The sequence below is a fragment of the Terrapene carolina genome, unplaced genomic scaffold (assembly GCF_002925995.2).
Source record: "Terrapene carolina triunguis isolate 2854851 unplaced genomic scaffold, T_m_triunguis-2.0 Scaffold211, whole genome shotgun sequence".
Classification (NCBI taxonomy): domain Eukaryota; kingdom Metazoa; phylum Chordata; order Testudines; family Emydidae; genus Terrapene; species Terrapene triunguis.
Window position 1 is genome coordinate 2,461,626 of NW_020664562.1, and position 72,089 is coordinate 2,533,714.

Below are 72,089 nucleotides of genomic sequence, written 5' to 3' on the forward strand. Positions count from 1 at the left end.
TAATAATACAGTGCAGTCAGAGAAAAGCCCCATTGACTGAGTAGGGACTGAAGGATTGACTAGAAATGCAATACAATGCTGACTTGTGTATTAGTGTCCAAGTCAAGGGGAAAAAAAAAAAAAAAAGAGTGAAAAACACCATAAATTAACATAACTTTTAAAAATCCAATTATTACAGCTGAAATAACTAAGGCATTTGTTATTTTAGATAGATAGATAGATAGGACCATTTTTTTCTGAAATCTAACCCAACAATGTCATTTTGAAGTTTTGACACCCTTTTCATATACGATACATTATGCTCATTAGAGAAGGCAAACAGTTCATTCAGTAAACTTAATCCAGTCTTCTGTTGTGAGTTATCCACGGACAGATTTTCACTAATTTATCCATTGGTTGGAAGTGTATTTCAGAGGTTGTTCTTTCAAATGTGCTACCTGACCAATCTGGAGCCCTTTTTGAGCTATTAAATCACTTTCTCTCTTCTCATATTAGCTTCATCTCTCGTTTTAAGATAAGTTTCATGTTCAGATCCAAATTCACTTTCCACAAATTTGGGGCTGATCAGAACCAGGGTTTTGCTTCAGCCCATTTCAGAGAATGGCTTGGATCTGAACATTCCCTAATTTCAGGGTGTTTGGATCAGCCTCAGTCTCTGCTTAATATTTCCTGTAAACAATAGCCCATGATGGACTCCAAATGCTGCTTGATACAGCGTCCTTCTATTCAATCGCCATTGTAATTGGTCTGCAAGAAATCCTTGCTTGCATCTTTAATGACTTAAGACTTGCCCTTCTTTTAATTTTTCCTCTACTCCACCTATTGTTGTGGGCTTTTAATCCCACCTTTGTACCAGTATAGAAGTCAAGGACATGATTTTCCTCTCACATGTTGTAACTATTGACATTGGTGTAGTTTCTCCTGACGTGCATCACCAGAAATGGAGGGAGGGGGAGAAGAGAATAAACTCAGGCCCACAGAATGCAGTTCTGTGAATGCATTATACCTGGCTCTCAAGTGAGGCATTTTATATGTAGGATGCTACACAAAAATAGTCTGCATTACATAGTAGTCTGGACACTATGTTCCTCTGTTTCAGAAATGTATCCCGGAAATCCAAGAAATATTCCAAAATAACCACCTTTGATCAACACATGTGTACTTGACCCTCAGCAGCTGCCTGGGCTGGTCTCTGGCATACACTAATGTACACAATATTGTGATCTAACCTGAGTACTCAGACTGGAGCGACATGCACATGCTATAACCGGACAGTTACGCTGCACTGACCAAATTTCTGCTTTTTCGGAGAAATGGGATACCCACCTGCTTAGTTTTGAGCAATGAAATAAGCAGCTAAAATATTGATGTACTAGTGCAGTGAGTTTAAAGTAGAACTTTTGGGTGCTCTTCTCCTGCTTGCATGAGGGCAAAACATCTCCAGGGTTGATGTGGATGTTTGCTGGCTAAAGTGTGTAGCATGTACACTGCAGATGGCAGTACACAAAGGTCATCTTCCCAGAGCCTCTTCCCTGGCATATTTGCTAGTACTGTGATTACTGTTAAGTTCTAATGAATATCAAGTATTGCCAGCACTATAGCTTTTGACAAAGTAGTCTTTCATCCTAACAGAGCTGGCATAAAAAGGTGCCATTTATGTCCACACTTGTCCAGAGCCTTTGGATTTACATACAACTTGAAAGACTGCACCTCCAGCAGCACAGAAATCCTGTGCACCATGCTGCAGCAATGGCTCACTACAGCTTACCTACATCATTTGTCTGCAGCACATGCATTAAGTAGATCTGCCTAACTTGGGCTATGTCTATGCTGCAAGGTAAGCCCAGGGTTCGAACTCAGACTCAAGCCTAACCCCCCTTCTGTCTACACCAAAATCGTGCTAACCCAGGGTCCAGGACTGCACAAAGGTGGAGAGTCCGAGCCTGAGTCAAGCTGGGAACCCAACGTTCAAGCCCCATTGCTTTGCAGCATAGACAGCTCCACTGGACTCGTGCTCGGAGTCTGCCAAGAGTATCCCACAATCCCAAGGGCTGACTTTCTTTGTCCTCCGGATCAGTGGCGTAGCCAGGTTCTGAGAGCAGGGGGAGCAAACATTAAAAAGGCGCCCCCCCTTGGGTCCTCCTCTGGCCACGCCCCCTTGGGTCCTCCTCTGGCCACTCCGCGCCCCCCCACTTGGCTGGCTCCTCCAGCCGCGCAGCGCCCCCCCCCCATGGCTCCTCTGGCCGTGCCACCCCCGTGGCCCCCCTCCCCATGGCTCCCTCTGGCCGTGCCGTGCCGCCCCCGCGGTCCCCCCCATGGCACCTCCGGCCGTGCCGGCCCCCCCTTGACTGCAGGAGCCCAGCGCCGGTGTAATGAGACACAAACAGCTCCTGCTCCCAATTACCTATTTTGGGTGACTTTGGGTGTACTGAGCATGCTCACCCGAACTGAGCATGCCCAGTAACCTTCGCTGTTGCCACTGCCCTCTCTTTGCCGGGCCGGCAGGCCAAGCTTCAGAGCAGAACATGGGCCCCGCCCCCTGGTGCCATGGTAACCCCTAACTAAGGCGCCACTTTTGTAAAATGTGCTGAGGGGAAGTGGCTGCTTCCTCTGCACCCCCCCTAGCTACACTACTGCTCAGGATAGTCAAGTTTGGTGAACAGTCAAATTTTCCCCCACTGCACCATGAACAAAGGGCTAGAGCAGCCACATTTTGGGAGGGTGCTAAGAAGTCTGGGACATGGGTGATTGGACTCAGTCCCACATAATGCAGTGTAGATGCTGGATTCTCAGGTTGGGGGTTCAACAGTTCCTAACCTGGGGTTACAAATGAGTATAGACACTCAAGTCCTAGGTTAACAAACCCAGAGTCTACTAACTCGAGTTCTATTAATCCTGGGTTTACACTACAGTGTAGACATTCTGTTAGTGAGTCAGGATGAGAATTCCATCCAAGGTGCTACAGCTACGGAGAATGCTATTAAAGAACATAGTCTGAGCATGTTACAGTATTTTGAATCTAGGTGCGATTGTTGGGGAAACACGTTCTTAAAACACACACTTTACCTTAGTCACAGTACCTAGAACTTTTCAGGTCATTTGTTTCTCCCCATCTCCACACCAGCCCTTGGAATTCTCTTTACAGCATTGTTCAGGGAAGGAGATCAAAGCATCCTGCATGCCACTGACTCCCTGTTCTCTATCCTAGGCCAAAATTACACAAGACCATAGAAGCTGCCAGACCTGCTCAGAGCAGTGTTCCTAGGGTGACCAGATGTCCTCATTTTATAGAGGTAGTTCTGATATTTGGGGCTTTGTCTTATATAGGTGCCAATTACCCCCTACTGCCTGTCCTGATTTTTCACACTTGCTGTTTACCCTAAGTGTTCCATCTAGCACCCAGTCTCTGACAGCGGTCAGCACCAGCTGCTTCAGAGAAAGATTCAATAAATAATTAGCTGTCCATAGGGGAAGTTTCTTTATTACTCTTATGAATTAGTAAGGCACAAGATGCCCCCTAAACTCCTGGCCTCAATGGTATCTCATGGCAGTGAGTTCCACAGCTGCCTTTTATCAGGCTGAAGTGTGCTGCCATTCAAATTTCACATGTGTCACTTATCCCTGGTTGCAAGTTGAGTTTCTAAGGTGCCTGTCGCTAGCTGACCCCAGATTAATAGTACTCCAGGTCTAAATCAGATTGGTTTAAAATTAAGACAGATTTTATTGGCAAATTATAATAGGGAGAGAAAAGATAAGTGAAACACAATCTCACCTAGGCACACCCACAATGAACACCATCACTAAGTTAGTGTATGCTTATATTACAATGTGGTGTTTATGCAGTCTTGCCTAATTACAGAGAAAACTTACTAGCCCCACCCCAAAAATCTACTCACTCGCCATCATCCATGATTGAGGAGAAAGCTAAAAGTGATTGTTTTATTAGCATTTCAAAACAAAAACACTTGCTCTGGGCTAGCAAGTATGATTTTGAAAGGCTGAAAGAAATACCCAAGAATTTTACTTGGTAGAAAGTCTTGTGTGTGTGTCCCCCGGCTTTGCTGTGTGTCTTATGTCTCACATATAGTAATTTGCCTTAACACAAAGCGATCTAATACTGTCAGTTATTTTGTTTCTTACCCCTTTTCTAATCCTTTCATTTGTATGAATAGTTGTCTATGCTTTACCACTTTCCTTTCAGGTAATTGAGTTGGTTCATTTCTTGGGGTTAAATCCAGAATAATTTCAGATCTCACTACTTTACCAACAAAGTGTAAGAAAACAGACCTAACACTTCAAAAAACCTGAATCCTTCTTGTTGTTATTCCATGACTGATTTTCAACTCATTTGCCACATCTAATTCCTCACAGATCAGTGTTCTACCTCTTTTTGCAGACTCCACTTATCTGCATGTATATTCCTTTATTCTGTCCTGAAGGAGTATGATCTTTGTTTATTTAGTTCATTTTTGTCTTGATCCAGCTCTCTGTAGACTAGAGTTTGCATCTGTTCTCTCCCCACCCCCTTCAGATTTTATTCTCCCTCACACACACTGCCCCACTGTAAATGTAATTCTTCTGTGAGAAAGGACTATCTAGTACATCAACATCCCTATCATTTTCCAGATTAATCAAAGCCTTAGGGTAGCTCTGCTCACAGTGCAATTAATGGGCATTTTACCATTTACTTGAAGGGAACAAAGTTAAGCCAACACTGAACAATTCTTAGAACCCCACCCTTTGCATTTTTCCTTTTCCTTCCTAGTTTTGCTGCTTTGTTTCTCAAGCTCCCTGAAGTCATGTTTTGTACATTTTAAGTGCATACAACGATTTATTGTACATATGGGGGAATTAAAGGCCCCATTTTCATAGAATGGAATTCTCTTCAGATTATAATTACAGCACCCAGATGCAAGGCTACTCCAGACATACACAAGCAACTGCTCCTTGGTGAAATCCACAAACATTTATGTTGTTAAAGTGGTCACGAGTTAGTGTTGCTGATAGATCTTCTGGGTAACATGCTTTCATTTTGATTATGATGAACTTGCCAGACTGCATTAATCCAAGATCAAGACCATAGCATGAAAGTTTATCACATAGTAAAGTTCATTTTTATGTTGCTAAATCAATAGCATGCAACCTGTGTAGGCTTATTCTTATGGTTATGCTCTTGTAGGTCCAGTATCAAGTGACCTGTTTGTTTTTAAGCAAGATGGCTTCCAGTGACAGACTCAGGAATGCTAATTGTATTAAAAAACACATTCACATTCAAATTATTCCTGTGGAAAAAGAGGGCTTGCTTAGGACCTTTCTGTTTTTCAGAGGCTGTTGAGCTGAGACAGATAGGTACAGTCTGAGTTTTCCTTGTATGACTTGCCGATTTATCCTTTAATAGTTGTGATACAATTCAAGGGCGCTGCATTTTTGCACAACATTTCCAGACATTGTACACTTTAAGGCCCTATTACTACAATTGGATCCACTGGAGTGGATCCTTGCACCTACACAAAGTTTCATTGTTATGCTCATTCATGGAGATGCAATTGTAGGACTGGGGGCTAAATGCCAATTTTTGCTTGCCCAAATGAATTCAATAAGATTGCCTTACTCACACAAGCATACAGGATTTGGCTCCAGTTCACAGCATAATTAATAGCCTGATTCGGCAAATATTTATTTTGCTGCTTAATGCTCACTATACTAAAGGTCCCAAGCAAGCCCTCCAAATGACTTTATGTGTCTACTCACATGATAACACATACATAAGCATCTGTAGGATCAGGCCCCATGTATGCACCTCTTGGCACCTGATAGAGCAGTAATAAGAAGCTGTTTTGACACCCAAAATCCACGTGACACAGGAGTGTCCATTTTTGGAAGCAAAGGAAGCTCTCCAGCCAGTTTTAAATTAAACAAATGAGGATATAAATGGACTTAGTGATATATCCATGTCCCTGTCATAACTCAGCCAGTGCCACAATATGTCCCCTGTATTTTATAGCATCTCCAAATTTTAACTTAAGTATAAGCCCTGTCAACGACAGACAGGCAGACACTAAAAAAATCTCAAAAAAATGACAGCCAACCTTCAGCTACAACAGTTTTCATCATTCCACAGGAAGAAGGTTTCTCTGCTCAAAATGATTAACAATCAGTCTCCCAGTGATTTTCCCAGGGGTGCTACTTTCTAGTGTTATCTGAAAAGTGTTGGTTGAATCTAGGTCCCAAAATATTTAAGACACGTTCCTCCAGTGTAAGTTTGTTTGTGCTAGCAGAGGATCTGACCCATAGTTCTTTCCTGGCATTTCAGTATTCTAATCTAAATACCTGATGAAGCAGGAGCTTTTTCCTATTGTGATGATAGGCACATATCCAGAACACAATAAATATTTTCTTCTCTTCACGTACAATAAAAGCTGTTTTAAGCCACCATCCAAGGTCTAAAATTGGTTACTTAGTAAAAGTGGGCTTTGACTACAGCCCAAACAAAAATATACTAGATACCTGAGGGCTATGTTTATGGTGTCTTGTTTTGCAGTTTTCACTAGACAAGTTCTTTCTCTCTCCCCGTTCTCCCCCCTCCCCCCCCCCCCCCCACACACACTTTGGACTTGTCTCTGTGGTGTGTTAATGTGCACTAGAGGGGTGTAAATTATAGTGTGCACTAGCATGTTGCATAGTAGCTAGCCCATATAGGACCCTACTGCATACACTAAAAGCTCCCTAGTGTGCAGTAAGGTAGCCCCATATAAACATGCACTGGTGTAGATGAACTGCATAGACAAGCCCTTATTCCAGGGGTAGGCAACCTATGGCATGTGTGCCAAAGGCGGCACGCGAGCTGATTTTCAGTGGCACTCACATTGCCTGGGTCCTGGCCACCAGTCCGGGGGGCTCTGCATTTTAATTTAATTTTAAATGAAGCTTCTTAAACATTTTAAAAACCGTATTTACTTTACATACAATAGTTAGTTATATAGGATAGACTTATAGAAAGAGACCTTTAAAAACATTAAAATGTATTACTGGCACGCAAAACCTTAAATTAGAGTGAATAAATGAAGACTCGGCACAGAACTTCTGAAAGGTTGCCGACCCCTGCCTTAGTCTCTCACATTTATCAATCTTCTTTCAAACTTCCAGTTGGTTTCAAACCCACTGAAATCAATAGAACAAACACTGATTTACACCATTTGAGGATCTGGCCCAAACTGGGGTGTGGTTGGTCTGGGGGAAAGTGAGACTTTCCTTCCACTTACATTCCCTTGGAATACAGGTGGGACACTTTGTGGCAGTGGGTGGGGGGAGGGAGGGAAGAAAGGAGAGCCAAAAACAAGCAAGCTTGAACACAAACACTGTGGTGCATTTCCATCTTCAACCCCAGAGGGTGTATATTATATACTCCTATTTGTCACTCAAATCAGAGCTGTTATTCAGAGGCCTGTTGCCTCTCAGAAGTGCTTTCATAGATTCAAGGACTGGAAGAGACCCCGAGAGGTCATTTGGACTATTGCTTTATTTCCCCCTCACCAACATGAGAGTGTTTTAAGCAGCTGGTTCTCCACACAGTCCCTATGTTGCTCTAAATTAGCAAAGTATGTTGTGAAATGTTCTAGTTGGCCATCCATGATGGCTACTGTACCCTGGAGATTAGTCTGAGGACAACATCTGATTTTTCTCTTCTGTGCTCTAGATGTTTCCTCCAGTTTTTACTGAGTCTCCTCTCTGGCAGTAGCTTCCTACATCCCTGATGTAGATGGCTGGGCAGCTTGTTGACCTTTGCTGTTTGGGGTGCATGTTTCCTTGTTTCTCTCAGTGGGGAGGGGTCACAATGAGATGGTACAAGGCCCTTTACAGCAGCATTTGGCTTTTAGCTAGGTTAGGGCCACATCCAAGACCCCTCACTCAGGCAGACCTCTTCACTGAGCTCATGGGAGTTTTTCTTCCTGGGTTTTTCCTGTTGGAGATCTAAAAATTGTAGGATTTGGTTACAATCTGGCATCTCGAGGGTCCACTTAGCATATATTACCCATTGAGCATCAAAACCTCACTTCTCTTCATTGGGAACACAGCAGGAGGGAACTGTCATATTTCTAGGTGGGACAGTCTGTAAGTTACCTGGCCTAATGTCAAAGACTTGAAGGATTTGTTCCATATCCCATCAAGCTTCTAAATTCTACCATATCTAGTTGTAGAAATATCTGAACCTGCCTGGTCCATTTCCAACAGCATCAAATACACTCTAGGATTTCCTCCCCCTATACTTTTAGCCAGAGTGCAATGCACAGTTCTAAGGAGCAAAGTCTGCTATGGAGTGAATTGAGGTTATCCATTTTTTTGAGCATTATCAAGAGTTGTTTAAAAGCTAGTACCAAGAAGTGAAAAATCAAATTGTTACTTCACTAGTGTACTTATGAGCACTACACTAGGTCTAAAGATACAGGTGTTCAGAGTCAAGCCATTAGTCTGCATGCCTTTGTTCTGCTACAAGAATGGAAGTCTCTTATCACCATTGATATGTTAAACATGTTCCTCAAATGCTAGTGTTGCAATCAGTAAATATGTATTTATATAAAAAGGCATATGATAAAAAAAAATATCTTAGTGTACTCAATCAACTTACGGCAATAAAATAGCATTTTTTCCTCCTTCAAGAGCCCCAGGTATCCAAAAATACAGACTAGAATACTTGTAGAAAAAGTGACCAGACTGTTTCTTAGCCCTTCCAGTGGTCATGAAAAGCAGCTTTAGGTACAATATTAACCATGTTAATTGACCTGATCTGTGCCAGTAAAATCTGTTTAAAATCTTTAATTTTTCAGCCTTAAAGTATAACAAGAAAATGAGAGAAAAGACACCCCCCCCCAAATAAATAAATACATATAAAAAGTTAGGCCTTATCCACATGCAAACTTGCACCCAAGTACATGGGTTTAAAACAAACACAAAAACAAAACAAAAAACAAAAAACCTTGTGTAGCAGGGCAATGACTCACCACTGTGGCACCTCCTGCTGGTCATCCAGGGAATGAGCTCTGTCCACTCAGGAGCACCCTCTGCAGGCTGGTGTCTTGCCTTGCCACTGACCCCAGTGTCCCTCCTGGACCCCAGTGCCCCTTTTCTCCATGTTCTGCTCCCTGCAGTACCCCACAGTCTTGCTGGGTCTCCCCAGGGAACCCCCAACCCCCTATCCCCACCTCAGTCTTCGGCCAGTCACCATCTAGCCCCTACTCATTGGGGCAGACTGCAGTGTCAGAGCCACTCATCAGCGAGGAGAGTTTGGACCTGCTGCCTCTGCCTACCCTTGGGCTGCCCTCTGCAACCCCAGTACCTTTTCCAGCCTTTAGCAAGGCCTGCAGCCTGGGGGTTTTCCAGGCCAGAGCTCCCCAGCCCTGCTCCAGTCTAGGTACCCTGCTCAGCTCCCAACAGCCAGGCCCATCCCTCTCAATGGCTAGATAGGGAGACTGACTTTGCTGCAGCCTAGCAGCCCCTTTATAGGGCCAGCTGCAGCCTGATTGGGGCATGGCCCAGCTGTGGCTGCTTCCCCAATCAGCCCAGGCTTACTGGTTCCCTGCCACAGCCCTCTCACAAGGCTGTTTTAAGCCCTTCAGGGCAGGAGCGGGGTTACTGCCCCGCTACACTTGTCTAGTTAAACCAGTGCAAAATCATTATGTAGACACTTTTTGAGCATCAGCACAGGATTTTGCATTGGTTCAATAAAAAAAATGTTTTTTTGTTAAACTAGTACAATTTTCTCAAGTAGACAAGTGCAGATAAGAGGAAGTCTGGTCTAGCAATTACATCACAGGATTAGGAGACATGAGATCTGAATTAGAGTCTCAGCTCTGCCACAGATTTATTGTGCAACTCTGAACAAGCTGAGTCATCTGTGATTCAGCTTCCTCTTTTATAAAATGGGAATCATTCATCTCTCTCTCACACGTGCTTCATTAGTGGTAAGTGCCAAGTTTTATAAAGATCAAGACTTAAGTTTTCCTAAACCACTATGTTCATGGCTTTCTGAGCCTCACTTTCAGTTCTGTGCATGCTGCTTATGAATAGCCCACATAAGTTAGTTCAGACACAGTCTTTTTGCATGAGCAGCCCTAAAACAGATGACATGATTTCAATCTGGGGGGAAAGAACACCTGTGCAGTGCATAGAATTGAGTTATAATTCCATTGTCCTGGTGGTTTATATTCAGTCACAATTGCTTGAGGTCATGGATACAAGATCAATGAGGTTAGAAGTGTGGTAGATTAACCAACAATTCATTTTTAATGGCAATTCTATCCAGAAAGATTAATATCGATTGTCAGCATTAGAACAGGTCTGATTGTTCAGACAGTGAAAAGATGGATCTCCTTTGATATTTATTTAAAGCTACAGAGGCAGTAAGCAGTAGCCCACTGAAATAACAAAAGGAAAGTTGTACTTAAAGCTGAACTAGCTTCTCCCTCAAGCAGTAATGAAAAGAGTTGTCATGGGGAAGTTATAGAAGTCCCTTTGCTTGTCTTTGCTTTTAATATAATATCAACGTTTTGCACCTACTTACCAGTGCATGACTTCTGTTCTACGCTGCTTCATTTTTTCTTTTAGTTAAGGCCTGCAGAACACTTTATAAACACTGATTAATTAACCCTTACCGCACCCAGAAAGATATGGTAGCGGCCATTATAAAGACAGCCTTTGCCAAGAGTTATCACAAAAAAGTATTTGAGATTTCATGGTTTTCGCTATATTGGATTAGGAATTAAAAGCCAGATCCTCAGCTGCTGACTTCAGTGGAGCCACACTGACATTACTAGCTGAGGATCCGGTCCCAAGTATGATGATAAGTTTGTGGTTTCTTAGCATAGAGTAGCCATTTATTAGAGACATCCCTCCTCCATCCCCCAACAGGTGAGTAGTATAATCGTTTTAGAGAAGTATAAAATGATGTATGGATTTTATACCACTGAAGTTACTGCAGATTTATATTGGTGCAAATGAGCAGAATTTGGTCGATTTGTCTAGATTAGAGGCTTTAGTCCTGTTGTGACTCAAGATAATTGCTTACCAGATGGGTTAGTTAACAGTTGTAAATATTAACATAGCCATTCCTTAAACATTTGTTCTAGGTTGTTGTTTACCTAGGACTCTGTAAATGCTAGTGAAGATGCTCTACAAATGTTTGTACAATCACGGTAGTTAACATGATAAGGGACAATGAATTAATTCAAATTACAACATGACTGTTTGTAGTCAGAAGCTCTGGTTCTTACAGACATAATAGAGAATAAAGCCCAGGAGTCCTGACTCCTAGTTTATAAAGTGTTTTTACTACAGGGCTCATGAAAGTTTCTTAGGTCTTCTCTTGGATCAGTAACTAGTTGAAAGATAAGAAACAAAAGGGCAGGAATAAGTGGTCAGTTTTCACAATGGAGATAAATGAACAATGGGGTCCTCTACAGGTCTGTACTGGAAACAGTGTTGTTCATTGTTCACCCCCTTTTCCAGATCATTAATGGATATGTTGAAATGCCAAAGTTTGCAGAGTATACAAAATTATTCAAGCTAGTTAAGCCCAGAGTAGACTGCAAGGAGTTAAAGGGATCTCACAAAACTGGGTGACTGTACAACAAAATGGCAGAGGAAATTCAACACTGATAAGTGCAAATAATGCTCATTGGAAAAAGTAATCCCAACTATACATGTACAATGATGCATTCTACATTAGCTATTGCCACCCAAAAAAAGATCTTGGAGTCACTGTGGATAGTTTTGAAAACTTCAGTTCATGATGCAGCAGAGGTCAAAAACGTTAACGGTATATTAGGAACTATCAGGAAAGGGATAGAAAAGATGACAGAATATCATAATGCCACTAAATAAATCCATGGTGCACCTACACCTTACTTACTGTGACCAGTTCTGGTCACCCCATCTCAAAAAGGATATAGTGAAATGGAAAAGTTCCCAAGAAAGGCAACAAAGATGATCCAGGGTATGGAGCAGCTCCCATATGAGGATAGACTAAAAAGATTCGGGTGGTTCATCTTAGAAAAGAGGCTACTAGAGGAGGATATGACAGGTCTATAAAAGTGTTATTTATCTTTTCCCACAATACAAACAGCAGGGATCACCCAATTAAATTAATGACCAGCAGGCTTATTACAAACAAGAGGAAGTGTTTTTTCACACAACGCACAACTAATCTGTGGAACTCATTGCCATGGGATGTTGTGAAGGTCAAAAGTATAACTGGGTTAAAAGAGACCTAGATAAGTTCATCAATAGCTATTAGCCAAGATGGTAAGGGATGCAAACCCATGCTCCACGCTACCCCAAACCACTGACTGCCAGAAGCTGTGAGGGGAAGACAGGGATAGACCACTCCATAGTTGACCTGTTCTGTATACTCCACCTGAAGATCTGGTATGGGCCACTGTTGGAGACAGGATACTGGGCAAAATGGACCATGGTCTGACCCAGTATGGCAAATCATGTTCTTAAAGGCTGATCTGCAAGGTCAGAAAAGTAGCTCTATTGCTTCAAAAACCAACCTAAGTAGCTTGGGGGTCTGTCACTGAAAACAGAATGCACTGGGGAGTGGCATATAGCAACCAAATCAGGGTAGTTCAGATTTACTGTCAGCCACTTTTTATACATGAGCGTAACAGGTGAATGCAAACTCAGGCTGCATTTTAAACAGACTAAAAAACAGTAGTGTTCAGACACAGCCTTCCTGCTCTACTCACTGATTGGGTAAGGGTAGTCCAATAAGGCAAGAATATTTGTAGCTAGAATATTTGCAACAAAATACCTTCTCCACACTGAAACTGGTTGTTCTAGTGAAACCCATTGTTTAGGATACCACCACGTCTTTTAAATTAAACTAGATTACCAACAGGACTTTATACCCATCAGATGCAAAGAATGGGCCCAGTTCAGATGTCAGTTACATCAGTATGAATTCAGAGTAACTCCATTGCAGGATATGGAGTTACTCTACACTGTAAGCGAGAGCCGTGTCTGGCCAATACTTTATCATCAAAGGTAGTGCTTAGAACATGAAAGTGTAATTTAAATAAACATTTGGTGCAAAATTGGAATGAGACGGTAAAGGAAAAAGGGGCAAAATTCTACAGTCTTTATTCAATAGTGAGTCAACTCCTGCTGCATTAGTGGGACCTTTGATTGAATAGGCACTGAGTTTAGGACTGAGACTATAATACTTTGTGCTTATTTTAATGGACTTTACATTCATTATTGATTAACACTAACACCCTAGTTTAATAGGGATTATCCATATTTTCACAGATGGGCAAACTGAGGCATAGAGCGATCAAGTTAATTTACCTACAGTCATACAGTGAGGTAATTGCAGATCTATCATCAGAGCCAAGCAGTCCTGACCACTTAATACCCTAGTCCAGGTGTTCTCTAACTCTAAAACCTAGATAAGGTTTAATGTTCAGCAACTGGCCTTTTCTAAAGAAATGGGAGCAGAGGGAAGTGAGTGTGTAGACTCAACCATGTTCTTCAAAGGATTGGCATGGAAATGGCTCGGAAAGGGATTTTTATTCAATAGATACAACATCTTTGTGTCCATCTTCTTACTCTGGCATGCTAATCCCTTCTGTCATTCCTCCGGCTTAGTGATATGGCCAGACAGGAAAACTGTCAGGAAACAAGTTGTCAGTTCACCACTGCCAAGCAATTGACTTTACAACCCCTACATGTCCTTATTAATCTTTGTAAAAATGCATAATAATCACATCTTTTGATCCATGGCATGACTTTATATCATATAAACATCAGCCTTCTATTAAGACAAATAATTTGCATTTAGTCCAGAAACCTTCAACATGTGGCTTTAGAATCACAAGCTGGTCTTCATAAAGTCCACATCTAAGACGTGATCGGATACCAGGCGGAGCAAGCAAAGTACCAGTCAAACAAGCACTCCCCAACACTGCCTTGTACACACACACACACACACACACACACACACACACACACACACCAGCAGCACAAGGAATGGTGAGCAAATAGGCCAAATCACTGGGATGTCTCTCTCCCACTACCTCTCCTGACTGCTCAGAGCAGGGGTAGGCAACCTATGGCACGCGTGCCAAAGGCAGCACGTGAGCGGATTTTCAGTGGCACTCACACTGCCCAGGTCCTGGCTACCAGTCCGGGGGACTCTGCATTTTAATTTAATTTTAAATGAAGCTTCTTAAACATTTTAAAAACCTTATTTACTTTACATACAACAATAGTTTAGTTATATATTATAGACTTATAAAAAGAGACCTTCTAAAAACATTAAAATGTATTACTGCCACACGAAACCTTAAATTAGAGTGAATAAATGAAGACTCAGCACATCACTTCTGAAAGGTTGCCGACCCCGGCTCAGAGGGCTGGAGAGAGAAGCAGTGCTCCACATAGTCTCCCTGCAACCAGGAGCAGAATAAACTGGAGACATTGTTGCATCAAATGGAGTCACAAGGACCCACCCAACAATTGTAGAATGACCTCACTCCATCACATTTCGTCTCCCCATTCCCAGGTGCTTCTAAGCTGCATGTCAGTTGGTATCCAAACACTGATCAATGTTGTACACAGTGTTGTCACGATAATGCAATGTCCAGTCTGATTCAGACATTGCAATGGAATATTAGGGTGTCACTGTTTGTGGCTCACTAGGACTGGTTAGTCAGCTAAGGGCCCAGTCACATTGGTATTCAAGTGAAACTTCCATTGGGATCAGTGGCAGTTTTGCCTGCATTAAAAAAAAAGGGTGTGTGTCCCCATCAGCCCAAAATGGTTCTCTTGCTGTACAAGGCCACAGTTCTCTGCTGTAGCTGGATAAAAGCTAAGGAAAATAAACATGCAGTCCTCTCCTCTTATGCATTTAAATGAAGTTTACAATTGGCTATAATAAAAACAGTCTTGCTGTTCTCTTTCGAGAAGACACCACCAGGTAGGAAGAGAATTAAACTACGGTGCCCTAGATTCAGCCCTGAGAGACACAGGTCCAAGGCTCACAGTGGCAGAAAGTCTGCCCGGAAAGAGACTGCAAGGTATAGATGCACCCATATTTTATATTTTGACATACACACTGTATTTGTAAGTTTACATAAACAGTCTAGAACAGTGATTCTACAGAAACAACCTTGCTTGGGGGACAGAAATAGCCTTGCTTGGGGGACAGAAGAGGTTAGTACAGAAGACTTCCATTTGGGGGGAATCCACAGTTGATCTGAGTTGGGCAGCTGGAGTTCAGCCAGTGATGGACCTTTTGTCCACAACCCAATATGGCAAAGTTAATAGACTCTGAACAGAAAAAGGCCATTCAAGCACATCTCTTACCACATGGAGAGAGAAAGACCCTATTGACATTCCAGTTGGAATTCTGCCACTTCAAGACAGACAGTAGTGAACCAGTTAATAAAAATGTTTGTCTGCTGTTAAATCACCACCACAACCGCCATAAAAAACTAGCACAGATAAGTGCAGCCAAAGAAAAAAAGTTTCATGGGGGATTTGCTGAGCTACGTTATATGCTGTATATGAAATATATAATGATGACCCGGGACATTGTTAGCCTGAGTTTGGGGGTACATGTTTTAGTCATGAATGACAAACCTCTATTTAAAAGGAAGTCATGCCTAGTAAGTGCTGATAAAAAGCTTTGTAGTATATCCACCATCCAGTATTCTATATATGCCACATTTACTGTAGAGAAACTATTTCAGATGTGTTATTACAGCGTTTAACATTTTGTCCTGATACGATCTAGTTTCTCTCTTCCTATAAAGCCAGGCTATGAACTATGGGTTGATTATCTAGAGGGCTCAGCACCCACAACTGGGGCCAGATTATTTAAAGGCTCAGCTGCTGTTTAGGAACCTAATCAAGTGAACAGATTTTAAATAGGAGCCAAGGTCTCTTGAAAAAAATCTGGCTTCACAAATTCAACTGGGAATCCACATGGGAGCAGGGACAGAATTAAACAATTATTTGTGTTTTCCACAGTGTTGTGGTTTTAAGGTCTGATAATTAGAAGTTAGAAGCATACTGCTTATGGCCCCGATGGCATATCCCCAGCTCCACCATGGAATAAAGCACCAGTTTATTAGCTGATTGTTTGAGAGATATTAGACCTTAAATTTGCTACATGTTTAGCTCATTCAGGGCTGAGTATTGCCAGTCCTGGGCCTTGGGCCAGTATGGTTTTGAAGGAAATTTCTTGTTTGAGGGAAAACAATATTTCTGCAGTTTAAAAAGTCATTTGAGACTCCTAGTAGATTTGCAGTGTCAGAAGAAGCCCCAGTGAAGATGTATTAGTAGGAAGATTACATGGTGGGGAGGGTCAAAGGTGTATGGTAAATGCTATTTATCACATGAACTAATATCACAGCCACACATGGCATAGAGACTGATTACACTCCATTTATTGTGCAACTATTTTTAGCTGCAAACAAAAAAAAGTGAGATCATGACTAGAACCTAGAAATGTTATATGCCTTATGAAAGCCAATTAAAGACAACTGTTAAAGAGCAAGATAAGAGAACACTTAAGACCACCTTCTATCAGTACTGCTTTGCCTGATGTAGCAGTAATCAATCACATTTCTCATTCCCATGTCTTCTAACCAGAGCTGGTTGAATATTGAAAAACAGTGTTCATGAACATCTGTTTGAAATCCAAATATCAGTTCAGTCATGTTCAAACCCCTTATTTAATCATAATTCATGTGTAAATACTCGTGCCAAATTCTTCACACAAATGTGGTGCAAATACCATAACTGTGTGTGAATACGAGTATTTGCATGCAGAACGTTATTCGCTCATCTGTTTGAAAAGAGTTTCAGTTTTCCAAACAGGGAGCAGAAACAATGCTAGGTGACTTCAGTGACCAATGACCTCATTAACAATGAAGAGTTCAAACATAACAAAAATGGGAAATTGTTTTCCTAAGCAACTCAGTGCATCGCTAGGGAACACAATACATTCAAATAAAACAACGGAGCTGTTTGAAATATTTACAAACCGAAAAAGGCTATATTCATGAGAAATCCTATGCGTAAGGAATATTGGGTTACATACTCAGCTGGTGTAAGCTATCATACCTCAATTGAAGTCAAGGGAGCTAGGACGTCAGTTTACACAAATTCAGGGTCTGGCCCAATATGACCAACTATTCTCCACTATGGACTGATGAGCCTATCAAGAGTCATCGGTGACTGATTTAGACAATGTAGCATGGTTCAGTTTTGTTAGTGACAAAAAATTTACACATCCATTATAAAATAGCTTATTTATCCAGAGATCCATTTCTGTTTTTAGTAGATTGAGATATTGTTGATCTTTCAATGAATGTAGTGCAGGGAATCAGCAATTTCCTAATGTAATCCAGTTGAACCTAGAACTGACATTTCTAATCTAAATGTCCATTTATTATAAATGTTGGTATGCAAATTACATCAGATGTGGGGGACTTGGGGAAAGTTTTGATTTTGCTACACGATGTGTTTGAAGTAGCAATATTTCTAGATATTTACTGTGCGGAGCCTGCTGAATATTGGAAGTTTGGTATAAGAACACAATTCTAAACAGCTGTTCAGATCGACTACAGTTGTACCTCTTTATTTCCCCCTTTTGCAGCCATACCCTGTCACAGGGTGTATACCAGGGATCGGCAACCTTTCAGAAGTGCTGTGCTGAATCTTCATTTATTCACTCGAATTTAAGGTTTCGCGTGCCAGTAATACATTTTAATGTTTTTAGAAGGTCTCTTTCTAGAAGTCTATAATATATAACTAAACTATTGTTGTAGGTAAAGTAAATAAGATTTTTAAAATGTTTAAGAAGCTTCATTTAAAATTAAATTAAAATGCAGAGCCCCCCGGACTGGTGGCCAGGACCCAGGCAGTGTGAGTGCCACTGAAAATCAGCTCGCGTGCTGCCTTTGGCATGTGTGCTATAGGTTGCCTACCCCTGGTGTATACCATACCTCCTGAGGCCACCTGCTGGAGGCCTCGTGGCCCTGCCCCACCCTGCCCCCACAAAGGTCAGTGGAGAGGATCCTCCAAGCTGCCTAGAGTGGCTGTGTGGGACACAGCCAATCAGGACCCAGCAGCTGAGTATAAGAAGAGCTGCAGGGCCAGAGGGAGTTCAGTTCCTTTCTGTAGCTGTAGAAGTATGGCTGGTTGATGGAGCGTTAGAACTGTAGACAAGGCCGTGCTGCCAGAACCCAGGGAAAGTGAGAAGGAGCCCTGAGCTGGTTGCTGGGACTCCATTAGACCAAGGCCCTGAGGTAAGGGTGAAGATCGCGTGAGGCTGCGGGGAAGTGGCCCAGGGAAAAGAGAAGCCATGCGACATAGTTAAAGGGACACAGCAGACAGCTGCTACCTACAGGGTCCCTGGGCTGGGACATAGTCTTCAAGGAGGGAGCCCTGGGGCACTGTCCTATCCCAGAGCAGGGACAGAGTGCAGGCGCACACACAGTCAAGGCCTCACTCACAAGAGGTGAGTGCACCCTGTTTCACACCCAAATAGGTTTTTGTTCTCATGAACCTTTAGGGAATGGCTGTTTTTCAGATGAATCTATTCACATGCAAATAAGAGTAGTCATACATAAACTTTTCAGCTGTCTGTGGGGCAGTATAAACAAGCGCTAAAAGTCTGGGGTATGAATAGCTGGTGCACACCAAAGTGCTGCACTGTAACTCCCCTATGTGGACACTGCAAGCACAGAACTAAAAGATTCCTAGTTTGCATTAGTGCAAGTCCTGTTTGAAAAGGATTACATTAAACATGAACTAGGAACCTTTTAATTTGCACTCACAGCATCTGCATGAGGGAGTTACAGCACAGCATTTTGGTGCATACTGCCATGCACATCCCTGTAGTCTGAACTGTAGGGCAGTGTAGACAGCCTTATTTGTTCTCCTGATGGTTCACCCATTCAGGAAGCAGAAACAATGTCACTTAGGTGATGACACACACCTGGAAAAATAAATAGCAAACAAAACTAGCAATTTGGATGAACAACTTTTCAGTTTGTGGATTATCCACAAACTATTTGACAAATACATCAAGAATAATTTAGATTTAACAGGGAGAAAATTCATTTTCTCTGTTTGGCACTGGCATGACCACTGCTGGAATACTATATCCAGTTCTGGTGTACTACAGTTCATGAAGGAGGTTGATAAAACCAAGGAGGGTTCAGAGAAGAGCCACAAGAATGACTGAAGGGTTAGAAAACATGCCTTGATAGACTCAAGGAGCTCAATCTATTTAGCTAAACAAACAGAATGTTAAGGGGTGACTTGATTAGCATTCACATGCTGTGACAAGACTCCGAGCCTGTATTGGTGGGTCCTGCGCTTCAAGGCGGATTCAGTGGCCTCAGAAGCTCGCTAAGGCCCTTGAGAAAGGGAGGTCATCAGTACAGCAGCAAAGGTCACAGCTTATTGAGCTATTTTCATCACAGGCCAGTATGGGAGGTAGGAAGGTGAAATACCCACAGTCTCTGTTGCCCCTTAGAGCTCAGAAGGCACAGTTTCACCTCCTGCCTGAATTAAAGTCTGCTTCCCCTCTCAAGTGGATCTCTAGAGCATGGGGGAAAGGGTTCCAGCCCAGGGACCCTAATGGTAGCAGCTGTTGGTGGCTTTCCCTTCCCCACTGACATTGCTTTGATTCCCTGAACCGCTTCACCATTACCTCAGAATTCAGCAATGCTTCCACTCCTCCAGCTTTTTTCACCTGGGCTTCTCTCAAGAGAGGCCGGAAAGGAGAGCTTTTAAGCAGTATGAGAGAGACCTTAATTGGTTCCAGCTGTCTCCATTAGCCTAACAGCCTTAACTGACCCTTTGCCAGTTAATTGAGATCAGGTGCTGGCATTAGCCTAATGACCTTAACTGGTTAAATTGGTGTCAGGTGTCTTGATTGGTCTGGAGTAGCCTTTGTTTAGCTATCTAAGGAACAGGGACCTGCTTATTCTGAGGCTGATCTACCTACCTTCCACTCTTTTGAGGCCGTCCTGCTAGTTGGTTGCCCCCCCCCGGCAGCTCCTGGTGTGACCCTCAGAGGGGAGTGTGAGGCCCCACTTTTCCCATCATTTTGGGGGCCTCCCCTGACTGGGTTGCTGCTGCCCTTGCTGCTGCTGAAGAACCTGTACTGCTGCTGGAGCTGAGGAGGAAGTAGAGGAGGTCTTGTTCTGTGGAGGGGGTTTGTAACATTCTTGCTTCTGTGGTGGTAGGTGCTGTTGTTGTGGGGAGCTGGGGGAGTGGTGTGGAGCAGGGCTGGCTCCAGGCACCAGCGAACCAAGCAGGTGCTTGGGGCAGCCAATGAAAAGGGGCGGCACAGCTGGGTCTTCGGTGACAATTCGGCAGCGGGTCTTTCAGTTTCTACGAGAGAAGCGGCATGGTAGATCTGCTGCCGAAGTGCCGCCGATCGTGGCCTTTTTTTTTTTTTTTTTGCTTCTTGGGGTTGCCAAAAAGGTGGATGCCTGCGGGGGGCCCTCCCCCGGGTTTGTCCGCCCCCCTACTGCCTCCACCACCACCCCCTCCACCTTCCCTATTACCACCTGACTCTGGTCTCTGCTCCCCGGCCCAGCAGTTTGCTCTGCCTTTCTATCTATTCTGAGACAGTAGCAGCAGTGAGCAGGCATTTGTTTTTCGGGTGCCCATGAGTGCACGTTCCCTTTCCCCTCCCTTGGACTTGCACTCCCTCCCCTGCTGCATTTGGCCAGTGGACTCCCTTCCTTTCTGCCTCGTCCACTACCCTGTTCTTGCAGCTGTTTGCCCTGCCCACCCCCCTTTCTAGCCACCCTGTTTGCTCTGTTTTGCCCTGTTCTGTTTTTTGGTCCTTGGTTAGTTTGTTTGCCCCGCCCTTGTCCTGCGGGTGGTTGCCAGCCCCATTTCCCCCTTTCAGTTTGGTTGCTTTTGAACCCACACAGTTTTTTGCTCCACGTCTGAGGCATACCTGATTTGACCCTCCCCTTCATTCAGACCCCTTGCATCTTGCCCCCCCTCCCAGTCTGCCCTCATTGCCTGCATGCCCACGTTCCGCTGTTGGCACTTGAGATTACCCCCACCCTTTTCTTTCATTAATCCCTTCACTGATACGCGCTTCCCCAGGACATCTGAGTTTTCCAATCCTTTCCTTAGTGCAGCTGGGGGAGCCGGGTTTTTTCATCCCGTGCTGGGAGTTGTGTTTCTTGTTTTCCTCTGTCCCTTTCTGTTGGCGCCCCTCCACTCTGCTTTCAGCTTAGCGGGTGGGGTGTGATAACCATTTTCCCCCCCCACTCCCCTCCCCTCCCTTTTTCCCCACCCTAGTGGCTGTCCCTATCCCTCCCTTCCTGTGGTGGGTGATTCAGGGGATGGGACTTTCCTGGCCGCCCCTGCAGCTTGCTTTCGGTCTCCCCCACCTTCCCTTGTGGTGACTGCCACTGCCGGGATGCCTGCCATCACTGCCATTGGGGCACTGGCAGCGGGCACGGATAGGGACTTCCGAGACTCTGTTGTTGCTGCCGTGACCTCTGCCGCCTCCGCTTCTGAGACCGCTCCCTTGGCCAGTGGGAAGGGCCGGGGGATGAAGAAGGGCAAGGGCCCCACCCGGAAGGTGAAACTTCCTGTGGCAGTGGTTCCGTCCCCTGCTGCGGCCCTGTCAATGGCTGCGGCCCCCCCCCTTTTTCCCGACCCACTGTTCCCTCCACCAGCCCTGGAGGTGCTGCTCCCTCAGCCCCCAGGGCATATGCCCAAGTAACCGCAACCCCTCTGCTCGCCATCTGCTCCACCTGCCTCCCAGTATACCATTCCCGACGGCCAGGGTCCCTTTCCCACCTTCACCAGGGAGCACAGGGTGCATTGCCTCCTGGTGTCGGCCTCGCCCCATGTAGAAACCTACGTGTGGGCATTGGTGCGGGTGGTGGAGCCCATGGCCGTGGTGGCAGCCGCTAAGATGTTTGGGAAGGTGGTGTTCTTCCTGGCGTTGGAGGCCACTGCCCAGGAGGCGGTGGAGAGGGGCTTGGCGGTGGGGGGTGTTCATGTCCCCCTTGAGCCTTTGGAGGACCGGCGCGTACTGGTGGTGGTTTCCTCTGTTCCTCCCTTCGTCCCCAATGCTGCCCCTTTGTTGTTCCTCTCCACCCTGGGGAAGCCCCTGTCCGTCCTCAGCCCCCTTCCGTTGGGCTGTAAGGACCTCACCCTCCGCCATGTTTTGTCGATCTGCCGGCAGGTGCAGGTTCAAGTGCCGGTGCGTGACGGGGAGGCTTTGGAGGGATCCTTTCTGGTGCCCCATCAAAGGGCCCAGTACCGGGTTTACTACTTTTTGGGGGAGGCCCGGTGCTTTCTCTACCAGGTGGCGGGGCATGTCTGGAGGGACTGCCCCCTGGCCCAGCTTGGAGGGGCATCTGGGACCCCCCATACCCGGAAGGGCGTCAGCTGTACCATTGCTGGCGGTCCTAATCGCCCAGTCCCTGGGGTTGCCCCTCATCGATCTGTGACCATTGTGAACTCTGTTCAGGTCTCAGGGGAGCAGGGCTGGCTTTAAGCCAATTCGGCCGATTCCCTGGAATGTGCCCCCGCGCCTAAGAGGGCCCCGCAACATCCAGGGCTGCCGGCGGAGCGAGAGGAAGGGGAGGGGGGGGAAAAAAAAAAGCCGCGTCCTGCTTCTCCCCCCTCCCTACAGCGCTTGCGCCACCATACAGCTGATCAGTGCAAGCCTGGGAGGGAGGGGTGAGGAGGAGGAATGCAGTGTGCTTGGGGTAGATGCGGGGCCAGGGCGGGGATTTGGTGAGGGATCCAATGGGGCAGGGAGGGGGTGGGGATTTAGGGAGGGGATCCAATAGGGCAGGGAGGGGGCAGAGTCGGGGCGGAGTTGGGGGGGGGGGGGGGGCGCGAGACAATTTGCATCCCAGTGTGGGGCCCCGCACCTACTAAAGCCGGCCCTGTGGGCCCGACGTGCCCAGATGAGCGTGTGGGCCCTGACGCTGTGGTGGGTAGTAGAGCAGGGCCTGCGGAGGAGAGGGTGGCAGGGCCAGTAGCTGGACACGTGTGGGGCTTGCCTCAGGGGGAGGCTGTCCCTTTCCCTGCTGTCTGCCCCCCTCTTCAGAGAGCTGGGAGCTCCTGCAAGGGAGGTGCCAAAAGGGGGGAGCGTGGGCCCAGCACACCCCCCCCCATTGGTGAGGGGGAAGGGACTCCCTATAAAACTATGAAGGGGGTTGCTGGTGCTGGGTTTTCCACTGTCTCCTCCGCTGATGTTCACCGATTGGAGTCAGCCGAGGTCGCTGCAGCTGCAGAGGCATGTAGTACCACCTCTCTTATGGAGTCCCTCCCTGAGGGGGTTACAGAAGGTGCCCCCCCCGCCGCTTTGCCATCTGTGCCCCCTGTAGGCGCCGAAGTGGCTACTGCCCTGGCTGCTGTCGAGGGGGACCTCGTAGAGGTGGGTGGGGACTTTGCCTCTATTTTTGCTGAGATCGAGGCCCTGGGCTTGACCCCAAAAACTGAGCATGGTGGATGCCCCCCTGTTAGAGGGCCTTGGTAAGGGCCTCAGGCGGTTGCCCCCATTTTGGACTCTGCAATGCCCCAGGACCTGACCATCTGCCCAGCCGCAAATGGTAATCCGACTGACGCCACCGTGCCCAGTGAGGCGATGGCTAACGCTGAGCAGCCGGGCTCTGAGCCCAGGGGTGCCCTTTCCTCTGAGGCAGGGCCGCAGCCCTCGCCCCCCCCGCAGTGCTGTAATCGTGGGTGCCTTGTTTAGTGGGGCACCTGAGCCTAGCGCTGTGGGGGTGCCCCAATCCCTTGCTGCCGCTTTGACCACTGTGCTGGGTCGAGAGGCACCATGTCCTGGTGGCTCTGCCACTCGGGCAGGGCCGGCTTTAGGCCGATTTTCCCCCGATTCCCCTGAATCGGGCCCCGGCCTGAGAGGGCCCTGCGCCCAGTGGTGAGCTGGAGCTGGTTCCCAAGCTCTGGCAGCTGTCCGCCCCACCCCTGGCCCCAGCTCTCCTCCCCTGAACGCTCCACCCCCTTTTCCTCCCCCTCCCCTGCTTCCCGCAAATCAGATGTTCATGCGGGAAGCCTGGAAACGAGCAGCGGCAGGTAAGCTGGGGTGGGGGGGGCACGAGGAGGGCTCCAGGGAGGCGCGGCGTAGCCCGGCCCAGCTCCGGCCGAGTGGCTCCCTCCGACCCAACCCTGACCCCGGCCGAGTGGCTCCAGCCCCGCAGCGCGGCTCCAGCCCGGCCCTGGCCCCGACTCTGGCCGGGCGGCGTGGCTCCGGCGGGGGTAAGCGGCATGGTAAGAGACCGGGGGGGAGGGGGAGTTGGATGGGGCAGGGAGTCCCGGGGACAGGGAGCAGGGGAGGGGTTGGATCGGGCAGAGGTTCTGGGGGGGGCGGTCAGGGGATGGGGGGTTGGGTAGGTGTGGGAGTTCCGGGGGTCTGTCGGGGTGGTGGTGGATGGGGTCAGGGCAGTCAGGGGACAGGGAGCGGGGCAAGTTGGGTAGGGGGTGAGGTCCTGGGGAGCAGTTAGGGTGGGGGGTCTTGGGAAGGAGAGGTCAGGGGACAAGGAGTGGGGGGGGGTTGATGGGTTGCAGTTTCTGAGGGGGAGGCAGTCAGGGGCAGGACATGGGTGGAGGTCGGATGGGGGCGGGGGAGAGATGTACTCACTGGGTGGTTCCCTACCGGGTATTCGGCAGCGGGTCCTTCAGTGCCGCGGAAGACCCGGAGTGCCGCCGGGTGAGTCATCCCTACCAGGGCCCCGTCGAATCAGGCCCCGCACTTCCTAAAGCCAGCCCTGCACTCGGGCCCCTGGTTTTGTCCCCGTTCCCTGCCCTGACCCTGTTCCCATTCTGGATTTGTGTCCTGTCCCTGACCCCGTTCCAGCCCCTGTTCCTGTCCATAACCTTTATTCCTTCCCTCCTCTTGTTGCTGCCGCCCCCGGGGTTGCCTCGTTTTCTTTATACAAGGGCCTCCGGGAGGCGGGTTTTGTTTTTCCCTCTCCTGGCCCACCCGGGGCTGCAGTTCTCCCTCCATCATTGTCCCTAGAGCCGAGTGCTGAGCCGGGTGGCTTGGCGCTGGAGGAATGGGAGCCATGGCGGGGCTCTGATCCCTGCGTGCCCATCTCAATGGGCCACAGGGCTGGCAGGAGGGTCCAATCGGGGGATGCCCCAGGGTCCGTGACTCTGGTCCCTGCTGCGCAGAGGAACAAGATGCGCTGTTTCCTGGAGGACACTTGTGGCTCCACAGAGTGCATCTTGCTCTTCAGTGCTGGGGCGATTTCCGTCTTGTTCTCCAGACCGTGAGGGCCATTATGGGGGAGGTCAAAGGGACCGTGAAGCGGGACACTGTGGCTTACCAGCGGACCTGCGGCTTCTGTGACACCCTGATGGCTTTTGGGGTCGTCACGGTTTGCTGTGGGGTCCAATGGGAACCATCCATGCCCCTGTCCGTGAGGATCATCCCCAGTCCTCCCTATAAAAAGCAACAGAGGGTCCTGTGGCACCTTTAAGACTAACAGAAGTATTGGGAGCATAAGCTTTCGTGGGTAAGAACCTCACTTCTTCAGATGACTTGCATCTGAAGAAGTGAGGTTCTTACCCATGAAAGCTTATGCTCCCAATACTTCTGTTAGTCTTAAAGGTGTCACAGGACCCTCTGCTTTTTACAGATTCAGACTAACATGGCTACCACTCTGATACTAGCCCTCCCTATGTCGCTGTCCATCTTTGCCACTTTAAACACCTGGGGCTGTAGGTTGGGTCTCCACAGGTGCCGGGTGCTCTCCTTCCTGCAAGGGAGAGGGGGGGAAGGGATACTCGGTTATCTTCCTGGAGGAGACTCACACGGACCCAGCCGCCGAAGCGAGCTGGCGGCTGGAGTGGGGGGACAGGGTCTACTTCAGCCACCTTTTGGCCCATCAGGCCAGGGTGGCGACCCTGTTCTCCCCGCACCTACAGCCTGAGGTGCTGGGGATTACCAAGGTCATGCCGGGTCACCTGCTGCACCTCCGGGTTCGGGTGGAGGGGCTGATGTTGCATCTCGTCAATGTCTATGCCCCGGCATCCGGCCTGGAACAAGCGTGTTTTTTTTGGCAGGCATCCGCCTTACTCGGTTCTTTGGATCCTCCTGAGTGCCTGGTCCTGGGCAGAGACTTCAACTGCACCCTCGAGGAGTGAGACCGCATGAGGATCAAGCCGAGCCCGGCCGCCGCAGATGTCCTCAGGGAGAGCATAGCCCATCCCTCCCTGGTGGACATCTGGCGCGACCACCACCCAGACAAAAGTGAACATAGAGTCGTCGTCCGGGTGGAGGAACAATGGTCGAGCCACTCCCGGTTGGATCGCATTTACTTTTCTCAATGTCATCTTTCGCAGGCCCACTCCTCCAGCATTTGGCCTGCCCTGTTCTTGAACCACCATTTGGTGGCCATGACGGCCTCTCTTTCTTCAGAGAGGCCGGGGCCGGCCTATTGGCATTTCAATAACAGCCTGCTGGAAGATGTGGGATTTGTGGCATCCTTCCGGGAGTTCTGGCTGACCTGGTGGGAACAGGGGTGTGCCTTTTCCTTAGGGCAGCGGTGGTGGGATGTGGGGAAGGTGTGCACCCGGCTCTTCTGCCATAGCCACACCCAGAGCGCCAGCTAGCGGAGGGATGTGGTGATAGAGCAGCTGGAGTGGGAGGTTTTGGAGCTGGAGAGGCTTCTGGCTGCCAGCCCTGGGGATCCACCCCTCTGTGGAGCATACCGGGAGAAGCGGGAGGAACTCTGGGCCCTCAACGATCTTCGGGCCCGGGGTGCCTTTGTTCTATCCCACATCCGTCTCCCGCGAGAGATGGATTGCGGCTCCCACTTCTTCTATGCCCTGGAGAAGAAGAGGGGGGCAAAAAAGCAGGTCCTCTGCCTCTTGGTGGAGGACAGCGCCCCCCTCATGGATCCGGTGGAGATGCGCAAGAGGGCCAGGGCCTTTTACGCTGGCCTTTTCTCCCCGGATCCAACTGATGCCAATGCCTGTGAAGTGCTTTGGGATGGACTCCCAACGGTCAGCACGGGCAACTGGGACCGGCTGGAGCTGCCTCTCACTCTGGCCGAGTTCTCGGAAGCCCTCCGCCTCATGCCAACCAATAAATCTCCAGGCATGGACAGACTGACCATGGAGTTCTGGGACGTCCTCAGCCCGGACCTTGCCACCGGCTGGGCTGAGTCTTTGGAGAGCGGGGTCCTCCCTCTGTTGTGCAGGCGGGCGGTGCTCGCCTTGCTGCCGAAGAAGGGGGACCTCTGCGATCTCTGGAATTGGCATCCCGTCTCACTCCTCAGCACAGACTATAAGGTTGTAGCGAAGGCCATCTCACTGCGGCTGCGGTCCGTGCTGATGTACGTGGTCCATCCTGACCAGACGTACACCGTCCCGGGCCGTACCATCTTTGATAATCTTTATCTGGTCCAGGATCTTTTAGAGCTTGGATATAGGGATGGTCTGTCATTCGCCCTCCTGTCCTTGGATCAGGAGAAGGCGTTCGACCGGATGGACCATGGGTGTCTCCTGGGCACTCTGTGGGCATTCAGCTTCGGGCCCCAGTTTGTGGGTTTCTCCAGGTGCTGTACGCCTCTGCAGAGTGTTTGGTCAGGCTCATCCGGACCCTGACTGCACCTGTCAGCTTTGGGCGAGGGGTGCGTCAAGGCTGCCCGCTGTCAGGTCAGCTGTACGCTCTGGCCATTGAGCCCTTCCTTCGTCTCCTTTCCAAGAGGTTGATGGGGTTGGTGCTACGTGAGCCGGAGATGTGGCTGGTCCTGGCAGCATACTCTGATGACGTGCTCTTCATGGTCCAGGACCCGGACGACCTGGTGCAGGTGGAGGCTTGTCAAGCTGTTTATTCAGCGGCCTAAAAGGGTCAACTGGGTCAAGAGCTCTGGCCTGGTGGTCAGGGCCAGGTGGCAGGCGAGCTCCCTCTCACCTGCGCTTCAGGCCATCCAGTGGAGCATGGGTCCACTGCTCTATCTTGGCTTTTACCTTTCTGCCACACATCCGTCTCCACCGGAGAACTGGCATGGTTTAGCGGGCAGGGTGACTGGGTGGTTGCGGGGCTGGACGGGACTGCTCCGGTGCCTCTCCCTCTGGGGGAGAGCACTGGTGCTTAACCAACTGGTCTTGTCCATGCTCTGGCACCGACTCAACACCTGTGCCTGCCCCCAGTGTTCCTGACCAATCTCCAGAGGCTGGTTCTGGAGGTTTTTTTGGCTGGGACTGCACCGAGTCTCTGCAGGGGTTCTCCATCTCCCCCTGGAGGAGGGAGTACAGGACTTGACGTGTATGCACATGCAGGTCCATGTCTTCCGCCTCCAGGCCCTGCAGAGACTCCTTTACAGTGCAGGTGGCTTGGTGTGGAGCATCTTGGCGCATGCCTTCCTCTGCTGCCTGCGTGGGCTCCGATATGACCAACAGCTCTTTCTCCTCCATTGGAGAGGTCTTCTACAAGACCTCTCTGAGCTTCTGGTCTTCTACCAGGACCTCCTCTGGATCTGGAGGCTGGTTTCAGCAACCAGGTCCTTTGTGGCCACCAAGCGGGTAGATCTCCTCCTAGAGCCCCTGCTACACAGTCCCTATCTTTGTGTGCAGGTGGCGGAGTCCCCCTTGGTGTGCCGGAGGTTGGTCCTGGCGGGAGTCACCAAGATCAGAGACCACCTGGACTACAACCTGGGGGTTGGATGGATCCCCAGGCGCTCAGTTGGCGCATGGGACTCTCCACCCTTACGACCCCCCGGCACGTACTCCAGGAGGTGGAGGTAGCCCTGCCTCCCATGCCTCGGTCTTTTCTCAAGCGGGTCCTGCGAGAGGGTGTGCCCCGCCTGCCCCTCACTCCAGGCCCTCCAGATCTTTCCATCAGCCCCCTGCCTGTGAGCCTTCCCAGCCTCCCCTTCCTTGAGCCGGCTGCATGCTATGCAGCCGGTACGTTTCCACACCATGCCAAGGGACCATCTATACGCGCTTGTGCTGCACACACTCCATTACCCCACCCTTGTGTCCCGCCCTGATACTAAGTGGCAGGACCTTTTACCAGCAGTGGAGAGTGGGGAACCCCGGTGGGCCAGTTTATATTCCACTTAGTCCCACAGTCTGCCGGGGATATCAGCTGGTGGCTCCTCCATGGAGCCGTGAGCACGGGTATGTACTTGGTGAGGTTCACCTCTGTCCCTGAAGTCTGTCCCTTTTGTGGCATGAGGGAGACCCTGGTGCACACGTATCTTCAGTGCACCAGGCTGCAGCCCCTCTTCCGGCTCCTCCAGAACCTCTTACTGAGGTTCTGGCTGCACTTTTCCCTGCACTTGTTTATTTACGCATACCCAATTTGAGGCCCCACAAAGTTGCGGGCCCACCTCATCAACCTCCTTCTAGCCATGGCCAAGGTGGCCATTCATAATACCAGGGAGAGGAGGTTGGCAGAGGGGGGGGCCCTGTGACTGTGGGGCTGTCTTTCGTTCTTATCCATTCACATATCTGGGCAGAGTTCCTCTGGGCAGCGTCCGGCGTCAGCTTGGGGGTCGGGACAGCATCTACCTGGGTGAGCGCCTGCAGGGTCGGCCCCAAAACAAAACAAATAAACAAAAGGATGGCCTGAATGCCGCCTCTGCAAATGTGCCGCCCCAAGCACCTGCTTGCTTTGCTGGTGCCTAGAGCCGGCCCTGGGCCCTGCCAATCAGCTCGTTCCTGTCCACCCCCATAGTGCCTCCCACCTGCCATCATCAGCTGTTTGGCGGTGTGCCAGAGGCGCTGGGGGAGGAGTGGGGGGTGTGTGTGCTCTGCCCGGGTACCAGGGTCCCTAGCAGTCAAGCTGGGCAGGGAGTGGAAGCCACCTCCTCCCCAGCCAGCTGCCAGGCAGGGCTGCAGAGCAGTGACGGGGAGGGGCAGGTGCAGCAGGAGAACAAAGCACACCCCCATCCCCTCGCAGGTAACATGGGGCGGGGAGAGCGTGGTGGCCCTGGGCTGGGCACAGGGGTGGAGAGGACATGTGACCTGCCCTTTAGATCGTGCGCCCCCCCCACTATAGGGAGGCACGCAGGGGTGGCATGTTTGTAGAAATTTTGGTGGTGCCCAGAACCTGCCCCCCCAAGCTCCCTGCCCCTGACTGTAGCCTCACTGGGGGTGAGGGATGGGGCTGTCTCCTTGCCCAGCATGGGGCAGGAGCAGTGACTGTGGGCGGGGCAGGGGAGGAGCTGTGCTGCTGGAGGGTCCTGCCGGCAAAGGGAAGGGTTTGAGGGGGAAGGGCAGGCTCAGAGTCAGGGTATGTCTACACTACGAAATTAGGTCAAATTAATAGAAGCCGGTTTTATAGAAATCGGTTGTATACAGCCGATTGTGTGTGTCCCCACATAAAATGCTCTAAGTGCTCTAGTCGGCGGACCACGTCCACAGTACCGAGGCTAGCGTCGACTTCCGGAGCATTGCACTATGGGTAGCTATCCCACAGTTCCCGCAGTCTCCGCCACCCATTGGAATTCTGGGTTGAGATCCCAATGCCCGAATGATGCAAAACAGTGTCGCGGGGGGTTCTGGGTACATGTCGTCAGGCCCCTCCCCCTCCGTCAGAGCAACGGCAGACAATAGATTCACGCCTTTTTACCTGGGTTACCTGTGCAGACAACATACCACGGCAAGCATGGAGCCCGCTCAGCTCAGCTCACCGTCACCATATGTCATCTGGGTGCCGGCAGACGTGGGACTGCATTGCTATGCAGCAGCAGCTAACTGCCTTTTGGCGGTAGACAGTGCAGCATGACTGGTAGCCTTCATTGGCGATCTGGATGCTGGCAGCTGTAGGGCTGCATTGCACCAGCCCTTTGCCTTTTGGCAGTAGATGGTGTATTACGACTGGTAACAGTCGTCATCATACAGCAGTGGCTGGAACTCCGTATGTCCCCCAGTCCCCCATCCCCCCAGTCATATTCTGCTGCTTTCACAATGACGATGATGGCTATCAGTCGTAGTGCCATTTTCTGCCAAGCGCCCAGACCCTAAGCAGATCGTGCAATAGGCCTGAAGGCTTTCGTCATCATACAGGAAAAATGGGCTATCAGTCTTAGTACACTAACTGCCAAGCGCCCAGTATTTGCTGCCAAGCACCCAGAAGATGCCGAGGGCTATCAGTCATGCTGCACCGTCGTCTTAAGATGTAAAAAAATAAATTTGTTCTGTATTCATTTGCTTCCTCCTCCCTCCGTCAAATCAACGGCCTGCTAAACCCAGGCTTTTGAGTTCAATCTTTGGGGGGGGCCATTCTGTGTGACAGTTGTTTGTGTTTCTCCCTGATGCACAGCCACCTTTGTTGATTTTAATTCCCTGTACCTGTACGCCATGTCGTCACTCGCCCCTCCCTCCCTCCCTCCCCTGGTCCGTCAGATACTAGTTTCGCGCCTTTTTTCAGACCAGACGCCATAGCTAGCACTGGGATCATGGAGCCCGCTCAGATCACCGTGGCAATTATGAGCACTATGAACAGCACGCGCATTGTCCTGGAGTATATGCAGAGCCAGAACATGCCAAAGCAAAACCAGGACCAGCCGAGGAGGCGATTGCAGCGCGGCGACGAGAGTGATGAGGAAATGGACATGGACATAGACCTCTCACAAGGCACAGGCCCCAGCAATGTGGAAATCATGGTGTTACTGGGGCAGGTTCATGCCGTGGAATGCCAATTCTGGGCCTGGGAAACAAGCACAGACTGGTGGGACCGCATCGTGCTGCAGGTGTGGGACGATTCCCAGTGGCTGCGAAACTTTCGCATGCGTAAGGGCACTTTCATGGAACTTTGTGACTTGCTTTCCCCTGCCCTGAAGCGCCAGAATACCAGGATAAGAGCAGCCCTCACAGTTGAGAAGCGAGTGGCGATAGCCCTGTGGAAGCTTGCAACGCCAGACAGCTACCGGTCAGTCGGGAATCAATTTGGAGTGGGCAAATCTACTGTGGGGGCTGCTGTGATCCAAGTTGCCAGGGCAATGAAAGACCTGGTGATATCAAGGGTAGTGACTCTGGGAAACGTGCAGGCCATAGTGGATGGCTTTGCTGCAATGGGATTCCCAAACTGTGGTGGGGCCATAGACGGAACCCATATCCCTATCTTGGCACCGGAGCACCAAGCCACCGAGTACATAAACCGCAAGGGGTACTTTTCAATGCTGCTGCAAGCCCTGGTGGATCACAAGGGACGTTTCACCAACATCAACGTGGGCTGGCCGGGAAGGGTACATGATGCTCGCGTCTTCAGGCACTCTGCTCTGTTTCGAAAGCTGGAGGAAGGGACTTTCTTCCCGGACCAGAAAATAACCTTTGGGGATGTTGAAATGCCTATCGTGATCCTTGGGGACCCAGCCTACCCCTTAATGCCATGGCTCATGAAGCCGTACACAGGCAGCCTGGACAGGAGTCAGGACCTGTTCAACTACAGGCTGAGCAAGTGCCGAATGGTGGTGGAATGTGCACTTGGACGTTTAAAAGCGCGCTGGCGCAGCTTACTGACTCGCTCAGACCTTAGCGTAAAGAATATCCCCATTGTTATTGCTGCTTGCTGTGCGCTCCACAATATCTGTGAGAGTAAGGGGGAGACATTTATGGCGGGGTGGGAGGTTGAGGCAAATCGCCTGGCCGCTGATTACGCGCAGCCAGACACCAGGGCGGTTAGAGGAGCACAGCATGGCGCGGTGCGCATCAGAGAAGCTTTGGAAACCAGTTTTGTGACTGGCCAGGCTACGGTGTGAAACTTCTGTTTGTTTCTTCTTGATGAAATCTCCACCCTCCCCCACCCGGTTCACTCTACTTCCCTGTAAACCAACCACCCCACCCTCCCCTACCCTCCCCCCTTCGAGCACCACTTGCAGAGGCAATAAAGTCATTGTTACTTCACATTCATGCATTTTTTATTAATTCATCACACAACTAGGGGGATAATTGCCAAGGTAGCCCGGGATGGGTGGGGGAAGAGGGAAGGAAAAGGACACACTGCAGTTTAAAACTTTAACTCTTATTGAAGGCCAGCCTTCTGATACTAGGGCAATCATCTGGGGTGGAGTGACTGGGTGGCCGGAGGCCCCCCCACCGTGTTCTTGGGCATCTGGGTGAGGAGGCTATGGAACTTGGGGAGGAGGGCTGTTGGTTACACAGGGGCTGTAGCGGCGGTCTCTGCTCCTGCTGCCTTTCCTGCAGCTCAACCATACGCTCGAGCATATCAGTTTGATGCTCCAGCAGCCGGAGCATTGACTCTTGCCTTCTGTCTGCAAGCTGACGCCACCTATCATCTTCAGCCCGCAACTTGCTCTGTTCATCCCGCGATTCAGCACGCCACCTCTCCTCTCATTCATATTGTGCTTTTCTGTAATCAGTCCTTGACTGCCTCCACGCATTCTGCTGTGCTCTGTCAGCATGGCAGGAGATCTGGAGCTCTGTGAACATGTCATCCCGCGTCCTCCTTTTTCTCTTTCTAATCTTTACTAGCCTCTGTGAAGGAGAAACATTTGCAGCTGGTGGAGGAGAAGGGAGAGGTGGTTAAAAAAGACACATTTTAGAGAACAATGGGTACACTCTTTCACGTTAAATTTTGCTGTTCACATTACACAGCACATGTGCTTTCTTTACAAGGGCGCATATTTCCTCTTATATTGAGGGCCTGCCAGTTTGGTGTGAGAGATCACTCACGCAGTGCCAGGCCACAGATTTCAGCACGGTAAGACACAGTCTTTTGGCTTTTTTAACCTTCTTAACATGTGGGAATGGTTTCAAACAGTAGCGCTCTCATTTCCCATACCAAGCACCCGTTGGGTTGGCCATTTGAAATGGGTTTACAATGTAAAAGGAGGGGCTGCGGTTTCAGGGTTAACATGCAGCACAAACCCAACTAACTCCCCTCCCCCCCACACCCAATTCTCTGGGATGATCACTTCACCCCTCCCCCCCACCGCGTGGCTAACAGCGGGGAATATTTCTGTTCAGCAGAGCAGGAACAGGCACCTCTGAATATCCCCTTAATAAAATCGCCCCATTTCAACCAGGTGACCGTGAATGATATCACTCTCCTGAGGATAACAAAGAGCGATAAGGAATGGATGTTGTCTGCATGCCAGCAAACACCAGGACCATACGCTGCCATGCTTTGTTATGCAATGATTCTAGACTACGTGCTACTGGCCTGGCGTGGTAAAGTGTCCTACCATGGCGGATGGGATAAGGCAGCCCTCCCCAGAAACCTTTTGCAAAGGCTTTGGGAGTACATCCAGGAGAGTTTTCTGGAGATGTCCCTGGAGGATTTCTGCTCCGTCCCCATACACGTTAACAGACTTTTCCAGTAGCTGTACTGGCCGCGATTGCCAGGGCAAATTAATCATTAATCATTAAACACGCTTGCTTTTAAACCATGTGTAATATTTACAAAGGTACACTCACCAGAGGTCCCCTGTGTGCCCTCAGGGTCTGGGAGCACGCCTTGGGTGAGTTCGGGGGTTACTGGTTCCAGGTCCAGGGTGATAAACATATCCTGGCTGTTGGGGAAACCGGTTTCTCCGCTTCCTTGCTGCTGTGAGCTATCTACATTAACTCCATCCTCATTTTCCTCCTACCCCGAACCCGCTTCCCTGTGTGTTTCTCCAGTGAGGGAGTCATAGCACACGGTTGGGGTAGTGGTGGCCCCTAGAATGGCATGCAGCTCCGCATAGAAGCGGCATGTTTGCGGCTCTGCCCCGGACCTTCCGTTTGCTTCTCTGGCTTTGTGGTAGGCTTGCCGTAGCTCCTTAATTTTCACGCGGCACTGCTGTGCGTCCCTGTTATGGCCTCTGTCCTTCATGGCCTTGGAGACCTTTTCTAATATTTTGCCATTTCGTTTACTGCTTTGGAGTTCAGCTAGCACTGATTCATCTCCCCATATGGCGAGTAGATCCCGTACCTCCCGTTCTGTCCATGCTGGAGCTCTTTTGTGATCCTGGGACTCCATCACGGTTACCTGTGCTGATGAGCTCTGCGTGGTCACCTGTGCTCTCCACGCTCAGCAAACAGGAAATGAAATTCAAACGTTCGTGGGGCTTTTCCTGTCTACCTGGCCAGTGCATCTGAGTTGAGAGTGCTGTCCAGAGCGGTCACAATGAAGCACTGTGGGATAGCTCCCGGAGGCCAATAACGTCGAATTCCGTCCACACTACCCCAATTCCGACCCCCTAAGGTCGATTTTATCGCTAATCCCCTCGTCGGAGGTGGCGTAAAGAAACCGGTTTAAAGGGCCCTTTAAGTCGAAAGAAAGGGCTTCGTCGTGTGAACATGTCCAGGCTTAATTCGATTTAACACTGCTAAAGTCGACCTAAACTCGTAGTGTAGACCAGGCCTAAGTCTGCCCTGGCAGTGGACCAGGGAGGCACTAGGACCCTGCAGTAGCAGTTGCTGCAGGGAAGCAACATGGAGGAGACAAAGACAGAGAAGCTCTGCTCCGGGGCCGGGAAGAGGGGGGGCAGCAAGTCGGGGCCACGGGACACTCGGGGGAGGCAGCAGGTGGGGCCCGGGGGGGCGCCCCAGCCCCAAATTTTGGTGGAGCTGGACCCCTGGCTCTGAATATTGCTGGTGCCCGAGCACCACGTGGGTATGGAACTCGCTGCCTATGGGCACCAGTTGTATATGGGGAAGCCCCGGGGGAGGGGGCAGAACAGGGGTGGGAAGAGATGGGGCAGGGGTGGGGCATAGGGGGAAGGGGCCTAGGATGGAGCGGGAGGGTCGAGCACCTGCCGGGAAATCTGGAAGTCGGCACCTATGCTCTTAGGCGCATGCAGGGTGGTACCGGCAGCAGCAAAGGTGGGCGGGCATATTGAAGCCCTTGCCATGCCGGAAGAGCATGCCCAGCAATGCAGCCAGCAGCTCGCTGGGCACCAGCGGGGGCCCATTGACTATTCTGCCCTTGGGCCCGTTTGAGGGGGATGTCAAAGAATCGCCTGCATCTCACAGATTGGCAAGGGGAGGAGGATTTCTCAGTCCGACTAGCTAGAACAGCCAGAGGGCATTATACGAATAGCCAAAGGGAAGGGTTCTGAAGAGGCAAATGTGGCTCTTTCTGGAAGATACGCTTTAGTCAAACAAGTTATTGGGCTCAATACAGGGGTAACAGGGCAAAATGTAATGGCCTGTGATACACAGAAGATCAGATGGTCTCTTTTGGCCATAAAGGCTCTGAATAATGTACCTACAGGTAAGTAGTAACAGTAGTGGGTAGCACTTGTATAGAGTCTTAAATTGGATAATTGCAAACCACCTCAGCACTGAGGCTGGGATTTTCAATGGCTCCGAGGGGAGCTAGGTGAGTTGGGCATCCAACTCCCTCATGCATGTTTGAAAATCCCAGTTCAGTTGAAACATCAGAACGCCTCTCGGATGTGAAGTACCGTTATCCCAGCTTGCAGCTGGCAGAACTGAGAAACCGAGATGAAGTCTGTATTGGAATTGAGCCTCATGACTCCCAAGCCCTGCGCACTAAAAAAGCCACATGTTTAACATTTTTCTAGTCGTAATATTGTGCAGTTTTAAATGATCATTCTACTACGGGATAATCCTGTTTCTCCACCTCTACAAGCCATGAGGTTTCCAGCCAAAATTGAACTGCGCTGGCTTTGCTGCAATGGGGTGGGGAGTAGAGAGGGGTCTGTATCCCTTGAAGCTCCTAGTTCACCCTACATGGCAGGGTAGGATGGGGCAGACTGGTTGAAGGTTAGGGTTGGGGAAATCTGCAACCACACTTGCCCTTGTAATGCTGAGTGATGGGGACTACTGCACCCTAAGAGCTATAGGATTAGCCACAGAATAACCCTGTGCCACTTTGCAGCCTGGGGAGGAAGATTCTTTGGTCTCACAAGGTCTCTTTCACTTTTGGCATGTCTCTAATCTTTCTCCTATGCATATGTGCCCAGCATTCAGATGGTATCCATCACTTGTTAGCTTTTTAGTATGATTGGATTAGATTTCATTCATCTAATATAATATGTCATAAATGTTCCACTTGCCCTACTCACAGCCTTTGCACTGTGTCTACCCTGGCCCTATTAGAGAGGCTGCATTAGTAGTGACTGTTCTAATCAAGGCTGCAGAACAGGCTTGCAGGAACTTAAGAATTGCCATACTGAATCACACCAATCAATGATCGTTCAGTCTAACATCCCGTCATCCATGTATCGTACCAGATGCTTCAGAGGAAGGTGCAAGAAGTCGTGCAGTGGGCGATTATGGAATAACATGAAGTTTTCTCCTAGCCCCTATTAGTGCAAGGCTAGTTTAAGCCCTGAAACAGGAAGGTTTATAGCTCTCTTATTAAGTTTTTTGGAAGTGTTCAAAGTGGTGGTGGGGATATTATGGAAACTTAGTGTTTTTTTGTTCTGATTGCCCCCTTCCCCCAACAAAACTATACAGACACTCCCCCAGTTATGTAAACCCGACGTACGCAAATCTGAGTTTACGAAAAAAGTTCTGTAAGCTAGAAATAGGAGTGGGTTTTTGGGGGGAGGGGGTTTGCATAATGGTCAGAGATACACAAATTTTGCGTAAGTCGGAAACGTAAGTCAGGGAGGGTCTGTATTTAGAACAACTTTGTCATTTTAGCTTTGGGGGATTTTTTTCCCCCTCTCTTCCCTAAAGGGAAGGGGAAACCCAAAATAATTAATGAAAAAAATGTTCATGCAAAAACTTGAAAGGAATCTTTTTGTGCAAAAAAGGACATTCTGGCCAGTGCACAAGAGGCATCACCATTATTGTGCCGTGTGAATTCCATACTGTGCCAGCCATGCACTGCTGGCTAATGCAGCAGGGGTTTGTCTGTGATAAGCTCAGATTTAATCACTTAATACTCTTGTTTCTTGTGTGCTAGAGCACTAGAATTACCACTGTAGCTGCTCCTTGTGCAAAGGAAGGGAATAGTGCTTGTACTCTTTTCACACTTGCCCACTCACAATATAGCCCTGTGGCTGAAGAGAAGTCTTTACTGTCTTCTCTTGTACTAACCACTAGATCACAGGGTCATGTTGCAGGAAAATATAACAGGGAGAAGGAGAAGCAAGCAATGCATGTATTTTCATAGGTTCCTAGGTATGAAGGGACCACTGTGATCATCTACTCTGACTTCCTGTATAAACTGGCCATAGAAGTTTCCCAAAATAAATCCCAGAGAATGTCTTTTAGAAAAACATTCAGTATTGACTTTTTTAAATTGCCAATGATGGAGAGTCCACCATGACCCTTGGTAAATTGTTTCAATGGTTAATTACTCTCATCCTTTAAAATTCACACCTTATTTATACTCTGAATTTGCCTAGCTCCAACTTCCAACCATTGGATTGTGCTACACCTTTCTCTGGAAGACTGAAGAGTCCATTATTAAATATTTGTTCCCCATATAGGCTGTCAGGGTTCCTTCCCCACTCTGGACTCTAGGGTACAGATGTGGGGACCCGCATGAAAGCCCCCTAAGTTTATTTCTAGCAGCTTAGGTTAATGTGGTACGCTGCCACCATCAAGTGATTTAACAAGAAACAGGGAAAGGACCACTTGGAGTTCCTCTTCCCCTCAAATAGCCCCCCAAGCCCTTACACCCCTTTTCTTGGGGAAGCTTGAGAATAATATCCTAACCAATTCGTTACAAACCTGGGTCTTTGGACAATGGAAAAATCAGTCAGGTTCTTAAAAGAAGGGTTTTATTAAAAAGAAAAGGTAAAAATCATCTCTAAAATGAGGATGGAAATTAACTTTACAGGGTAATCAGATTCAAAGAGCCCAGAGGAACCCCCTCTAGCCTTAGTTTCAAAGTTACAGCAAAACAGGGATACCTCCTTCTAGCAAAGGAACATTCACAAGTTGAGAAAAACAAAGAAACTAATATGCCTTGCCTGGCTATTACTTACAAGTTTGAAATATGAGAGACTTGTTCAGAAAGTTTTGGAGAGCATGGATTGATGTCCAGTCCCTCTTAGTCCCAAGAGTGAACACAAACCAAAACAAAGAGCACAAACAAAAGCCTCCCCCCCACACACACACCCAAGATTTGAAAGTATCTTGTCCCCTTATTGGTCCTTTGGGTCACGTGTCAGCCAGGTTACCTGAGCTTCTTAACCCTTTACAGGTAAAAGGATTTTGGTGCCTCTGGCCAGAAGTGATTTTATAGTATTGTACACAGGAGGGTTGTTACCCTTCCCTTTATAGTTATGACATGAGGCATGGACACTGACTCAGACCAGAAGGATATAAGAGAGTAGTCCTTTTGAGCACCAGGACGTGAGTGAGTGCTAGCTCACCCACTGCTAAATGCCCCTCCCCTAGCCTAGGAAGGGGCTACTAAACCCAGAACCCAACTGAGTTCGCGGGACAACAAATGGAAAAATGGGAACAGGCGTGGGGGGTCAAAGGGCCAAAACTAGGGAACCAGAGGGGGACACAGAGCAGAGAACCCTGGACAGCGCTCACTGCTCTTCAAAGCATCGGGAGAGCTGGCGGACGCTGCCCAGAGGAACTCTGCCCAGATATGTGAATGGATAAAAGAACGAAAGACAGCGCCACAGTCACAGGGCTGGGGTCCAGCAGCAGCAGCGTGTAGTGCGTGGGGGGCACCCTGGGGCCACTGTGGTTCATGCCGCCAGGCCCAGGCGGGCCATCCGGCAGGCTCCAACACATGGAGCATGGGACACTTGGGCTGGGGCCGCCCCGCGGGGCGCACAGAGCCTCCTGCAAGTGCTGCAGCCGGGGCTGGGCGAAGCGGCCCGAGCCACCCAGCGGCTGCGCCAGGGCGGCTAGGAGCAGCAGCGGGGCCATAGAGGGGACCGGTGCCCGGGGCGCTGCCGTGCGGGGCCCACGTCCCGCTCTCCGGGGCTCTGTTCCCCCCCGGCCGCTCCCTCTGCGGCTGCCCTGCCCCGGCTCCTCAGCCCCCTGCCAGGGCGGTTCCCCCTGGCTCTGCCCTCCCAATTCCCGGCCTGTCCTGGAGGCAGGAGTCCCGGCTGGAGGGACCCTGGGCTGAGGCATGGCCCGGGAGCCCCGCTGCTTACCCCGGCCCTGCCAGCGCCAGACCGGCTGGAGGTGAGGGGGGAGCAGGCGGAGTCAGGGCCCCCCTGGGCACCGGGAAGGAGTCGGGTGGATGCAGCTCTGCCCCTGCTAGTGTCATGAGCGGGATGCTGATGACCCGCCCTGGGAGCGAGTTACCAGTGACCCAGTGGGGATGCGGGTGGGTGGGTGGGTGGGAGGGCACTGGTGGGGGGGAACCCAGAGCTGGGGTGGCAGGAGGTGCGGGTGTGGAGGGAAGAACCCAGGACTGGGTCAGCAGAGGGGTGCGGTGGGGGGGGAGCCCAGGGCTGGGGTGGGGGGCAGCCAACATTTTTTTTGCTTAGGGCGGCAAAAAACCTAGAGCCAGCCCTGGTAGGAGGCACTGGGAAGGAGGGTCCCACCCGGGTAATTTAAAAGGGCCCTGGCCTCTGGGCAATTGCCCCCTTTGCCCCACCCCCACCCCCTCCCTCTGCAGGCCTGCCCTCAAACACCCGCCTACCCCCCCCACCCCCCGACCCAGGGTTTTGTGGAATATTGGGCCACATTCAAGACCTTCAACTTCAAACCAGTCATGCAGCCAACAGTTCACCTCCAGTATTTTCTGGCTTCTCTGCTCCTGGGACCAGAAGGATCTCTGAGAGGATCACTTGGACTTCCCTCTTCTTCAGCTCCCTTCCAAGATCCCTGAAGTCTTGTATCATCTGCATAGTTCCATGTAATGCAGAGAGTTTTTGGTTCCTATGGGGATCACCACCAGATGATTTCATAATGCTGTCCAATCTTGCAGTTACATCTCCTATTTTTGCTCCAGGGAGACAGCACACTGTCCTGTTGTGCTCGAATCTGTTGCTGAATGCTCTGTCTGCTCTTATCATTGAGTCAATCATGATTGTTTGCCTTCTTAGGAGGAAGAACCTCTATTGGTAGCCACTTGCTTCATACTTAATGGCCATCCTTAATGGTATGTCCCCTGTAGCTTTCCGTTCTGTTCCTCCTTGGTAATTGACTCACTGAGTATCTGATAATGACCATTCAACACTTCTAGCTAGGTTGAATGCCTCCTGGCCAGGCCCGGCTCCAGCTTTTTTGCTGCCCCAAGCAGCGGGGGGGAGGATGGGGAGCCATGATCGGCGGCTGCTCTACTGCACCGCTTCATTCTTCGGCGGCAATTCGGAGGCCGGTCCTTCCTTCCGAGAGGGACTGAGGGACCTGCTGCCAAATTGCCGCTGAAGACCAGGACGTGCCGCCCCTTCCTATTGGCCGCCCCAAGCACCTGCTTCCTGCACTGGTGCCTGGAGCCGGCCCTGCTCCTGGCTCTTTCCCCTCCTGGTCTGAAATCATCAGTCCCGTTTTTTACTCTCGCTCTCTGATACACAGTGGTGTAATCTGGTGATCTGTACTGCTAGGATCAACCTGATTTAATTTATGCATATTGTCCCCAAACATGAACAGATATTTTTAAATAAATCACTTACTATTACAATAGCTTTGTACATTGGGGGAAGGGAACAGAGTACTGTAGTAGCTGTGTATGCAGTTAATTTGATTACACAACTGGAACAAATCATGAGATTCTATTGCATTAACTGAACTTGTCAATCAGCATTTAAAGAAGACACTTTTATAACTGAACATGTAATAGCCATCCCCCTCCAGGAGATGTTGCTATGCTTTCAGCTAACAAGTACTCCTGTTCTTTTTGCGGATACAGACTAACACGAAACCTGTCAGTTTTAAAGGGCTGTGGTTTCACAAAGCAGGATTCCTCAGCAAGAAAGCACGTCACCTTCAGAGTAGCATTGGCTGGAGTTGAGCTGTTTCAGTGTTTGGTTAGGAATTTTAACACTTGAGCAATGTTTGATGTGTTAAAATAGATACATTCTGGGTGTGCACGTGAGTAGGGACTGTCTTCTGCTCCTTCTACCATTAACTAAAGCCAGTAATCTCGTTTAAGTCAATGTAAAGCAGTGGATGGCAACCTGCTGCCCATCAGGGTAATCCACTAGCGATCCACAAGACAGTCTTTACATTGACCGTCCGCAGCTCCCAGTGGCCGCAGCTTGCTGTTCCCGGCCAATGGGAGCTGCAGGAAGCAGCAGCCAGCACGTCCAGCTCCCATTGGCTGGGAACGGTGAACTGGGAGCTGCGGGTGGCCATGTCTGAGGATGGTCAATGTAAACACTGTCTTGTATCCCGCCAGTGGCTTACCCTGACGGGCCATGTGCGGCCCACAGGTTGCCCACCACCGGTGTAAAGTCTACCCAAATAACTAAATATTGTAGGATCTGGCCTTTAGGTTGCAAAAACTGTGGGGCACAAATTGTCTAATAATAATAAAAACCCAACTTGCCTAGAAGGCTTCCCTTCCTAGTCCTGCAAACAGTTTAGAAGAGGAGATGAAGTATCATTATCCCAGTTTTACAGATTGGGAAGCTGAGGTGCAGAAGGGTTATGTACCTTGCTGAAGGTCAGCAAGTAAACGCGTGGCACAATCAGGAATACAACCCAGATCTCCATGCATCTCTTGCACCCTCACGACTAGACCATGCTGCCTCTTCATACTGTTTAATACGGTGCCTTACAAGAGTCAGTGGCACCACTATAGATGAACAAACAATTCTCAGACCTCCTAACTTCAGTTGAAGTTAAGGATGGGAAAGTGCCACTAGATTCTCCACTGTATTTGTGCAAGGAGAAGCTGGGGAACAAACTTTTTTTTTTTAAATCTTTAGAAAAAGAACTCCCACCCCAACACTCCTGCTAACATACATAAGCAAAGAACGTGAGACAAGGGGAAGGATTTAGAGTGGTGTGGGTTTGTGGGAGGAGAGAGATAAGGACACAGACGGAAACATTGCATTATGATAGAAAAATAACTTGTTAGATTTCTCCTCAAGACAAAGAAAGTTGACTGCACTGGGGTTTGTGGCTGTGCCTTGGGGAGCTGACAGTTTCAGTGGCATGTAAAGAACAGCCCCACAAGGCTAGAGCAGTAGTTTGTTTTTTCATCTTACATGCCAGAGAAAACAAACACTATGCACAATCACTGCTTGCTACAGCAATTCTGTGGAGTCTAGCTTCATCCAACACATCCATTAGTATAAATCATTTAAGCTAAGATTAAGGGCAACAGAAGAGGTTGACTAAGATAGTTATGGGCTCTTCCGGTTGAATTGTTTATCCATATTTTACTTATTGTATTACAGCAATGCCAAGAGACACCAAGGGCCTCCATTGGCGTCAGCACTGTACACACACAGTCCCTGCCCTAAGGACAAAAAAACCCAGATGTTACAAAAGTCAGAGAATAGAGGAGAAAGAATGAGGATAACAGCTCCTGTTTGTCCCTTAGTCAACATTTGTCATCTGTAAGGTTAAGATTTTGTCATGGGTATTTTTAGTAAAAGTCACGGACAGGTTGTGGGCAATAAGCCAAAATTCACAGAAGCCCGTGACCTGTTCTTGAGTTTTACTAAAAATACCCCAAGCGTGGAGGAAGACTAATAGTCAGAGCCCTGCTGGGGGTTGACTACCAGCTGCTGCTCCAGCCCCGCTGCTGCTCCCTCAGCAGGAGCTGACTGTTGGCCACTGCTCCAGCCTAGACTGTTTCTCCTGACCCAGGCCACTTCTCTGGTTCTGTGGGCTGACTGCTAGCTCGCTGCTCTGACACTGTGGGCTGCTACTCCTGAGTGGGGGCTGACAGCTGCCCCAGTTCCGGCGCTGTGGCAGGCTGAAGCCGAAGGAGTCACGGAGGTACTTTATAGTCATGGAAACTGTGACCTTCATGACAACCAGATCCTTAGCCATCTAGGTATATTGTGAGCACAAGTATGTTTATTTATGAGTATAACTGAGTCCTAAGTACCTAAACCATTAAAAAAAATACGAAACCATTTGTCAGATAGCTCATTTGCGTCCTATCCTATGGCAGCAAGTGCCACTGGTACAGGAATTTCACTTCTCTACAATTTTACCAGCCAAGGTAGTGTATGTGCTGTAACAGCCCCTATTCAGGGAGCAACTTAAACAAGTTAATTTTAGGTATGTTGTGACATTACCCAGGATACAATCTGGACTGTGGTACAGCTGTGTCCCCTCAATTCTCCAACCTGTGGTGTCTTTTACACTGCTTTGCTGTGAGAGCAACCACTCCTGGTCTGCCCACACACAGCCTCCATCATGTAAATTACTACCATACCAGGCTGAGATATAAAGCAACACCAGCAAATTCCCAGTCCCAGACTTGTCACCAGAAATGTGTGTCTTGTACTACCCAGCTCTCTCCTTCTGGACAATACAAGCTCATAGAAAGTCTGTCATTTTATTAATAGAAAATGATATGCACAAATCCTGTTATCTCAAATGAAGTTTCCCAAATACTTCAATCCAAAGACACACTGGTTTAGGTAAAACAAGTTTATTAACTACAGAAAGATAGATTTTAAGTGATTACAAGTAAGGCTATGTTTTAGTCATGGGTATTTTTAGTAAAAGTCATGGACAGGTCATGGGCATTAAAAAAAATTTATGGCCAGTGACCTGTCCATGACTTGTACTATATACCCCTAACTAAAACTTGGGCCGGGGGGCAGCGTGTACCCAGGACCCCTGCTGGTTCAGGAGGTGGGGGGAGGAGAAGAGTTGGTGGGGCTGGCAGGCTCCCTACCTGGCTCTGCACAGCTCCCCAGAAGCGGCCAGCATGTCCCTACAGCTCCTAGGGGGAGGGAATGCCAGGGGGGCTCCATGCGCTGCCCCCACAATGAGTGCCAGCTCTGCAGCTCCCATTGGCTGGGAACTGCAGCCAATGGGCACTGGGTGGGGGCAGTGCCTGCAGGTGGGGGTAGTGCACAGAGCCCCCTGGCCCCTCTACCTAGGAGCAGCAGAGACATGCTGACCAATTCTGGGGCGCTGCCCCACACCCCAACCCCAACCCCCTGCCCCAGCCCTGAGCCTCCTCCCACACCTGAACTGTTGCTGCTGCTGGCCAGGGGCTGCCCGAGCTGCTTGGGCAGCCCCAGAGCCAGCAGTGCTGCTATAGAAGTCACAGAATCCATGACTTCCATGACCACTATGATAGAAAACGCAGCCTTAATTATAGGTAACAAGGCATAAAGTTAGAATTGGTTACAAAGAAATAAAAGGTAAAATGCAAACTAATACTTAACAAGCTAAGTGAACTTGAAGCAAAAGGGTCTCTCTCTCCACATGTTCTAGTACCGCAGCAATTGAAGGCTAGCTTTAAAATCTTGGTGCAAAAAAGAGGATTAGTGATCGTGTGTGCACTATCATGGTTCCTGCACCCACAGGGCCGGAACCCTCAGTTAAAGGGGCTGGACCTTATTTTCTCTGCTGCTACCCCTACTGTTACTGGGGAGCTGACCAGCAAGAGGACGCAGGGATAGTGACAAATGGCAATTTGAGATAACCAGGGATACTGTTGAACTGGCCTTTCTATTGCCTTTGCCACCTCCATGCAATGAGCTAATGAACGGCTAATTGCTGCCAAAAAGGGAACCACTACAGAATCCTCAATAGATGTTAAGTGTGAAGGTGTTAGGAGTAGCCTGTGATACATCCAGATTTGGATCCCAATTCAGGAAAGTCAGTACAGACTTAAGTGCTTTCCTGAACTGGGACACGGGCTTCAGAAAGACAGTTGATACTTTTCCCAGGGCTTGGAGGATGGAATTGTGTCAGCCAGATGACTGACTTCTACACAAGGCTAGTATCTGCTCTTTAATAGAACCTTTTCTATCAATGTAAAACCTTTTAGATGACAAGAGAAAAATGGTAGCTTCTTAGGGCAACATTAGCTTTCAAAAATGTCCATTTCCAGTACATGAAAGAGTGCTATGGCTCTGGAGTTAACGTATTGGTGTAACAGTCTCTCCCTCATAACCATTTCCAGAAGGATATCTGCACAATATGAAGAAATGCCACACTTACAAACTAACCTGACAGCCCTCTGCTGAATTATACATGACTGGGAGTGTAGTTTTATGTCAAAGATGCAGCTCTGAGCCCTTGAATCTGTTCTATTTGATTCATTCCCCAGAAAGTTGTTCTAGATATAATTACATTCCCTTCCTGCTGACAGATCTCTAATATAAAATCCTCCTTACAACTTTCTGTTGGATGTCCTCTGTACACATGGTAGTTGTGATACTTACAGACCAGATGCCAGCTCATGCCAAGGCCCCTAGTCCTCACTGAACACTGACAAATGCATAGCTGGAAACCAGTCTGGCTCACCTGTGTGTTAATATTGTTAAAAGAGATGTTAAGTTTATAAAAATATGTTTAGTGTTTGGACTTTATGAAATGCTTGTGAGTTGCTACATGCATTAATCTCACCTATAATATCTGTATCCCATGCTATAACGTAATACTGAAGTGTTTGCTGTGTAACTATAAAAGTGTTTGCAATGAAACTGGAACTGTCTTTCCCCCCCCGCAGTCAAGAGAGAAGCATTACCAAGTGTGAAATACTATTACCATAGTAATAATTACCATAAGTGGTGTCATCTCCTGCTCAACAAAAGGAGGCCCAGATGAACCATTGTGGAACATCAGTGGACAAAAAACTTTGTTGATTGCTCCCTCCACGCACACAAGGAGGGAATGTCCCGGTCACTGCTTGCGTAAGGGTAGAGATCTGTTGACTTTAATTTTGACAATTTACATCAAATGAGGATCAGGCCCATGATGTTTAGCTTGTGTGGAAAGAGCTACAAGTTGAGTAGACATCTACTAGTGAGTGGGGGAAACAAGGACAGGTTCTTACCCCAAAAAGACTCCAATCTCAAACCGACGAAGGAGAAAGGAGACAGCTAAAAAGTATTTTTTTTTTAAATTGGTTTTACCCAAATGTCCAATTTGCACGTTGTGTCTCAGTACTCCCCTTAATTGTTACTCGTTTTAAATGGGGTTTGGAACACTTGCCTAAAATGTTCCTTTTATTTGACTCCACACCTAACTGATATTTTTAATGTTTCCAGCTCTTTTTGTTAAGGTGTTTAAAATCTCTGCCAACACAGTTAGGGCAGCCGCCAATGGCTTGACTAATACAGTGTTTTGGTTGGGTCTGTCAGACAGTTCCTACCCAAAAGAGACTGCAGTCTAAATTGGCAAGAGAAGGTGAAAAGGCAAGCAGAGATAACCAATTTGCCCAAGGTCATAAGCAGACCCAGGAATAGAACTCAGGTATTGTGGTTCCCAACCCAGTGCCCCTATCCACTAGGGCACGCTGCCTCTCAAATCCTTTCCCAACTCTCTTGTTTTTAACCCTTGATAATTGTTCTGCAAACCTAGCCTTGGGACCCAGTCCCAATGACATTACCATTAATTGTCTTGACATCAGGTTTGGATTCAAGGGAGCTATGTACAGCGACACACATTTGCAGGACAAAGATGTATGTTCAGGAGTTTTTTTAGTTTACACCCTTGTCCATTTAAAATAGGAGTGAGTGTTTTTAGCATGACAGCAGCCCCTTTCCCTGCCTCCCAGTTCTTAGCACTTGTCTATCCTTTACATGCTGACCTCTTACCCTTCCTACCCACTCCCTCATGACAGGTGTGATAAATGAATGGGGGCGGGAGAGGAGAAGAGTTCCCTTTTATGGACACCCAACCAGCCAGCTAGCTATAAAACCACTGTTAGTAGCTGTTCTCTACTTGCTTTACCTGTAAAGGGCTAACAAGCCTACAGGTAAAAGGAAAGGAGTGGGCATCTAACCAAAAGAGCCAATGGGAGGGCTAGAACTTTTGTGAAATGGAAAAAACTTCCCTTTGTCTGTTGTTGTTCTCTGGGAAAGAGGGGAACAGGGAGCAGTTATGCTATGAGAAGCTGAAAGCCAGGAATGAAAAACCATCAGATCATACCTAAAGATTGCTTATCTGAAACCCAAAAAATGTAAGTAAAGTAGGGAATGTCTAAGACAACACGATTAGGTTTATTTCTGTTTAATTCTTATTGGCTTGTGGACTCCTCTGTGCTAACCCCAAATGCTTTTTGTTTTGCTTGTAACCGTTAAGCTGGACCTCAAGAAGGTTATTCTTGATGTTTAAATTTTGTAAGTGGGTTTTTTTTAAATCTAGCAGAAGCCTAAGTTCCAGATGTATTTTCTTTCTTTTTGTTTAATAAAATTTACCTTTTTTAAGAAAAGGATTGTATTTTTGGTGTCCTAAGAGGTTAATTAGCTGGGGGCAACAGCTGATTTCCTTTGTTTTCTTTCTCCTCTCTTCTGAGGGGGGAGGGAATGGGGGAAGAGAAGGGCTTGAGGGTACCCCACAAAGAGGAATTCCCAAGTGTGCCTTCCTGGGTTCTCTAAAAAGGGGTTGTGCTGGTTTTTTTGCACTTGGGTGGTGGCAGCATCTACCCATCCAAGGTCAGAGAGAAGCTGTGACCTTGGGAGTTTAATACCAGCCTGGAGTGGCCATTATTAATTTTTAAAATCCTTGTGGGCCCCCACCTTCTGCACTCAAAGTGCCAGAGTGGGGAAATCAGCCTTGACAACAAGTATCCCCTCCCCATCTCTCTCCTTTAAGATGGAAGTTCAGTGCCAACTAGAATCTAATCTGGATGAGTTTTGATGTCACTGGGCTGCTGAGCACCTTCCTCAGTTGTGTAACTGAACATACTGTGCTTTGGGTCCATCAATACCAGCTCTGTATGGTTGATTTGAAGGCAGGTAGGAAGACAATGACTGTCTAGGGCAGCAGGAGGGAAAGGTAGTGAGAAGAGAATGACCTAGAGGAGTTGGTGCCTCAGAGCAACTTCCCCTCTAGCTTGCTGGGATAGATATTGCATTAACACTTCATTAGAGATTACAGGCCCAATTTCCCATTGCCTTACACCATGAGACCCCTTGGGACTGTCACCTGATGTGCTGAAATTACCTCTGAGCCTGTTTTTCCTGATTGCTTGGGACTCCAGAACCCTGCCTTGTTGAGCCAGACATGCTAGTCTGCTGCAACACAGACCCAGGTCTGAACCATACCCCCAAAGCTGCAAACTTTAACTGAAAACCACTCAGCAGGTTACTTATCTCCAACACCCAATTCCCAATGGGATCCAAACCCCAAATAAATCCATTTTACTCTATATAAAGCTTATACAGGGTAAACTCATGAATTTTCTGCCCTCTATTACACTGATAGAGAGAGATGCACAGCTGTTTGTTCCCCCAGGTATCAATCACTTTCTCTGGGTTTGTTAACAAACAAAAGTGATTTTATTAAGTATAAAAAGTAGGGTTCAAGTAACAACAGAACAAAGTAAGTTACCATGCAAAATAAAAACAAAACACGCAAGTCTACGCCTAATACATTAAGAAACTGAATACAGTTAAATCTCACTCACAGAGATGTTCCAATAAGCTTCTTTCACAGACTAGACTCCTTCCTAGTCTGGGCCCAATCCTTTCTCCTGGTACAGTCATTGTTAGTTCCAGCTCAGGTGGTAAGTAGGGGGGTTCTCATGACTGGCATCCCCCTTTGTTCTGTTCCATCCCCTTTTATAGCTTTGGCACAAGGCAGGAATCTTGTCTCTCTGGATCCCCCACCAGGTCCTCTTTTTAAATGGAAAAACACCAGGTTTAAGATGGTTTCCAGTTCAGGTGACATGATCACATGTCACTGTAAGACCTTCTTCTTCATTACCTAGTAGCTGGAAGACACATACACAGGAAGGCTTGCAGGTAAACAAACCCATTCACAGTTAATTGATTCTGAAGCACCCTTAATGGCTTCCACTTAATATGTTTACATCATTAATACAAGTTTATATCTTATTCTCCTAACTCCAGACAGAAATAATACATGCAAACAAAGAGGATGAACACACTCAGTAGATCATAATCTTTGTAACGATACCTTACAAGAGACCTTTTGCATGAAGCATATTCCAGTTACATCATATCACACTTATTTCCATAAAAGGTATGGAGTGCAACGTCACAGGCCCCTCAAAAGCAAGTCAGTTTTAGGGCCAACCTAAATTCCTATCTGCAGATGGTCCCTACTGTGGTTGCTCATGGGAAGAGAGAGGCCAGTTGAGAGACAACCTTCACTTCCTCCTTCTTCACATGACTTGGCAATGTAAAGGAATCCAATGTCGGCTGCTTTTAATCCTGAAGTAGGAGATGGTGTGCCTTAGTGTTGAGGGATGTACCCTACCGTATAATCTTCCGACCAGTATCTGTTCTCCCCTAAATGTGATAGCAAAAAATACTTCCTAGCCATAAAAGTAGCAATTTCACAGCACATTTTATGGAGTTCCTAGCTTTTGTCTACACTGAGTATTTGGGTTGGGTTTTTTTGTTTGTTTGGGGGTTTTTTTGCACGGATATAGCTGAACGAATATTAACCTGCTAGATGTGCTGCTCCAGTGTAAGAAGTGGCATCTTACCTTGTCATTGAGTAAGACAGCGACAACATTGGCTTTAGACTTTTTTGGTATGCAAATTGGGTTTATATAATAAGTGACAGTCTCTGCATGAGAGGTCAGGATCTGTATGTAACTGGCCTTTCAACCCTGTGATCCTCATATGTACCAGTTTGCTTTATTGTGACTATTTATGGATTTTTTTATTTTGAATATGGTCTCGTCAGTTACCAGAGCCTAGCCACTGTAAGAAAGAAATCAGAAGAGAGGAATAGCAATGAGTGATTTATGCTGCTCATGCTTGAAAGAGAGGCTTCTGCAGGCTAGAAATTAGCTCATCTCAATGTGCTAGTTTGCACTGAATAACTGATGGAGGGAGAAAGCAACTGGCTCAGGACCTCTCAGTTGTGTTAACTACATTTTAATATTGTGTGTGATTAAACAGAGTTTAGTTTCTTATTGGCACCATCTTTTACTAAAAAAGTATCCTGTGCCTGTTCAGTTCATAAACCCTCCACAATAAATTTGCAATACATCTTCAGTTTTGAAGAACATTTTGACATCCACATAGCAGGAAATAAAAAGCCACCTTCCAATCAGTTTCAGCTCTATAATATAAACATGTCCCCTTTCAGTCATTTGCTCATAGCAGAGATTTTTTTGGTACCAGAATTGCTCAATTTTTGCACACAAAAGGATTGGGAGATTAATTGTTTCATAGCAACCATAGATAGAAGAATGAAGCAGAAAGAAGTTACACTTCTGACCAATCCACACATTCACCCAAAGGCTGCTGATATAGTACATAGCAGATCTAGTGCTTTGTACTGTAGAACCAAAAAAGAGCCACCGTGGTTAAACAAAGTAAAAAGCAGTGAGAGGCAAAAAGGCATCTTTTAAAAAGTGGACATTAAATCCTAGTGAGGAAAATAGAAAGGAGTATAAACTCTGGCAAATGAAGTGTAAAAATATAATTAGGAAGGCCAAAAAAGAATTTGAACAGCTAGCCAAAGACTCAAATTTTTGCTGTTACTTTTTAATTACATCAGAAGCAGGAAGCCTGCTACACAACCAGTGGGGCCACTGGATGATTGAGAAGCTAAAGGAGCATTCAAGGACGATAAGGCCATTGCAGAAAAACTAAATAAATTCTTTGCATCCGTCTTCATGGTTGAGAATGTGAGGGAGATTCCCAAACCTGAGTCCTTCTTTTAGGTGACAAATCTGAGGAACTGTTCCAGATTGAGGTGTCATTAGAGGAGGTTTTGGAACAAATAGATAAACTAAACAGTAATAAGTCCCCATGACCAGATGGTATTCACCCAAGAGTTCTGAAGGAACTCAAATGTGAAATGGCAGGACTACTCACTGTCTGTAACCTATCATTTAAATTAGCTTCTTACTAAATGACTGGAGGATAGCTAATTTGATGCCATTTTTTAAAAAGGACTCTAGAGGTGACTCTGGCAATTACAAGCCGGTAATCCTGACATCAGTACCGGGAAAACTGGGTGAAACTATAATAAAGAACAAAATTGTCAGACACCTAGATGAACATAATTTGTTGGGGAATAGTCAATATGATTTTTGTAAAGAGAAATCATGCCTCCCCAATCTATTAGAATTCTTTGAGGGGGTCAACAAGCATGTGGACAAGGGAGATCCAGTAGATATAGTGTATTTAGATTTTCAGAAAGCCTTTGACAAGGTCCTCAGTAAAGGCTCTTAAGCAAAGTAAGCTGCCACGGGATAAGAGGGAAAGTTCTCTCATGGATTGGTAACTGGTAAAAAAAGATAGGAAACAAAGGGTAGGTATAAATGGTCAGTTTTCAAAATGGAGAGCAGTAAATAGTGGTGTCCCCCTGGGGTCTGTACTGGGCCCAGTCCTATTTAATATATTAATATATTATCTGGAAAAAGGGCTAAACAGTGAGGTGGCAAAATTTGCAGATGATACAAAACTACTCAAGATAGTTAAGTCCCAGTCAGACTGTGAAGAGCTACAAAAGGATCTCAAAACTGGGTGACTAGGCAATAAAATGGCAGATGACATTCAATGTTGATAAATGCAAAGTAATGCACATTAGGAAACAATCCCAACTATACATATAAAATGATGGGGTCTAAATTAGCTGTTACCACTCAAGAAAGATCTTGAAGTCATTGTGGGTAGTTCTCTGAAAACATCCACTCAATGTGCAGCGGCAGTCAAAAAAGCAAACAATGTTGGCAATCATTAAGAAAGGGATAGATAATACAGAAAATATCATATTGCCTCTATATAGATCCATGGTACGCCCACATCTTGAATACTGTGTGCAGATGTGGTTGTCCCGTTTCAAAAAAGATATTGGAATTAGAAAAGGTTCAGAAAAGGGCAACAAAAATTATTAGGGGTATGGAATGGCTGCCATATGAGGTGAGTAATAAGACAGACTTTTCAGCTTGGAAAAGAGATGACTAAGTGGGGATATGATAGAGGTCTATAATCATGACTGGTGTGGAGAAAGTAAATAAGGAAGTGTTATTTACTCCTTCTCACAACACAAGAACTAGGAGCCACCAAATGAAATTAATAGGCAGCAGGTTTAAAAACAAGCAAAGAGCAGTATTTCTTCACACAATGCACAGTCAACCTGTGGAACTCCTTGCCAGAGGATGTTGTGAAGGCCAAGACTATAACAGGGTTCAAAAAAGAACTAGATAAGTCCATGGAGGATAGGTCCATCAATGGCTATTAGCCAGGATGGGCAGGGATGGTGTCCCTAGCCTCTGTTTGCCAGAAGCTGGGAATGAGCAACAGAGGATGGATCACTTGATGATTACCTGTTCTGTTCATTCCCTCGGGGGAACCTGGCATTGGCCAATGTCGAAAGACAGGATACTGGGCTAGATGGACCTTTGGTCTGACCCAGTATGGCTGTTCTTATGAGCAAAGATTGTATCAGAGACATATTTATACAATCCAGAGCCCCATAATACTAGAAATGGCTCTTCTAATTAGTTGCTTTAGACATTGGTAATCCATTGGAGGTGTAATGGGGCACAAATCTACATTAAAATCAAGTATATCTGGTGCTATATTATGTCACTGATCAGGATTTAAGTATTAGAAACAATCTCACACTGAAAACCCTGTAACTCTGTAGAAATACTTGGCATTTCTCTTTGCTTTTTCTCATTGTTTGTTCACCTCTATTTCACTGAATATATTATACAAATATTAGCAATGAGTTTTCAGTTGGTTACTAGAAAACCTTGTGGATTCCGCACTCCTTTAGTTGCTGCACTGTTTTGAATGACAATACAGTACTAATGAGTTGCTTCTCGATAGCTGCAGATGTCCAGGGAACACAATTGAGGCCTTCAAATAGTCCTGTTCTGTTTTGGCCTGATTAAAAAAAGTCTAATACTAGCAACCATCCTTGTCTCTGGAAACTCTTGAGATGGTTCAGATGCCCAGATAAAGTGGCCCCTATTCAACAGTACCTACATGGTGGCATGGTTGGCAGAGTCTGGCAGCTAAAATTATATCTAGCCCTTTGAGTATTATAAATGGAATTAAGCAGGGTGTGTCATTACCCAATCACTAGTTTGAGCTTGTTTGCCAAATTTAGATAAGGCAATTTGTGGCCTGCAGGTGGGAAAGTTGATTAGACTGTGCTCAGGCAAACTCTTTAATGAGAGCTTCCAGCACCTTTGTTGACACATGCAAGTGGCTGAGATTAGAGTACTCTTTACAGAAGAATGTGCACTTGTAGCCCACTCAGAGCAAGACCTGATAACATCTTGCTTTGCAACTACCTCTGTAAACCTGCACTTGACAGTCAGCTTTTTAAAAACGGATTTACCAACCAGACCCAAACAAGACATATCAGGATTAGCTGTAATGCAGAGAGACAACATTTACCTGCTGTGCAATTGGCCTAACCGTGCTCTCGGGAGGATAAGAAATCACTTATCCAACAAGTAACATATCTACACAACCAAATGGAATCGTTAAAGCAACACTGCATTCACCTTCATATAAAGATTAAACTTTACAGGGCAGTAGAGCTTTCCCACATTATTGTGTGGAACAGACACATGCTTCAGTCAATCGTGGATATAAAATGGCAAGGTAAAACACACAATGCTGCCTTTGAGCATACTGGTCTCCTTAGCAGGCAGGCAAGGCTGGATGATGGAGAAGCCAATTATATGGAGAGGTCATCTCCTATAAATGGAGGAGTACGGTTTCCCCACTTGTCAGCTTCTCACACAATTGCTTCTAGGCCATTTTTCCATGCCACTGCTGCTGCCACCCCCTTCTTCCCCCACATATATAAACTTCTGAACTAAATCACCAAAGCCCTTACTCTGCCCACATTTAAGTCCCTCATACAAATCCAGTACTGCTATGCTCCCTACAGGAATCCTGTTGACTTGTATTTTATATTCTACTTTTAGTCTTTCCTAGAGATCATGAGCTCCTCAAAGCAGGCACCATTCCTCCTTGAATACTTTGAGAGTGCTTAGTACATTTGTCACTATAAATTAAAATAGACCAGTGCAATTTGCTCCATAGTGAAGTTGCTCCATAGGGAAAGTCACATGGTCAGAAAAGGAAAGATTGAGATTTATCTCAAAGGGAAATGACACTGGTGTAATACTCTTCTGGGGCCCCCTGATCCCCAAGGTGCTAGATCCCTTCATTGCACCCTCTTTAGGACCAGTGGGCCCTGAGTTCAAGTGTGGTGCCTCCACTTAATGGCCAGATGCATAAACTAACAAACTAGAATATCCAGGAGGGGTTCTAATAGGGAATCAAGAGATCAGAATAATTACATTGCTTTCTGGGTATACAGAGAAGTGAATTACAAGAAGGGGAATGGAATGCTTGTTTGATATCCTTCAAAGACCCAACCAATCCCATGGCCACAGACATTAGAAGCCCACAAACTAAGTCAATATAACAAGAGCCTCCCACACCCACAGAGTTATTTCATGGGCCTTATGTGGGTGACTGAATTGGAGATCAACATGAAAGTCTGGTGTCCCTTACTGGAAGCAAACAGCTCTTCCTTTTAGCAGGAGTGAGTCCGTGGTGACCTCAAGCTCTGGCCATCCACTGGCTCCTGGTGCAGGGAGGTCTACAGGGTGCTACTAGCAGGCAGTTCTGAAATGGACTCTTGTCCTGTGTGGCAGAGTAGCTCAGGAGCCATGTCCTCTCTGGCTGCTCTAACCTGACCACCAGCAGCCAGCTCTCTGGTCACAAGGTCCCTCCCAGCGTCAGCTCACATGCCTGGGCAGTCCCACAATGTGAAGGCTCTGTGGTGCCTGCAGGTAATTGCTCTACTTTTCTATGGGACTCCTGGTCGAGGCCCCACAGTCTGTATGTCCCTCAAGCACAGGTGAAGCAGGAAGTCTCTGTTCCAATCTCTGCCTCTGGAAGCTGATGAAAGATGTTTCACTATGGCCCCCAAATTGGCAAGGAGACTATGCATATAATAGCCACAGACATTCTCTTAGGTTTTGTCTGCACTAGCACTTTTGTCAGTAAAAAGTGTCAGTCAGGGGAGTGAAATAAAACACCCAATCTCACTCCTGACTGATCTAAGTTTCACCAACAAAAGCGCTGGCGTGGACAGCGCTAGGTCAGTGGGAGATGCTCTCCTGCTGACATAACTACTGCCACTCATTGCGGTGGTTTAATTATGCCGAAGGGAAGCTCTCTTACCTGTAGATAATGCTACCCTGGCAATAACAGAAAAATTCCACTGAAAGAAGCATCACCAAAATTCCCCTTCACCCATGCCCATCTCTCTGGGCCAGGGAGAAGAGATGTCTTCCCGTTCTCTGAAGGTTAGTTAGTTTGGAATGTGGTGGACTAGGTACAGGGTAATGGAGGCAGAGGAGTTCCAAAGGCAAGGGCCCAAACTGACAACACCCCCACAGCTGTCCCTCTTTTTAATACCAATGGTGCTCTAGCGCAGGTGCCTCTGTCTGCAACTCTGGTAGTACGCACATCAGTCATGTGGAAAAGAGACAGGCTTTGTGGTAGACCCTAGAGCAAAAGACATACAGAACATGACAATAAGTCAAAGCTGCTGGAGAAGCTTAGGAATGCTTGAGAGGGTGGTGTTTTTTTAAAGAAGAAAAGTGCTTTATTGGAGCTGTTTGTCTCTCTCAAAGCCAACTGCTTTAGTTTGGCTCCCACCACATCTTAACTAAAGACCTTTCTGTTGCACTGCTGGGGGGTTTCTGGGGTGGGGGAGCCTGACAGCTTTCATACTTTTTTTTTTTAAGTGTGAGGCAAAATAGGTTCTTCTCTGAACATTTGAGCTTTCATTTGAAATGTTCCAACTTTGCAGTGCTCTTATAAGCAGCTGATCTTTGAAATAAAATCCTGCCTTGAAGACAGAATGCAAGAAATCTTGTTTTCTTAGTTTTAATAAAAAGTCATTAAGGGAATCTGACAGAAGAAGAGGCAGTTTCTTCACACAAAGGCTCACAAAAAGGCTTATGGAAAAGCACTGTTCATCTGATCCTATTACTTTACCAGTGGATAACAAACTGAACAATTGACCTCAGCTGAAACATCTTATTTAAGGTTGAGACCACTGAAATGAGTGGCCTCCAGAAATAAGTGACCACAGCAAGAGTGACAACAGAATTTAATCAACTTCCCCATCATTCTCCAGTTCCAGCTTTAGAAGAGAGGAGATATCTTTAATAATCTTTTCTTTGGGCTTCTTGTGATGCAGTTTAACACTTTCCCTTTTGGAATGGGGGGTTGGATGGGGATTGTGTCATTTTGGCAGGGGTGAGAGAATCTTTACATCAATCAATCTATGATGTTCGGCACATGGCTTGGTTTTTCCTGTAATAGCTACACTATAGCAACTCGTATTCTTGATCCCTGTGGGGGGCTATTAACCCATTAATAGGATATAGATGTTCCCTGAATGGATACTCATCTTTCCAATCAAGATGAGCAGAGATGGTATATTGGATGGCCAGTTCAGAGCAGCAGGGAGTTGGTGCTGTTTGCACAGGAGGTGATACTTTAGAACTGCATGAAGTCTATATGCTGCTGGCAGAGACCATAGTGTCAGTTCTCCAGATGCTTTATGTAGCTATTTTAAAGTACTGAAAAACCTCATTGGATTCCACAGACAAATGTTCTGGGGGCAGAGGAATGGTTACCCATCCCAGCTCATCACTTCTTTGTTCTGATCAGCTGGAAGTTCTTGTGCCATGTGATCAAACCTGCTTCTGTGGACTAACAAGATGGGAAGGCCAAGCTGATTCTAAGTAATATGTGCTGCTGGCTACATTATACACACTGATGTACCTTGTACAGAGACAAATATTATGAACTAGGAATGTACATGGTCTATTTATTGAAAGGGCATTCACTAGAAGACTTGGATTCTGTTCCCAGCACTGGCACTGATCTGCTCTGTGACCTTGCTGTGAGTCCTGGATTCCCTCAATGCCAACTGGCAGAGGGCCCCCATACCATAACTCATCATGCCTGACAGTCCCCCACACTGCACTGTTGTCATAATATACATCCCAAAGGTATCAAGTAAGTATCACATGCAAACAGGTAACATGCTGGTCCTGAAAAAAACATTGTACAGTGTATGTACGGACTGTATACAAAATGTTGTGTGTTGGAAATGTGTTCTTAAAATGTGATTGGGAGGCAGAGCCATAGACAAAGGAATGTGCATATTTACCTAACTGCCTTGGTCATAGGCAGACAGCAACAGAAGTACATTTACACAGAAAGTAAACAAAGCCCTCAAGCTAGACAAGCAGGGGAGAAGGCTGCTTAACAATCTCATTGGGAGACAGAATCTCTCTTCCCTGCCACCACTCAGAAGCCTTCCTGGCTCTTGAAACAGACAGTCCATTTTGGATAATAAGGTGGCAAAAAAAATTTGATTAATCACTGAGGGGACAATACTGTACAGCACCCTTTGAACTACTTATGACACTGGTAGACTAGGTGCCAGCTCATGCCAGAGCTCCAGGCTGATTTACTTGTGTATTAGTATAGATCAAAGTGATTGTTAAATGAATAAGTATTTGGTATTTAAACTTCATGAAAACTAATGGGATGTTATTTGCATAGTTTTCACTTATCTTTATCCCCTTATAATATAGTACAAACATTTACATTGTGTATACCCCTGTAACTAAATAACCCACCAAATGAGCAAGAAGCCTAGTAAAATGCCAATGAAGAACTACCAGAAAAGTGCTAATTTCAAAGCAAGTAGTCATTGTGTGTGATGATCAGGGGTCAAAGACTCAAAAAGCATTCCTCACTCTCCATCACCAGAGGAAGAGCTGATTGGGGGGGCGGGGGTAGTGACCCTGGCAACTTGTTTTCTCTGAGAAGAAACTATAAGTATGGATTCAGGGAGAGATCCTTCATCTCTGTACTGTTTGGATTCTAATAGTGCGGAATAACTGAATAAGACGACCAATCCCCTGAGTTACTCTGGGTAGCCCTGAAAGACTTTTGGGAAACTGACAGATGACTTACATTTCTGCCACCATTTGGAATTATAGACTGTTATTCACCTGTACATATGTTTTACCTACTTTAATCTCTCAGTAACTCACTTCCTTTTCTTAGCTAATCAGCCTACAGCATTGGCTACCAGCATTGTTTTTGGGGTGAGATTTAGAGTACCAGCTGATCTGGGGTAAGTGGTTGGTCTCTTGGGACTGGGAGCAACCTGAATGTGATGTGATTTTTGGTGTAAGTGACTTTTTAATCAAACACTCCAATTTGTCTGGGTGGTCAGATAGACTGGAGTGTTTAAAGGGGCTGTCTGTGATGCCATGGTAAGACCGGTATAGTGATCCAGGAGTTCACGTTTGTTTCTGGCTTGGTGAAATCTAATTATAGAACACACCACCAATTTGGGTGTCTGCCTTGTTTTCTGACAGTCCACCCTGAGGGAGGCACTCTCAGTTGTGAGCCACTCCAGACAGTGTGACACTTATGAAAGCCAGGGCCGGCTCTAGGATTTTTGCCGCCCCAAGCAAAAACATTTTGGCCGCCCCCCCCCCCTTTTTTTTCGTGTCCCCTGCCCCCAGCCTCGCCCCAACTCCACCCCTTCCAAACCCCTTCCCCAAATCCCCAGCCCCGCCTCCTCCCCCAGGCATGCCGCATTTTCCCCCCTCCCTTGCTTCCTGCGGCCCCTCGTGACCTCCCGCCCTAGCTCACCTCCGCTCCGCCTGCTCCCCGGGGCGTGCCGCCGCTCTGCTCCACCACCGCCGCCTCCCCTGAGCACCCCGCCGCTCAGCTTCTCCTCCCTCCCAGCCTTGCTGCGTGAAACAGCTGTTTTGCGCCCGACAAGCCTCGGAGGGAGGGGGGAGAAGCGGCAACACAGCCTTGTTGCTAAAAGTCAGCATGTGTAAACGCTCTTTGTCAGTACTTTGTCGACACTTTTGCTGACAAAATACTTCCAGCCCCATGAGCGGCATTAGCTTTGTCAGCAGGAGATCACTCCTGCCAACAAAGCTGCATTCACACTGCCACTTGCATCACCAAAACTTTTTTGTCTTTCGCGTGGGGCTTTAAATACCCGTGAAAGACAAAGTTTTGTCGACAACTTTGCAATATAGACATACCCTAATAAGAGAACTGCTTAGGCAAAGATTGTAACTTGCTAAAATTAAGTTTTAGTCACTAGAAAACTTGTTTTGTTTACTTGTAACCATAGCTGTCTTTTATTCTTCCTTAGTATCACTTAAATCTCCATTCTTTGGAAATAAAAACTTAGTTTTGTAATAAAAAGAATCTCTCAGTACTGTGTATTAGGTGAGCTGAGGGCTCACCCTCCACTACTAACGGGATGGTGTGTACACTGTCTCTTAGAAGGCAGCTAAGAACTTTTGAGAGTGTCTAGTTGAAGAGACTGGACACTGCAGGGAGACATCGCTGGGGAACTTGCAAATTGGGGTTCACTGATTTGTTACCTGCAAGGCAAGGTTTGAACTGGCAGAGTCTTGAAGAGTTTGCTGGTGAGACAAGCACGCTGGGGTATCACAGAACCAACACACAGCTAAGCAGCAGCAGACCTCACTCCTGCGGAGACAGAGCGGTAACAGTGGCTTAAGTTCTGGTCCACAGCAAGACGTCACACTTGGACACACACAGGTGCCGACTTTTCAAAGTGTGTGTGTGGGGGGGTGCTCGACCCCCAGCTCTGCCCTAGGCCCCACCTCCACTCCACCCCTTCCCCCAAGGCCCCACTCACACCCTGCCTCTTCCTGCCCCCGCTCCACCCTGCCTCTTCCTGCCCCCACCCCAAGCGCGCTGCATCCTTGCTTCTCCTTCCCCCAGTCTCGCACACACTGCAAAACAGCTGTATTGCAGGAGGCACTATGAGGGAGCGGGAAGCGCTGATCTGTGGGGCCTTCCGGTGGGTGGGAGGTGCTGTGGGGGTGGAGGAGAGCTGATGGGGGGGGGGGCTGCCAGTAGGTGCTCAGCACCCACCATTTTTCCCCCCGTGGGTGCTCCAGCCCTGGAGCACCAACAGAGTGGCGTCTATGCTTGGACAAGCCAATTGACCCCTCTGTGCCTCCATTTCCCTTCCATGCTTTGTCTTAACTACTTTTACTCTAAGCTCTTTGGGGCGGGACTGTAGCTGATCATGTTTCTGTACAATACTGAACTCAGTGGCCTGATCTTAGTTGGGGTCACTATAATTTAAACAAACATGTCAGTGTTGAGAAGCTAGATTTCTTGGATTATAAACTCTTTCTACATGGTTCTTCATGCACGTTGCATAGAAGTGATTTTTCTTCTCAGGTAGTTGTAACAATTAAACTCTGGAATGCCCCATGCCCAGCCAAAGCTTGTGTACATGGGCCAATTTTTATTACTAAGCAATGTTTTGTTAAACAGACTCAGTGTTTAAGAGACTCTGGGATGGGGGGAGGGGGTGAAGAACAAGCTTGTTTGAATTTTCCCCCAGTACAACCCGTTGTATTAAAGGAGCACACACACCCCCATCTAGAACTCCATTACAATGCAGTTAGTTCAGTTACACTTGTGGAGTCCCTACCAGTTGTGTACAGGGTACTAACTTATGAATCTTGTTATACCATCCCAGCTCTCCTCCTTTCTTTGTCCTGCAGTAGGAGTAAACTGAGGTTGGGTCTACACTACAGCGGGGGTCCGACCTAAGATACGCAACTTCAGCTAAGTGAATACCGTAGCTGAAGTTGCGTATTTTAGGTCAGCTTACCTGGCGGTGAGGACGCGGGAAAGTCGACCGCTGCCGCCGACTCCGCTGCCGCCTCTTGCCGAGGTGGATTTCCGGAGTCGACGGCAGAGCGATCAGGGATCGATTTTACCGCGTCTTCACTAGACGCGGTAAGTCGATCCCCGATAGACCGATTGCTACCCGCCGGATCGGCGGGTAGTGAAGACATGCCCTGAGTTAGAAAGAAAATGAATATGCAACACTGAGAATCTGCCTCAGGGCTCTTAGTATTAGGAAAACTCCGGATCATTTCAACAAATTGTTAGGGGAAGGAATGAGTCAGGAAATGCCAATTTGTCGTTGAAACACTGTGGAAGTGTCTGAATTTTGAGAACATCTGCCAAACACAGGCAGGGTTCTGATTGACTAACCTGCTGGAGAGCTCATGCTTCCAGGTTTGCAGCAGCCCCATCATGTGGGCAACCCTGTTGTTGGAGCCCTCAGACTTCCTGCCACAGAGCCAGAACCCTGGAAGTCCCAGTTCTAGCCAGGCTTCCCACTCCATAGCAGGATAAGGATGCCACAACCCTCCCCTCCTGAGTTGGGGAAGCCAGATTCCTCATTTGGGGGAATGTGGGGTGGGGGGAAGAACCAAGAATATTTCAATTGTTCTGAGTGAAATTTTGGAAAATATATAGATTTTGTGCTGAATTGGAATGAAAAAGTTTCCATGTCTCAGAATTTCCCATGGAATGGAAGTCTGAGTTTCAATCCACTCTACTTAGGACTTGTCTACACAGGGAAATTTACCAGTACAATTATAGTAGTAAGTTTATCAGTATTTACAAGTTCCTACACATCTGCACTATAGTAAACTCTTCCCAGAATATTGGGAAGTATATTGAGGTTTCAAACACAATCAGAACCCATTCAATTACACTCTTGGCAATTTTCCCCCAGTGGCTCATTTTGTACTTGGAAAAAATGCAACAAGTTTGCCATCTAAATAGCAATTTTCCTACAGCTAATAATTGACATGTGTGTATATAGTGCCTTTCAGCCAAATGAGCCCAGACTGCTCAAGTTTCAGAAACCACACACTGCACATGCACAAATCATTTCCCCTACCTCTACAGTGGAAGTTAGCACCCAGCAGCTGATCAGTATCCACCAACACTATACAACTCTTCAGGGCAGAAAGTGAAGACTACTATATCCATTTGAAGCTACAGAGGGAATTTAAGGTCAATTTAATGATGATTACTCAATTGAAATTTGGCTAGGAGATCTTAAGTACCATATGTCAACTCTTTGCAGTTCAGGACTTGATTTCATGAAAGCTTGATTTGAGCCAATACAGAGGGGATGGCATACCAGTTCCTCTCTCGAGCTGCCTTACTGTTTTCCAGAAAGTCTTCATTAAAGAGAAAAGAAAGCTAACTCTCTAGCTATTATGGTTCCAAAGAAATACTTGGTTTAATTTTTTATGGCTATCTGTTTGAGTCTGCAGAGAGTCTGAAGCAGCTGAGAAGTGTGAACTCCACTTTCAAATGGGCATTAAATGCCAATTATGCTTTAGATGTCAACATCGCTAAGCATTTCACTGCTCAAGGTATGTAAGAAAGATGAGAAAGTGTCATATTATGAAGATCTACACAATCTATTCCAACTGACAGCTCGTTTGGATGTCACAAAATGCATGGCATCTCCAAAGCTCTCCATTTCTAGTCCCCTCCCATCATGTCAAGAAAGAGTCAAACTCAAGTAGCTGGCAGGCCATTTGATCCCCACCAAGGGGAAAGCTAAACAATTGCATCTGAACCCCTGGGTGTATTCAAACTTCAGTAAAGGGGAGCCAAGCAGAGGCCTGACAGCACATGATCACATTTTTGATCATCTGCAGAATTTTGGTGCCTCAAGTGGCCAGACTATACTGTGAGTATCCCTTCCTCCTCTGCCCTCCCCCGCCACCCCCCAAAAAACAAAATAAAACACACCCACACCCACCACTCAATCCTTGGTTTGATGTCCCACCTGAGAACCAGCATGCAAGGCAATATTATATGTTTGTTCAGCAACAGTTAAGGACAGCCTACTGTATCACTAACCCTGCTTCCAATAGGACATGTTTTTTTCCAAGCCTATTCCTTCCTAGTTTGTGATCTTACAGGATCATGGGCTGTTGGCATGGATGCAGGCCACTTTGTGTAAGTCACTTGGTTTACTTGATTATTCCTGAAGATACCAGGAATAGCATATCTCCTGTGCTGTTGAATTTATTAGAGATACTGTGCATCCTATCATAGGAGTTTCAATGCAGTATTAATGAGCAACAGCAGTTGCTAAATAAGCACAGAAGATCAGCAGTGAAAGTTAACTCTCCCTATCCTCTCACTCCTTCTCTGTATCTCCAATTTGGCTAGAAGTTACCCAGCTACCTCAAAGTCCTCATACAAGAGTTCTAAAGCTGAACTTTAGTGGGATTTAATTCCAGATGGAGTTGAATGCAGCTTCTGAACATTGACAAGGTGGTTGCTGTCTTGTACAGTTAGACACTTGTTGGAACATAACATGATTAGCATGCAGTAGAGAGATATTTAAATGCCTTAATATGACCTCAGTAACTGGAGTCAATTAGCTGTACTTCTTCCTGTCAAAGAGCTTGGTCTAGTACAGGGGTCGGCAACCTTTCAGAAGTGGTGTGCCGAGTCTTCATTTATTCACTCTAATTTAAGGTTTCGCATGCCAGTAATACATTTTAATGTTTTTACAAGATCTCTTTCTATACGTCTATAATATATAACTAAACTATTGTTGTATGTAAAGTAAATAAGGTTTTTAAAATGTTTAAGAAGCTTCATTTAAAGTTAAATTAAAATGCAGAGCCCCTTGGACCAGTGGCCAGGACCCAGGCAGTGTGAGTGTCACTGAAAATCAGCTCGCGTGCCGCCTTTGGCACCCGTGCCATAGGTTGCCTACCCCTGGTCTAGTAGTAGGATAGCCCAGGAATTGATAGTTCAGACTGATAAACAGTAACAGTTGCCAGTGGAGGAGATTAGCTGTTAGGGGGAAAAGGCTGCTGAGCCAAGCTGTGTAAAATATTTTCAATGAAACCTGAAACCAAGCAAGATTCACCTGGTGTTGAGTTTTGCTGCAGACATGAAGCTGAGCCCAGGTTTGTTTAAAGATTTCATGCCTTTCAAGGAAATACAGGCCCAGCTTCAAGAGATTGTTTTGAAGTGAAACTATTTGGATCTCAGTCAAGCCAGAACCAGGTAAAACTTGTGAGGTTTCATTTGAACATGAGTCTAGTAGATATGACTATGTGGAGCTAAACCAACAGTGAGATTTAGATTAACACACAACACCATTCCCAGAGATCGAGTTTGCTGAGCTGCACACAATTTTGCTACAATGTAATTAATGCTGTAAGTTACCCATTTGCCCCTTTTAAAATGATATGCTTTATGCAACTACCTTAAAGGTTTCATTTGCAGAAGTTTTTTTTCCAGGATAAAGTGAACCCTCAATCAGATATTGTCTCCTGTTAGATTGTTAACTTCAAACAGTCTTCAAGCTTCCTTATGCTTTGACAGCTGCTTTTCCCTGTGTCATTGGTACACAGATGTCCCTTGCTGACAGAGCAACAGAACCAGATCATTTAGAATTTGCATCATTTGATAATATTGCTGTATTTTTTCCCTTTTGATAAAGCCTTACTCTGGGAGAAGTAAGCCAAGAGCACTACTCATTTAAAAAAAAAAGGGGCGGGGATATACATGCATCATTGCTTAAGTGGTTAATACCCCTAAGAAATTTCCAGATAGTTTGGATTCTTGCTTTTGTAGAGTTAGCTTGGCAGCAGTGCTGACCTAGGATTAGAATAGTCACTTTGTGTCTTCCCCAGGAAGAAGGGAGCCTTGCCCTCTAATGTAGAGCTCTATTAGTTACAAGCCAGGCTGACCCTCATGAAAGCCTGGTTTGTGTGGAGTCAGAACTCTGGCTCCTTTTAAAAAGAGCAGTATCCTGCAGGGCCCAGCCTGTTCCATTGGGACCAGTTGGTGACTTTTGTCTGGTATCTAGTGTTTCCCTCAGGAGTAACTGCCTGCTTAATTTGGAATCAGTAGACAATGTATTTTTAAAACTGGGATAACCCAGTTTATCACCTCAAAGCAGCGCTATACGGAATATAAATCTGAATTAATTTATTCACACTTAGACGTTAGCATTAAGTTAAGGTGGTGTCGCCAATGCTCATGATTTAATTGCAGGTACTATGATTTGGTGATTTTTTTATTTTTTTTCTGAGAGACACAGCTCCTGGAATTCTGCTATTCATGAGAATTTCATTTAGAAATAACATTTCTAGTCCTCATGGTTTGAGGGGGAAAAAAACTTGGAAATGAGAACCCTTGAAAATTCAGAGGCAGAAGGCAAAGAAACAATTGGATTTGAAAACCAATCTCTGACTTTGAGGCCTGACTCATGGTTTTTGGACACTTGGGACTGGCAAACTGAGTAACTCTGTGGTCTCTTGAGGTTTAAGGACTTGCAAATATCTTAGCAAAAGTCTGATACAAGTTTTATTTTCCCAGTCCCTCACTCCAGAAACTAGGCTATATTAAAGTCATAATTTCATTCAATATACTCCGGGAGAACCTTATCTGGTAATTTATAAGGGTATCCTGAATAATACATTTTGTAGTTTTCCTACAGGTTCAATCTACAACCAAAAGACATAGGAATTTACCATGCCCATCTAGACTTCACTTGCACTTAGGGTCACAACCTGTTCAGTTACATCAGTGTAAATCAAAGTTCTGAGAGCAGAATCTAGCCCTTCATTCTAATATGGACAAGCACATAAAGGGCCAGGTTTTTCCTGTTACGACTGTGATACTACATTTAAACCAAAGGCTCAAAGTCTCTTAATGCTAATATAGGAAAGACTAGCTTTACAGACTCTTCTCCCTCCCCTCCCCCCCGCATTTTAGGTAGCCCAGGTTACAGTGAGTGGACAAGGGAGGAAGAAAAAATGAGACAACCCCTTCTTTCCCCCCCCCCCGACACAGAAATGTTGGGGTCTTTCCATTCCTAGAAGAACAAATATCTACAATGGTATGCTTATTGGAAAGTGACTACATGTACCATATATTCAGGACTTCATTTATCTGGTGATCATAATTTTAGAAAGGCAATAAAACATGTACTCCAAGATTAATCTATTACTCTAGACAGTGTTATCTGGGAACCATACACTCTCCAGTAACCATCTGAACCACGCAACTCATTACAGAATGGCCTGTTTGAAAGGTCTTTCCTCATGATAATCACTGATTTTAGCAGATATGGGAGCTGGAATTTGCTGATACCATCTATTGTGTGTGACAGATGAACAATATCCCGAAGAAGCCTTATGGAATCAAGATAAAGTTTAACTTAAATCAGTAAAGATTATCGATTAGGATTAACACCTTTGGGATACCTTGTATTAAAACAGTTATGTATGTGTTGTTATGGCATTGTACATACCTTCTCTAGTAGGGAGGTAGATGCAAATGTACCTCCATTATCAACACGTGAAGCCACCCCACCCAAAGAGATACGCATAGACCAGTACAACCTGGATTCTCCAGGGACCAGGAGATAAAGAAAGGGGTTTTGGATAAACAGACTGATTTTAAACTAGCTCACAGCCACCTTCTTGATTCAGCAAACAGTTGAGATCCCTAGTCCATGGAGGGTCCCAATCCTTAAAGAAGGATTGGAAGGACTGGGCCTACTTAGGCCCCTAAGACTGGGTGCTTGTTCATCACAGCTTCAGCTCAGAACTTGTAACCACAAGAAATTGCCCTTGAGTGGGACTTTGAAGGACTGCTCTTACCAGAATTAACCCAAACCCTAATGTGGAGTCTATCAAGATTAGCATGCACCTAGATTCTTTTACTATGTTTTCTCTGTAACACTTTTTACCTTAAGAATAAAGTAAGCTTGCATAAGAAGTACTGTGTGGTACCTTATAACTGTGGCAATTAGACCTGTCAACTATCTCTGAAGTGAAAGCAAGCAGATTCATAGATTCATAGATTCTAGGACTGGAAGGGACCTCGAGAGGTCATCGAGTCCAGTCCCCTGCCCGCATGGCAGGACCAAATATTGTCTAGACCATCCCTGATAGACATTTATCTAACCTACTCTTAAATATCTCCAGAGATGGAGATTCCACAACCTCCCTAGGCAATTTATTCCAGTGTTTAACCACCCTGACAGTTAGGAACTTTTTCCTAATGTCCAACCTAGACCTCCCTTGCTGCAGTTTAAGCCCATTGCTTCTTGTTCTATCCTTAGAGGCTAAGGTGAACAAGTTTTCTCCCTCCTCCTTATGACACCCTTTTAGATACCTGAAAATTGCTATCATGTCTCCTCTCAGTCTTCTCTTTTCCAAACTAAAGCAACCCAATTCTTTCAGTCTTCCTTCATAGGTCATGTTCTCAAGACCTTTAATCATTCTTGTTGCTCTTCTCTGGACCCTTTCCAATTTCTCCACATCTTTCTTGAAATGCGGTGCCCAAAACTGGACACAATACTCCAGCTGAGGCCTAACCAGAGCAGAGTAGAGCGGAAGAATGACTTCTCGTGTCTTGCTCACAACACACCTGTTAATACATCCCAGAATCATGTTTGCTTTTTTTGCAACAGCATCACACTGTTGACTCATATTTAGCTTGTGGTCCACTATAACCCCTAGATCCCTTTCTGCCGTACTCCTTCTTAGACAGTCTCTTCCCATTCTGTATGTGTGAAGCTGATTTTTTCTTCCTAAGTGGAGCACTTTGAATTTGTCTTTGTTAAACTTCATCCTGTTTACCTCAGACCATTTCTCCAATTTGTCCAGATCATTTTGAATTATGACCCTGTCCTCCAAAGCAGTTGCAATCCCTCCCAGTTTGGTATCATCCGCAAACTTAATAAGCGTACTTTCTATGCCAATATCTAAGTCGTTAATGAAGATATTGAACAGAGCCGGTCCCAAAACAGACCCCTGCGGAACCCCACTCGTTATGCCTTTCCAGCAGGATTGGGAACCATTAATAACAACTCTCTGAGTACGGTTATCCAGCCAGTTATGCACCTACCTTATAGTAGCCCCATCTAAATTGTATTTGCCTAGTTTATCGATAAGAATATCATGCAAGACCGTATCAAATGCCTTACTAAAGTCTAGGTATACCACATCCACAGCTTCTCCCTTATCCACAAGACTCGTTATCCTATTGAAGAAAGCTATCAGATTGGTTTGACATGATTTGTTCTTTACAAATCCATGCTGGCTGTTCCCTATCACCTTACCACCTTCCAAGTGTTTGCAGATGATTTCCTTAATTACTTGCTCCATTATCTTCCCTGGCACAGAAGTTAAACTAACTGGTCTGTAGTTTCCTGGGTTGTTTTTATTTCCCTTTTTATAGATGGGCACTATATTTGCCCTTTTCCAGTCTTCTGGAATCTCTCCCGTCTCCCATGATTTTCCAAAGATAATAGCTAGAGGCTCAGATACCTCCTCTATTAGCTCCTTGAGTATTCTAGGATGCATTTCATCAGGCCCTGGTGTCTTGCAGGCATCTAACTTTTCTAAGTGATTTTTAACTTGTTCTTTTTTTATTTTATCTGCTAAACCTACCCCCTTCCCATTAGCATTCACTATGTTAGGCATTCCTTCAGACTTCTCGGTGAAGACCGAAACAAAGAAGTCATTAAGCATCTCTGCCATTTTCAAGTTTCCTGTTACTGTTTCTCCCTCTTCACTAAGCAGTGGGCCTACCCTGTCTTTGGTCTTCCTCTTGCTTCTAATGTATTGATAAAAAGTCTTCTTGTTTCCCTTTATTCCCGTAGCTAGTTTGAGCTCATTTTGTGCCTTTGCCTTTCTAATCTTGCCCCTGCATTCCTGTGTTGTTTGCCTATATTCATCCTTTGTAATCTGTCCTAGTTTCCATTTTTTATATGACTCCTTTTTATTTTTTAGATCATGCAAGACCTCGTGGTTAAGCCAAGGTGGTCTTTTGCCACATTTTCTATCTTTCCTAACCAGCGGAATAGCTTGCTTTTGGGCCCTTAATAGTGTCCCTTTGAAAAACTGCCAACTCTCCTCAGTTGTTTTTCCCCTCAGTCTTGATTCCCATGGGACCTTACCTATCAGCTCTCTGAGCTTATCAAAATCCGCCTTCCTAAAATCCATTGTCTCTATTTTGCTGTTCTCCCTTCTACCCTTCCTTAGAATTGCAAACTCTATGATTTCATGATCACTTTCACCCAAGCTGCCTTCTACTTTCAAATTCTCAACGAGTTCCTCCCTATTTGTTAAAATCAAGTCTAGAACAGCTTCCCCCCTAGTAGCTTTTTCAACCTTCTGAAATAAAAAGTTGTCTGCAATGCAGTCCAAGAATTTGTTGGATAGTCTGTGCCCCGCTGTGTTATTTTCCCAACATATATCCGGATAGTTGAAGTCCCCCATCACCACCAAATCTTGGGCTTTGGATGATTTTGTTAGTTGTTTAAAAAAAGCCTCATCCACCTCTTCCACCTGGTTAGGTGGCCTGTAGTAGACTCCTAGCATGACATCACCCTTGTTTTTTACCCCTTTTAGCCTAACCCAGAGACTCTCAACACTTCCATGTCCTATGTCCATCTCTACCTCAGTCCAAGTGTGTACATTTTTAATATATAAGGCAACATCTCCTCCCTTTTTCCCCTGTCTATCCTTCCTGAGAAAAGCTGTACCCATCCACACCAACATTCCAATCATGTGTATTATCCCACCAAGTTTCAGTGATGCCAACAATGTCATAGTTGTATTTATTTATTAGCACTTCCAGTTCTTCCTGCTTATTACCCATACTTCTCGCATTTGTATATAGGCATCTAAGATACTGGTTTGATCTTTCCTCCCAGTTTTGTCCTGACCCTCCTTTCTCTCTGCCAATATAGCCCACACTCCCTCTCGTTTCCGACCCATCTCCCAGGTCTCCATGTTCCCCACTTACCTGCGGGCTTTGCTCACCTGTCCCCGTCGAACCTAGTTTAAAGCCCTCCTCACTAGGTTAGCCAGTCTGTGTCCAAATAGGGTCTTTCTCCTCCTCGAAAGGTGAACGCCATCTCTGCCTAGCAGTCCTTCCTCAAATAGCATCCCGTGGTCTAGGAAGCCAAAGCCCTCCTGGCGACACCATCTTCGCAGCCAGGCATTCACCTCCAGGATGCATCTGTCTCTGCCCGGGCCCCTACCTTTGACAGGAAGAATCTAAGAGAATACCACCTGCACTCCAAACTCCTTCACCCGTACTCCCAGAGCCCTGTAGTCACTCTTGATCTGCTCAGTGTCACACCTCGCAGTATCATTTGTGCCCACATGGATGAGTAGCATGGGGTAGTAGTCAGAGGGCTGGATAATCCTCGACAATGCCTCCGTAACGTCTCGGATACGGGCTCCCGGCAGGCAGCATACCTCCCGAGATGAAATGTCAGGGCAACAGATGGGCGCCTCCGTCCCCCTCAGCAGAGAGTCTCCGACCACCACTACCCTACGTTTCCTATTCGCAGTGGTGGCAGCAGACCTCCCAGCCTTAGGGGTACGAGGCTTCTCCTCCTTTACTGTAGGGGATGATGCCTTCTTTCCTGTATCAAGAAGAGCATAACGGTTACCTATTACCACAGCGGGAGGGTTCGGAGCAGGGGTGGAGCACTGCCTGCTGCCAGAAGAAACCAGCTGCCAGTGTCCACCCTGAGCCATCTCCTCCTCCACCAGTGGTGTATCAGCAGTCCTGTGTACTGGGACAGCTACCTCAGCTGTCTCCACATGGACACTGTCCAGGAATTGCTCGTGGATTCGGATGCTTCTCAACCTAGCCACCTCCTCCTGTAGCTCTCCCACCTGCTGCCTGAGAGTTTCCACCAGCAGGCACCTTTCACATTGGATGGTCCCCCCAGCCTGGATATCAGTAAGTGGAAATTGCAAGTTACAGTCTCTGCAAAACCACACCAGGATCTGGGTAGAAGCATCCATGCTCAGGCGCTCTGTCTGGCTACAGGCGCAGGTGGAGGAGACAGAAGCAGTGCTGGCACAGGTGTTGCGGGTCTTCCTAACCATCGTAAGCCTCCCTCTGTCAAACTCCCGTCTGCAGCCCCCTGTCCGCTGAAAGGGTTGTTTAAGCAAGAAGTTTAAAGTTTTAAGGGGAATAAAGAGAAAACAGATAGAACCGGCAAGGGACCCTCGCCCCTTCCCACTCCCCTTCCAAACTCCCTTGTGAAACTCCCTGTTAGCAGCCCCTGTTCGCAAAAGCTCCCTGGTCGCTTGTGCGCTGCTTTATGCAGATGTCCTTAGGTATCCTATCTGTGTTGGGAAATACACAGTGAAGACATGGACCTATGCAGCCTGGAGATACCTCGGTCAAAAGGGAGAGAAA